At 34.7% G+C, this 72,089-nt stretch overlaps 1 protein-coding gene across 1 annotated transcript; it reads right to left on the minus strand.

Annotated features, from left to right (window-relative positions):
- Window positions 1–29,153: 29,153 nt before the first annotated feature.
- On the minus strand, window positions 29,154–32,234 carry LOC149193393 (laccase-12-like). Its single transcript, XM_089406627.1, has 6 exons — window positions 32,005–32,234; window positions 31,343–31,494; window positions 30,950–31,200; window positions 30,707–30,835; window positions 29,678–30,622; window positions 29,154–29,554 (listed from the first exon to the last, which is right to left on the minus strand). Exons 1-6 carry the CDS (start codon window positions 32,125–32,127, stop codon window positions 29,424–29,426), a joined length of 1,731 nt encoding a protein of 576 aa, XP_089262753.1. The 5' UTR covers window positions 32,128–32,234; the 3' UTR covers window positions 29,154–29,423.
- Window positions 32,235–72,089: the final 39,855 nt, after the last annotated feature.

Raw genomic sequence — 72,089 nt, forward strand, 5'->3', positions numbered from 1 at the left:
CAAGAGGACCAAGCATATTGATGCTAAATATCATTTTATCAGAGAGTTGATTAACAATGATGAATTTTTTTTGCAGCACTGCAGGTCACAGGAACACTTTTACTGATATTTTCACAAACCCATTGGCAAGTGAAAGTTTTTCTTATCTCAAAGACAATTTGGGAATTTTCAATGGTGGCAGTTGTGATTAAGCGGGAGTGTTGGAAATAATAATTCCAACCACCACCTTAAACAAACTGACAAACACCATGCTTTCCCAGTCAACCACTGCACGGTTGCGATTTTGTTTACATGCGAAAGGTCTGAAGTCAGAACAGAAGTACAACCCTAACCATTCCGCAACATAGTAGAGGAGTTCAAGGATTTAATAAATTTTGGTAAATAGATATGGGCAAACATTTACTCCACGAGTGTGAGGTAGTGAGGAGAAAATCTTGGAGGAAATATTGGTGGGCACGTGAAAACCAATTTTACTTTTGCATCTAGTGATGTGTAAATGGAAGTAAGTTTGTTGTGTTTTTCACTTGCAGCTGCAACTTCCATTTATCATGTGGATGTAATTTCTTTATGTTTTAACATATAATATAAAGTGTGGCTAGTTGTGTTATGGCATTGATTCTTCACAAGTATTTACGGAAACCTCTTTTTGTTTTACTCTATTGTAGTGCGTAAAATTTATGTTTTAATTAAGTCCCTGTGTGGTTGTGATATCCACTACGCAACCTATTTATCCTTTTATAGCGCGAATGTAATTTTTTTATGTTTTGACATATCATGGATCCTTCACAGGTAGATTTACGACAACTTACTTTTGTTTTAGTATGTTGTTGTGCGTAAAATTTATGTTTTAATTAAGTCTTTGTGTGGTTGCAATATCCACTCTGCAACCTATTTATGAGCCAATTGAATTTGCTGCAACTGATTTCTGAGCTCCTTTGCCCTCGTAAAATTTTCTAACATTTTTTTAAGACTTTAAATAAATTTTCAATTTCAAAATAGGTGGCAATTCCAAAATAAAATCTAAAAAACACTTCACACTCCCCATCATTTAGTTTGCCCATCGGATAGCTCCATTTCATTTACCATCAGTCCGTTTGAGGAATGAACCATTTGATTGACTGCAAGAAGCGCTCTTCTTGAGAAGATCAACAACACATCGGTTTTCATTTACATCGTCCTCTCTGCCATAGATCAACACCTCGATTTTCATTTACATTGTCTTCTCTGCCATACATCGCATCTCTATACATATCAGAATTCATACTCCACCATGAAGTTATATAAAATAAAAATGGTTTACAGGAATCTGGTTGTTAATTATTCATTTATTTTTTACAGGAATATGGGTGTTAATTATTCATTCGTTAATGAAAATAATGAATATGAGAAGTGATTTATGCAAGTTATGGCTCTGTTTCCTATTGGGTTTCACAATCATCAACCCTACCTAGAGCTTTTGCTCTGCTTTGATATATGTCCATAAAAAAATAGTGGGCTACCCCTTACGAATAATGTTAATAATATCTATATTACAAGCCCTTGAATGACAATCACCCACAACACTCACTTCCATTTATTAATTGCACGTATTGTAAGTTTTCTTAGAACAAGGCCAAATCTGCCTAATAGTCAGTAATCCCAGGGAATATTTTGGTTAATATAATATTCATGATGCATAGAGATTAGTCATACAACAATCCTAGTGACCCAGTTCCAGAAATGTCTCTTTAGCACAGAAGGTAAGGTAGGCTACGTCGATGATTCTAATACCTAGTTCTAGAAATGTGCTAATGACCTTAGCACAGAAGGTAAGCTAGGCTATGTTAATGTATATAATAGCTTGCAATTTAACCATAAGGATCACTGCGTACTGGTTCAGCATCGTAGAAAACTCTAACTTGTGTAGGCAAGTTGTGTGTACTAGTTCAGCTTTGCAGGAAACTATAACCTATGTAGCCAAGTTCTGGGGAGCAATGTGCTCATCCACCCTGTAATAAACTCTAACCTGTGCAGTTTAATAGAAATTTATCTTTTTGTTGTGCTCCTCAACCCAATGAGAAACCCTAACCTATGCAATTTAATTGAATTTATCATTTTATGAAATGGTTTTATAGTATTTATATGGCACTATTTCGTAGATGTTTGGTACTTATTATAATGTGGTTTAATTGTAGAAATTATTAATAACTTAATTTTATAATTTATTTTTCAATATATATTTTCATCTTAAATATTTGAAAGATTTGACAGAGGGTTTTAAAGTTATAAAATATAAAAAAGTGAAACAGAAATGTCATAAATATCATCATTTTCTATTAAACAAAAAAATAACTTTCTATTAAACAAAAAAAGAGTGCATGGCCAAGATACGTATGTAATAGACTATTATATGACACTGAGCAAAAAGAACAATAAATGGAAATTTACAGACAAGGTATCCAAATTAGATACCTACATCATCCACTAATTAGATAAACATATATTTAAACAAAGAATAAAAAGTAGTTGTCCACATCAGTGTGATCTTCATATATACTAGCATAACCATATTTACTAATGTTGTTGATATACGTCGATAGGCGTCTATTAAGCACATTAACAACTACATTAGTAAATGTAGTTGATATACGACGATAGGAATTTATCAATCACATTAATAGTTATTGAATGTATAGTGTTAATGTGGCTATTAGAAATTGACTATTTGTACTTACTAATAACTATATAAATAATATAACACACACATATATATAAACATTTTTATATCTAACAATAACAAAATTAACATAATATAATAAAGTTATTACTAATAATACTTATTTATCCCTCACCATCATCTTAATGATTAATATACATTTATTAACCTATTAATATAACTATACATATCTTTTATACATAATAATGGATTTATAAATCATTCCAACACAAAAACATTAAACTCTAATATTAAATCAATTATTATAAGCCCTAATGTTATAAAATCCAACATTATAAACCCAAAGATTAATATTATATCCTTAAGAATAATGTTATAAACCTTACAATAAATATTTTAATATGTAGGATTAATATTATAAATGACACAATTATTATTATAAATTTTAACATTAAAAAACACAATATTAAATCAAAATTATATACCGCAATATTAAAAACCCAACATTTGACCTCATACTAAATGCAATATTATAAACCCAAAATTAAAAACTGCAATACCATAAATCCAAAGGATTAATATTATAAACCAAAGGGGAAATAAATGCAAGGGTTTAATATTATAAACCCAAAGGAAAATAAACAAAAGGGAAAAATATTAAACCCTAAGATTAATAAACCAACTGGTTTAATATTGTAAACCCTTGGATAATATTAAACCCTAGGAATATATACCCTATGATTAATATTATAAACCCAAGTAATTTATATTATAAACCTAATGAATTATAAACCTAAGGGATCTATATTAAACCCTACGATTAATATTATACACCCTATACATAATATTATACCCTAGGAATGTAAACCCTTATATTAACAAACACATAAGATTGATATTATAAACCCAAGGGATCGGTAAACCAAGGAATTAATAAACCCAAGTAAATTGTATTATAAACCCAAGAGATTTAAATTAAACCCTAGCATTAATATTATAAACCTTATGAATAATACTATACCGTAGTAATATGAACCCTTAAATTAATAAACCCAAGGGATTGATATCATGAATGTAAGGGACTAATAAACCGAAGCAATTATAAAACCATGGAAATAATATTAAAGACAAGGAATTAATATTATAAATCCAAGGGATATAAACCCTCACATAAATATTAGAAACCCTAAAATAAACATTAAACCCTCAGATTAACATTATAAAACATAGGATTAACATTATAAACCTATCTAATTAATAAACCCAAGGAAATAACCTTAAATGTTGGGATTAATATCAAATCCTAGGAACATAAACCATAAGATTAATAAACCTAGGAGCTTAATATTTTAAACCAAATGGCTTATAAACTACAAGGACTAATATTAAACACTAGGATTAATATTAAACATTAAGGTAAATATTATAAACCATGGGCTTAATATTAAACCCTATAAATACAAACCTTATGATTAATATTAGAAACCCTAGGATTAATATTAAACCCTAGGAATATCTACCCTATGATTAATATTAATAATCCGACGGATTATAAATGAAAGAGAATAACATTACACACTAAGATTATTATTAAACCCTAGGAATATAAACCCTAAGATTAATATTATAAACCTTAGGATTAATATTATAAACCCAAGAAATTAATACTATAAATCCAAGGAATAAACTCAAGGGAATAGCATTAATGCCTAGGATGAATATTAAACCCTAGGAATATAAAGCCTAAAAGTAATAAACCAAAGAATTTAATATTGTAAACCCTAGGAATATATACCCAATTATTAATATTATAAACCCAAGGAATTTATATTACAAACCTAACGAATTATAAACCTAAGTGATCTATACTATTAAACCCTAGGATTAATATTATAAACATTATCAATAATATTATACCCTAGGAATATGAACCCTTATATTAATAAAACTATAAGATTGATATTATAAACCTAAGGGATCAGTAAACCAAGGAATTAATAAACCCAAGGATATTGTATTATAGACCGAATGGATTATAAACCCAAGAGATTTAAATTAAACCCTAGAATTAATATTATAAACCTTATGAATAATATTATACCCTAGTAATATGAACCCTTAGATTAATAAACCCAAGGAATTGATATCATGAATGCAAGGGACTAATAAATCGAAGGGACTATAAAACCATGGGAATAATATTAAAGACAAGGAATTAATATTATAAATCCAAGGGATATAAATCATCACATAAATATTATAAACCCTAAAATAAACATTAAACTGTGAGATTAAAATTATAAAACTTAGGATTAACATTATAAACCTATCTAATTAATAAACCCAAGGGAATAACATTAAACGTTGGGATTAATATAAAATCCTAGAAACATAAACCATAAGATTAATAAACCCAAGAGCTTAATATTTTAAACCAAATGGCTTCTAAAATGCAAGGATTATTATTAAACACTAAGGTTAATAATAAAGGTTAAGATTAATATTATAAACCATATGCTTAATATTAAACCCTAGGAATATAAACCTTATGATTAATATTAGAAACCCTAGCATTAATATTAAACCCTAGGAATATATACCCTATGATTAATATTAATAAACCGAGGCATTATAAATGCAAGAGAATAACATTACACCCTAGGATTATTATTAAACCCTAGGAATATAAACATTAAGATTAATATTATAAACCTTAGGATTAATATTATAAACATAGGAAATTAATACTATAAATCCAAGGAATAAAATCAAGGGATTAACATTAAACCCTAGGATGAATATTAAACCTTTGGAATATAAACCCTAAAATTAATAAACCAACAGGTTTAATATTGTATACCCTAGGAATATATACCCTATGATTAATATTATAAACCCAAGGAATTTATATTATAAACCTAGTGTATTATAAACCTAACGAATTATAAACCTAAGGGATCTATATTAAACCCTAGGATTAATATTATAAACCATATCAATAGTATTATACCCTAGGAATATGAACCCTTATATTAATAAACACATAAGATTGATATTATAAGCCCAAGGAATCAGTAAACCAAGGAATTAATAAACCCAAGTAAATTGTATTATAAACCCAAGAGATTTAAATTAAACCCTAGCATTAATATTATAAACCTTATGAATAATATTATAACGTAGTAATATGAACCCTTAATTTAATAAACCTAAGGGATTGATATCATGAATGAAAGGGACTAATAAACCAAAGGAATTATAAAACCATGGCAATAATATTAAAGAAAAGCAATTAATATTATAAATCCAAGGGATATAAACCCTCACATAAATATTATAAACCCTAAAATAAACATTAAACCCTGAGATTGATATTATAAAACTTATGATTAACATTATAAACCTATCTAATTAATAAACCCAAGGCAATACCATTAAATGTTGGGATTAATATAAAATCCTAAGAACATAAACCATAAGATTAATAAACCTAAGAGCTTAATATTGTAAACCAAATGGCTTCTAAAATACAAGGATTAATATTAAACACTAGGATTAATATTAAACATTAAGATTAATATTATAAGCCATATGCTTAATATTAAACCCTAGGAATATAAACCTTATGATTAATATTAGAAAACCTAGGATTAATATTAAAACCTAGGAATGTATACCCTATGATTAATATTAATAACCTGAGGGATTATAAACGCAAGAGAATAACATTACACCCTAGGATTATTATTAAACCCTCGAAATATAAACCCTAAGATTAATATTATAAACCTTAGGATTAATATTATAAACCTAAGAAATTAATACTATAAATCCAAAGAATAAAATCAAGGGATTAACATTAAACCTTAGGATGAATATTAAACCTTTGGAATATAAACCCTAAAATTAATAAACCAACGAGTTTAATATTGTAAACCCTAGGATAATATTAAAACCTAGGAATATATACCCTATGATTAATATTTTTTTCCCGTGGAAAAAGTCGTAATTTTCATTATAGGAGAAAATTACATTTTTTATATGCAGAGCATTACTTGAGTGAGGCATTGCCTGTTTATAAATGGGAAAACTTTTGTGCATTCCTCGACACAGGGAGTATATGAGAATAAAAATAACAAAAAATATGGGTATGTAAAGCCCAGCAAACTTGCAGAAATAGGAGCCCAAAGAAAACCCATACCCATTACAATAAAACAGTAAATAAAGCAGTGGTGCAGCCCCAAGAGAGAGGCAACAGAGCAACCGTTTAGCTCAGACCCGGCACTGAACCACCACAAGCGGAAGATAAACTCCTGAGGAGAGAAACCAAGACAGGAATCTCTAAATCTGGCAGCCTGGACAAGAAAGAGAGGCACGAAATGGGGAAAAATGCAGCCAGGGTAGGCACTCTTTCCCCGCCCCCTCAAAACTCTCCTCATGAAATAGATGAACCAAAATTAAAAACAGTTACCCCATACTTCCACAACAGCCTTCAAAAACCCCAGCACACACAGCCATATTACAGTGGTGTGAAACGAAAAACACAGAGATGGTCAGGACCTCCACATCCATGTTCCCTCAACGCTCCAAAACAGCAGAGGAAAGGCCACCGTGCATCCAACAAGCACCATCTGCAGTAGCTAGAAACCCATTCGGTCCTGGCCTAGAGAAGCAGAGGCGAAACCGGGGGTAGAGGCAGTTAGGGTTCAGCCTCCTCACCCCCGCGCAGTGGAAAAACCCTAGAAACCAATAGCGAGAAATTTTGGAACCGCCTCTTCACTGTTCTCCTCTCCTATCCTGCTGCCTGATATTCTTTACAACCCTATGATTAATATTATGAACCCAATCATTTGGCTATAATACCTTTTGAGGAGATGGAGGCGGGGAGCTAGTTCGAAGCTTAGGGTTTCAGTTTTCAGAGCTTACTGAACCAGGGGCAGAACTGGAGGCGCACAAGATCAAAATAGCAGAACTTCATAGGAGGGGACAAGGATTGACCCGACAAATGGTAAACGAGGGGTCCATAGGGACCCCAACTTTCAGACAAATAGTCATGCAGAAACAAGCAGCGCAGGAAGGTGTGAAGATAATAGGGTATGGAAAGCAACATAAAGAAGATGGCACAAGCAAGGAGAGGAAACAAAAGGAGAACAAGGAGGAAACCAGCAACTAAAAAATGAAAGGAAAAGAGAGCACCGAAAAGGCGAATAGCAGGAAGGAAGGAAAAGCAGGGCAGGAACATACTATCCATAATACTAAACAAATAGAGAAGGAAAAGAAGGGAGAGGAGGAAAACCGGACAAAAGAAGGAGAGGAGGAAAGGAATGGACCAAACACCAGTAATGATAAAATAGTGCGGGGAACATGTAAGCCCAAAAAAGCAGAGGCCCTGAGGATGGTGATTATGGATCCGGAAATTCAAGCCTACAGAGAACATATGGCTAAACACACAGTGATTTGCAAGTTCATGGGACTTTGGCCAACAGAAAGAGCACTATGTCAATGGATCAAACAACAATGGAAACCCAAAGGTGATGTTAGATTACACCTAGGAGCTAAAGGTTTTTTTACTGTTGTTTTTTCGAATCTAGAAGATAAGGATAGAATATTTGATGGGGGACCTTTCTTCTTTGCTTCGGCAGGTCTCTATATGAGACCTTGGAAACCCAACTTTTTGCCAGAGAGAGAAACCTTTACACAGGTCCCAGTCTGGATACACCTTTTCTCCCTTCCAATAGACTATTGGGGCTATCCAGCTCTAAAGTAGATAGGAGATCATCTAGGAACTTTCATAAAAGCTTTGGAAGCCACGCTGCAGAGAAGGTACACTTCCTGTGCTAGAATATGTGTGGAGCTGGATGTTTCAGGAGCTTTACATGAGGGACTATGATTGGAATACAGGGATGAGGACTATTTCCAAGCTATTGACTATGAGCAGATCCCTTTTCGCTGTAGAAAATGTCATGAACATGGACATTTAATAAGAGAATGTCCATTAAAAAGAAAGAGGAAGAACCTAGAGGAGAGTAGGTAGGAAAGAACAGGGATACCTTCATAAGACCCAAAGCAAGACAAAGAGCAAACAGAAAAAGACCAAACAGAATAGGAACAGCACAAGGAAACACCAATAATGCCTTTGAAATATTAGATACAGAAACAAAATCAGAAGAGCAAAATAAGGAACCAAATACTGATGAAGGAAATAAAGAAATAACAGATCATACAACCAAAAGAGTGGAGGATCATCTTAACAGCGCAGAAGTTCATATGCAGGGAATAATAGAAGGGCCAGATGAAGATGCATAAATGATGATTAGTGATGTTGGAAGTAAGGAAATGGAACTGAATGAGGTTTTGGAATAGGAAGGTGTTAACCTACCAGTAATGGTAGAAAACTGGAAAACGCAAGGAATGGAAAAAGTCTCGGGAGAGGAGATTAGAAAAATCAATAAAATATTTACTGCAAGGCAGAAGGCAGAGCTGGATAGGCAGAATAAGAAATTGGGTATAGCAAAAGGATTTGGAATCCACACAAAAAGCCCACTTTATTCATCAACCAGCTCGAAACAAAGGAAAAGGAGAGGTTGCAGAACAAACAGTGAGACACTGCAGGACCTGGGTGTTATGCTCTTAATGTGCAAAATGATACCCAAATACAGAATATGCGAAGAAAAGATACCCAGAACACAGAATAGCAATGATTTTATTATTTAGAGAGTAATGTTCACTTGCCTCTTCGAGGGGGCAACCTCCAATAGAGCAGAGCTCAACTACAAAATAAGACATGATGCTCCTCGCAGGGAGTCTCTATCCTTTATATATGACTCATACATGCAATACCACGGGCCAATACCGCGGGTTTTATTAATACCATCTATCTAATACTACGGCCCATTTGCAACTAACTGTGGTTCCATCATTAATTGCGGATTAACCACTTACAATTATTAATATGGGCTTTATTGACTCTTGACTATGACGTGATACCATTACATAAATAAGGGGGTTAGGGTGGGACCCTAACATGCCCTCCCCCTTAAGACTAGCCTTGTCCTCAAGGCTGAAGCTGCGGGAACTACTAAAGAATAGTGGCCGGTTCCCAAGTTGCATCTTCCGGAGAGGTGTCTTTCCATTTGACGAGGACTTCCTTAATCATGCGGCCACGCAGTTGCTTGTCTCGTGTGTCTAGGACCTGTTCGGGTTGAAGCCAGATGGACCCTTCTTCATCCAATTCAGGTAGACTGGTCTGAATTCTGCAATTGTTCCCAATCACTTTCTTGAGGCATGAGACATGGAAAACTGGATGGATTTTTGTAGTAGGTGGCAAGGCCAACTTGTAGGCCACTTCTCTAATGCGCTGAAGTACTTGATATGGTCCGTAGAATTTGGGAGAGAGTTTCTGACACCCATTGTCTTTGAGTGATGTTTGCTTATATGGTTGGAACCGTAAAAAGACCTGATCCCCTTCTTGAAATTGGCGCTCTGAGCAATGCTGGTCTACCTGTTGCTTCATGCGGTTCTGAGCTTGATGAAGATTCTCTCGAAGATGGGCGAGCATGGTTGCGCGGTGTTGTAGGAGTTGATCCACTGCTTGTACTTTTGAGCATCCCTTGAGATACGAAGTAGGTGAAGGCGGGAGTTGACCATATACTGCTTCATAGGGAGTCATTTTGGTGGTGGCATGATAGTTGGTGTTATACCACCATTCAGTCAGAGGTAGCCACTGTACCCAAAGGTGTTGCTTTTCTGAAGTGAAACACATAAGGTAGGTTTCTACACATTTGTTGACGGCTTCGGTTTGACCATCTGTTTGCGGATGATAGGAAGTACTGAGTTTTAGTTGAGTGCCTTGTATTCTGAAGAGTTCCTGCCAAAAATTACTGGTGAAGATCGGGTTGCGGTCGGACACAATAGAAGTGGGCATGCCATGCAATTTGAAGATCTGATCCATGAAAGATTGAGCAACCAAAGTTGGTGTAAATGGGTGGGGTAGGGTGCAGAAATGAGCATACTTCGACAGTCGGTCCACAACCACCATGATGACTGACTTGTTCCCTGACTTTGGAAGACCTGTAATGAAATCCATAGAAACCTCCATCCAAATCGATGCCGGAATGGGCAATGGTTGTAATGTGCCTGGTGTGTTGATGGTTTCCCCTTTGTGGCATTGATAGACATCGCATTCTGCTATGAAAGTAAGGATGTCCTTTTTCATGCCTGTCCAAAAAAATGATCTTCTGGTGCGAGCATACGTCTTCTGAAAGCCCGAATGTCCTGCAATGGGAGATGAGTGCAATTCTGCCAAAATGTGACTTTTGAGGGTGGATGTTGGTGATATTACGACTCTGTCCTTGTAGCGAAGAATATCATCCTGCCACGAGTATCCCTTGGTGGAATTTGGATCTACCTGCAATTGAGAAATGAGTTGGGAGAGCCCGGGGTGTGAAAACCATTCCCTACGAGCCTCTTCAATCCATTCTGGAATGGGGAGGGAAATTGCTAACAGAGTACTTTCCTCCTCAAATTGGCGAGATAATGCATCTGCCACACTACTGCCTTTCCCTTTCTTGTAAATGATCTCATAATCATATCCCAGCATTTTGGCTAGCCATTTATTTTGTTGTGGGGAGGATAGGCATTGCTCCAAAAAATATTTAAGACTGTGATGATCTGTGCGAATTTGGAAACGTCGCCCCAATAAGTAAGGCGCCAGGTCTCGACTGCATGTAAGATGGCCATCATTTCCTTCTTGTAGGTAGATTGGCCCAAATTCCTCCCACTGAGTTGTTGGCTTGTGAAGGCCAATGGTCGCCCTTCCTGCATTAAGACCGCCCCAATACCTGTACCCGAAGCATCACATTCAATGATAAAAGATTTGGTGAAGTCAAGTAGTGCTAAGACTGGAGTGGAACACATGGCATTTTTTAGAGCTTTAAAGGCCTGTTGTGCTTCATCATTCCAGAAGAATGAATTTTTCTTTAGGAGTTGGGTGAGGGGCTTCGCTATGCGACCATAGTTGCGGACAAATTTACGATAATAGCCTGTGAGACCCAAAAATCCTCTCAAGCTCTTCAAGGTCTTAGGTTGAGGCCAATCCTGCATTGCCTGGATCTTTTTGGGGTCCACCTTGACACCTTCACACCCCAGAATGTGGCCCAAATACTCTACTTCTGCCATGCCAAACGAACACTTGGACATCTTGACAAATAATTTATGCTTGCGAAGCAGTTGCAAGAGTAGATCTACATGCTGAAGATGTGCGGTCCAAGTGCAACTATAGATGAGGATGTCATCGAAGAATACAAGGACAAATTTCCTGAGATATGGTTTGAGAATGTGGTTCATAAGGCTCTGAAAAGTAGAGGGGGCATTACAAAGACCAAATGGCATGACCAGGAATTCATAATCGCCTTCATGAGTTCGGAAAGCAGTCTTGGGGATGTCGACTTCCTTTAGGAGAATTTGGTGGTAGCCTGAGCGAAGATCCAGCTTAGTGAAGAATTGAGCCCCATTGAGTTCATCCAGCAAATCATCAACCACCGAGATGGGAAATTTATCTTTGACTGTCAACTTATTGAGGGCCCTGAAGTCGGGACACATCCGCCACTCCCCATCTTTCTTGAGCACCATGACCACTGGGGATGAATAAGGACTAATGCTGGGACGAATGACACCTGCTTCCAAAAATTCCTTGATGATTTTTTCTATTTCATTCTTTTGGGTGAACAGATATCTGTATGGGCACACATTTGGGGGTTGGGCCCCTGGAACCAAGGTGATGCTATGATCATGTTCCCCTCGCGAGGGTGGAAGCTCATGAGGCTTGTCAAAGACCGGCAGATGGTTATTTAAAATCTGTTGCATCTCAGGATGAATTGGCAGAGGCTTGGTTTCGACTGCCTGGATGGCATTAAATTGAGCTACAACTCCATGATTTCCCTTTTTTAACAATTTTTCCATCCTATGCGAGCTGATGATAGAGGGGGCTCCTGCCTGGAGTCCCCGGAGGTTATGTGTGTAGTTGTTCTGCTTAAAACTCATATATAACTCCTGGAAATCCATTGTGATTGGCCCAAGAGTGCGGAGCCATTCAGCGCCTAGGACAATGTCGTAACCCCCCATGTGTATGGCAAACATGTGAGTTTTCAATTGATAATCCCCCATTTGAAGTTTGACATTTTCACAGCGGCCTTCACATTTCATTGTGCCTCCATCTGCAATTTGAACTTGGAAGTTAGAAACTGCTCATACAAAACAATGCACTGCTTCTATGACTTTTTGATGGATGAAATTATGTGTACTTCCACTATCAATCAATACTACTACTTGGCGATGTTTAATAAAACCTCCGATTTTGAGAGTTTGAGGGGAAGAAATCCCTGCCAAAGCATGCAACTAAATAACGGGTTCATCAGAGACATTGTCCTTTTGGTTGTCTTCTTCTAGCGGCTCATGTTCCTTCAGTGGTGGATCTTCCTCTGTTGAGCTGTAGTCAGTGGCATCAATTTGAAAAAATTTGGGCTCCTTGCATTTATGACCTAGGGAGTATTTTTCATCACAGTAGTAACATAGGCCTTGCTTTATTCTTTCGGCCATTTCCGTAGGTGACACCTTTTGGACCTTAAGTGTTTGAGTCGTGTTGTGAGCCTGTGGGGGGCGACCTTTAGCAGAGAAATTTGGGCGACTGTATTAGGCTGCTAATGCACGTTCCACGTTACGAGCGACCTTGCAAGCCTCCATCCATGTGGGAGGGTGGTGCAGTAGGACTTGGGCTTTGATAGCTTCTTTAAGACCGCTGATAAAACATTCCGTGTAGAACACATCTGAGAGACCCCAAGTGTGGAAGGCTAAGGCTTCAAAAGCTGTAATATATTCATCCACTGTACCAGTTTTTCGGAGCTTAGTAAGACGACCCAAAAAAGATGATTCCTGGACAAAGCGGTCTTGAAGAGCTTTGGTGAATTTGGTCCAAGTCTTAAAAGGTCCAGTGCAACGTTGATGCCATTCCCACCATTTCCACCTTTCATTGTCCAAGTACATGCTCCCCAACATAAGCTGAGTCTCATCATCGAAGATGCGATTCAGTTTGAAATACTGCTCCATTTGTGCTATCCATGCTGACGGGTGAGAGCTGTCAAATTTATGCATATCCAACTTGGGAGGTTGCTGACTGGGTGGTGGGTGGGTGTGCCAGACGTGAGGAGAGTGGCTAGACTCACCCTCATTGTGTTCAGTGGCATTATACTCCTCCTCGTGGGCTTGATCCTTGCCCTTAGGGACTATTTTCTCGACCATGTTACATAGTCCGGTAAGCTGAAGGTGGAGGTTGTGCATTGATTCTTCAAATTTGTCCATCCTTTCATTGGCCATCGCTTGAGCTCTAGTTTCTACCATACACCAACCGAGTTTTTTGAAAATTGGGACCGCCTAAAAAAAAAAATCACTAAGAAGTGAATGGTACCGCCGTGCTCAGCTCGTCGTCCTGATTCTGATGGGCTAGATCACCAATAAGCACCCCGAAAGATCCCAGATTTTATTTTTATTTTTATTTTTATTTTTATTTTTATTTTTTTTTCTGAAAACTCCTAACAGAGTTTTACTCCTTCCTTATCAATACTGCAGTGGCCAAATCCTCAAAATGTCAATGCGGCCAAAAGTCCTGCGAAAATTATACCCCGGTATAGGAACCCTTCACAACGACTCCGATCTGGGGGATCTGAGAGATCTGAATGGCGGAACAGACTGCTTCTGCGGATCTGATGGATCTAATAGATCGGAATGGCTGATCTGCGAACTCGAGACTGCGGGACTGATGTCTGCTGCTGCTGCACCCCTTTGCACAGGCGGATCTGGAAGAGATGCTGTGTGATCCCCCGATAGAAAAGGGAACTAAGGTCTTGAGGAGTGTCAGGTGCTACAGATCGCAATATACATAAGGGTCTGGCAGTAGTACTCGGCCCAATGTTTCAGGGCTCTAACTAAGGACGATCGATCGTACCCTTAGCCGTACAACCCGACTACCCTATCGTACAGGCGAGTAATCTCCCCGAGTGCTGTTCTCAGTGTACTGTAGGCGCAAGATGGCCGACGGTTTATCTATGGCGAGGTTTCAAGGGAGCCTAGGGGGCTTCCGATATACCCAAAGGGTACGTGGAAGACAATCCGTGCGCGGTTCTGTCTAATGCGCTACTACTCGAAGGGGTACCCACAGGTGTTACAAGGGAGTCCAACAGACGTGACCACCTCTTGTATTTCCTGCGTGCATGCCTCCCCAAATCCGCAGATTTATGTGCTCAACGACAGATCCCATGGTTTAAAGACGCCGGAACACCTCTCTAGCCAAAAAATGATTTGCTAAGAAATGGAGATCCCACCGGCCCTGGAAAGTGCTCTGATACCACTTGTTATGCTCTTCACCTGCAAAATGATACCCAAATACAGAATATGCGAAGAAAAGATACCCAGAACACAGAATAGCAATGATTTTATTATTCAGAGAGTAATGTTCACTTACCTCTTCGAGGGGGCAACCTCCAATAGAGCAGAGCTCAACTACAAAATAAGGCACGATGCTCCTCGTAGGGAGTCTCTATCCTTTATATATGACTCATACATGCAATACCATGGGCCAATACCGTGGGTTTTATTAATACCATCTATCTAATACTATGGCCCATTTGCAAATAACTGTGGTTCCGTCATTAATTGCAGATTAAGCACTTACAATTATTAATATGGGCTTTATTGACTCTTGACTATGATGTGATCCCATTACATAAATAAGGGGGTTAGGGTGGGACCCTAACACTGGGAATATTAATGATAAACTATGGTAAGATGAAAACTCTAGAAGCTTTCCCTCCTTACCAATAATCTTTTTGGTTTTAAACGAAGGTCATCTCGTGGAACGCTAGAGGGCTCGATAGCCAAGCGAAACAAAGGCTCCTAAAAAGGAAGATCCAAAAAGAGAAACCGGATATCATGTTTGTACAAGAAACCAAATGTGAAAGCAACACCATGGAGACTATCAGCAAAAGGCTTGGTAAACATATAAAATATATGGAAACTACCAGTCATGGCTGGGAGGGAGGTCTAGTTACCCTATGGGACACCCGGGTGATCAACATTCTCTCAGCAGAAGAGACCAAATCCTTTATAGCTATAGAAACTCAATTGATTAGCAATTCTAAGACATTTCTATGCACCAACGTTTATGGACCTCAAAAACTAGAAGAAAAATTCATATTCCTATGTTCTCTTACAAATTTAAAGCTCAGATATCCTAGTACGAAGACAATCATGGGTGGAGATTTCAATATGATAACTTCGCTTTTGGAAAAGAAAGGAGGGATTAGGAAACTCAATAAGGACTCGGAAGTTTTCACTGATTTCATTGGTTCAACCAAACTAGTGGACATCCTACCAAAAAGTGGAGCCTTCACTTGGAATAATAGGAGAGGAGGTGAGAAACAAATAGCCTCTCGGCTTGACAGGTTTCTTGTTTCTGAAAGCATACTGTTGGAGGGAGTAATAGTGGAATCATATATTCTTCCAACTGGGGGGTCAGATCATTGGCCCATCTCTCTTGTGGCTGCTATCCAGGGGATTCCTAGAAACAAGCCATTTATATTTGAGAAATTTTGGCTTAATCACCCAAATTTTATTCAACTTGTGAAGAAGTGGTGGCAGGAACCGACGGACTTAAGAGCAACCAAAATGTACAAACTATAAAGCAGATTAAGATACATCAAAAACAGAATCAAAGAGTGGAATGTTACAGTTTTTGGGAACATATTCAAGGAGAAAGCCATAATTGAGGAGAAATTAGAACAAATTCACAAAGGTTGGACAAATGGGGACAGTGACCAAGACTCAGCAGACCAAGAAAAAATCCTAATGCAACAATGGCAACTCCGCTGTCAATAGGAAGAAACACTATGGAAACAAAAGTCCCGGATACAATGGCTCAAGGAAGGGGAACAGAACACCAAGTTCTTTCATAGGTCTACTCTGGATTATAGAGGGGCCAACAAAATCCTCAGTCTCAACAATGAAAGAGGAGATGCTCTTCAGAATCATCAAGAAATGGCTACCCTACTCACAAAACATTTCAATAATATAGCTCAGGAGCCTAAAGTAGATAGAAAAAAAGCAATTGATGAGCTTACCAAGTCCATTCTTAAAACAATCACCAATGAGAAAAACCTGGCTCTAACTAGGGAAATCTCGTTGGAGGAAGTGGAAGAAGTTGTTAAGAGCATGCCGAATGACAAGGCACCTGGGCCTGATGGCTTCACCATCAAGTTTTGTAAAGAATGCTGGGAAGTTGTTAAAACTGATGTCTGGGAAGTGGTGGAAGACTTTCGGCGTTCTAGCTCGATTCTCAAATCGCTAAATTCTACCTTCCTCGCTCTGATTCCCAAAGAAGCAGAAGCCAACACCCCAGCGAAATTTAGGCCTATCGCTATATGTAATGTAATTTATAAAATCATTTCTAAAGTTATTGCCAACAGATTGAAAACCATTCTTCCTGGCCTAATCTTTGAAGAGCAATCTGGGTATGTTGAGGGAAGACAGATTATGGACAATATATTACTGGCCCAGGAGATGATTCATACTTTTCACACCAGGAAAATAGCAGGGATGATGATGCAATTGGACTTATCTAAGGCTTATGATAAGGTCAACTTGAAATACCTTGAAGCCATCTTGAAAGCTTTTGGTTTTGACAATCAATGGATTAAATGGATCTTGGCACTGATTAAATCCACTAAGTTTTCTATCCTTGTCAACGGCTCCCCTGCCGATCCCTTCTCCCCCTCCCGAGGTATCAAACAAGGAGATCCACTGTCTCCTTTCCTCTTTGTCATCCTGATGGAAGGTCTGAGCAGACTCATTTGCAGAGCTAAAGAAGAAGGAAAGATCAAAGGATTACAGCCTTTACCGTCAATTCCAGCGACAACTCACCAACAGTTTGTTGATGATACAATGCTGCACGGGTCGCCTACTGTTAAAGAAGCCCTGGGTTTTAAGAAGATTCTCAATCTGTTCAGTGAAGCCTCAGGTATGGAAATTAATCTTTCTAAATCTACCATATTTTTCTTCAATACGCATTTAGCTGTTCAAAAAAATCTGTCTAGAATTTTAGGCTTCCGCAGGGGAAATCTCCCCTCAAAGTACCTAGGTGCTCCACTTACAGATAAACCCTGGCAAAAAAAGCATTGGGAGAATATTCTCGCTAATATGGAGAAGAGATGTCAACACTGGACCCACAGAGCTCTCAATTTTGCAGGGAGGCTTGTCCTAACAAAAGCAGTTTTGCAAGCCATTCCTCAATACCTGCTCTCTATTATCCCTGCTCCAAAAGGAGTATTACAGCAATTGAGAGTAATTCAAAGATCCTTCGTATGAACTAGCAATGCAGAGAAGAAGAAATGGGCACTAGTGGCTCGAAATAAGTTGTGCAAATATAAGAACTTTGGAGGTTTAAATTTGTTGGACCCGTCTACGATCAGTAGAGCTTGTAGTGCCAAGCTTTGGTGGAGATGGCTGAAGGAACCCAATCTTCCATGGGAAAAACACTGGAAGGAAAAGTATGCTCCAGGGTACAGCAATCAAGACTTAATTAGAATGCAGGAAAGTCCAGATGGTTCTCCAATTTGGAACCTTGCCAGAAGAAATCGAGGAATTGTTCAGGAACATAGCTTCTGGGAAATTCACAATGGGGAGACATCTTTATTCTGGGAGGATGCCTGGCAACAATTCTCGAAGTTGGGATGACCCGAGTTTGCAGACATACAAAGACAATGTCAGGGGATGGGGAAAACCACAGTAAATCAGTACTGGAACCACAGTAGCAGGGACCAGGAATGGAGAGAATGGATGATTAACGAAATAGAAAACACAAGTAAGGCGAACAACAATGTCAGGGACCTTCTTAACCTTCTAAACAAAAGGAAAATAAGGAAAGCTGAGGACAAAGACCAACTAAGATGGGGCAAGAAAGGAAGTGGCAACTTCACGCTCAAAGAAGCCAGAGATAATCTCGAAAACTCAGAGCAAATTGAGGAGGTTCAATGGAGCAGCAAGGTCTGGGATTCTTTGTTTTGGCCTAAGATTAAAACTTTCCTCTGGCTCCTGATGCACAGGAAAACACTCACCTGAGAGAATCTCCATAAGAAAGGGTTTCACGGCCCATCTAGGTGCCCCATGTGCAACAAGGAAGAAGAATCAATGAATCATCTCTTCAACAGATGCACTTGGGCTTGTAACCTATGGAACTGGGCGGAAAATATAATGCAACAGACAGAAAGAACCAAAGACTCTATCCAGGATTCCATTATGAATTGGCGAGGCATTTATTCCAGCAATTTGAGAATCAACAGTATATGGAGAACACTGCCGGGATTTATTACCTGGACAATTTGGAAGGAACATAATAGAAGAATTTTTCTAAGTGAACACAGAAACATAAATCATTCGCTAGAAACAATAACCCAAAATGTGAGACACTTAATTCTGGTCAGATGCAAAGCAGAAAAAGATAACCAAGTTTCGGTTAGAGACTTACGTATTTTAAAAGCTTTCAAACTGGATGATGGAAAAAGCATGGTCACAACGAACTGTCAACAGGAGCCGAACACCACGTCAACTTTCTGGAAACGACCTCCTGTAGGCTTTCTCAAGCTAAATTTCGATGGAGTGTCAAGAGGCAATCCAGGTCTGGTAGGTATCGGGGGCATCATTAAGAACAGTGCAGGCGAGATTCAACATATCTACTGCAGAGCCTTAGGAGAAGGAACAAACAACGAGATGGAGTTCGCTACCATGGAGCAAGGTCTCAGAATTCTCAGAAAGATTTAGGTTGGCACAGCGGTGGTTGAGGGAGATTCTCAGCTGGCGATAACAGCGGCAAGAAAGTTATATGCGGGAACAAAAGCAAGCAAGGTAACAAAACATTGGAGACTTGCCAAGGTGACTGAAAACATAACAGAACATCTGGGGGAGCTGAAAGGCTTGACTTTTGAGGCTGTGCGACGTAAAGCCAATATGGTTGCGGACCATCTGTCGAATTATGGAATTGAGCACCCAACTAGCATGTGGGACAATCGTTGGCAGGATGTCGCATGCCCCGAATTAAAAGAGAAATGTACCTTGCTCTCAAGGCAGGATTTGGCCAATGAAATATGAGGCTGTTGGGTCGGTAATCTAAAACCTTGTCATTCCATGAAGAGATTTGTGTGTACCACAGGCACTATTAAGGAAGGACAAGCAGATTAGGAGCATTCAATGCTCAAGCAGGAAGGAGGGAGTCTCATCCCAGATATGATTACTAAGGATTTTCGCCGCTGACACCCAGTCAAGCAATGGGACACTTGGCATGATCCGGAGGAGGAGAGAAGAGGTGACAGCAAGGGAAAGAATTCGAGACATAACCAAAACAAATTGTCACCGCAGAGAAGTAATGATGACAAGACATGCAAGCTAAAGGGGAAGGACCAATCTTCTGCCGGTAACTCCTCCTTCGACATCTATATAGTTACAGCAACAGGCAGGGGAAAAAGCATTGTTTTATCATGTTGTAAGCTTGAACCCGTCTCTTTCGCCGGCAGAACTCAGAGCTATCTTGTGTGTGTTAGTGAGATCATGGTAGGGTAAGGAAGCTGGAATGCCTCTACCAATAGGGACCTAAAGAAAGCCAGGGAGGCATATTAGACCCGCACTTCGCAGAAGGACAAGCGGAAGATTGAAGACCTGGAGGCTAAGGTCACTGAAGAGGAAAGGAAACTGAAAGACCAAGAATTGGAGAAGGAGGTGGACTGGATCCAGGATCCAGGCTCTGTAACCACACACGCCACCCAATTTGTAAGAACGTAAGCTGGAAGTTGGAGGATGAAAACTCTATTAGCCAAAGCCCTAAATATGCAGGGAAGCTATGCGGACCAACTGTGTCAAATCCAACATAATATTGAGGCGATGTTTAAGGAACACATGGCTATCCTAGAGAGCTTGGATTTCAAGATAAGTGCCCTGGAACAAGAGGTTGAAACCATCACGAAGAAGCTCACGGTTCTAACTAAGCTCCTAAGGCAAACCATTGAGTAGGATGCTAGGCTGGCTGAGAACAGAAGGGACGATCACGCGGGCAACTTTCAGAGCAATCATCCCACACCTGCGCAGGCAAACAATTCGATGACTGAATCAGCTCCGAAAGCTTCCAAGAAACATATTGTGCTCAAGAAGTAAATGGCTTGGCTTCTGCCTTGGCTGGTTTTTTGTAATTTGGGTGGTCATTGGTGCTCTCTACCTGGTTTAGTTGGTATGTCGATAGTGATCTCTGTCTGCTGCTTCAGTTAGGTGTTTTTTTAGTTAAATGGTCTGAGTCAAACCCCTTTTTGCTCTGCCACCCTGCGTGGTGTGCTCGGGGTCGTATGGTGGTCTCTTATGGTAATATTGTGGGGTCTTGCAATGCAGTTTGGCAGCTCGGTGTCTGCACGAGCAGACTTTTTGTAATCTATGTACTTTTCTAATATAACAAGCTGATTTACAAAAAAAAAAAATATTATGAACCCAAGGAATTTATATTATAAACCTAACGAATTATAAACCTAAGGGATCTATATTGCACCCTACGATTAATATTGTAAACCCTATCAATAGTATTATACCCTAGGAATATGAACCCTTATATTAATAAACACATAAGATTGATATTATAAACCCAAGGGATCGGTAAACCAAGGAATTAATGAACCCAAGTAAAAGTAAATTGTATTATAAACTGAAGAGATTTAAATTAAACCCTAGGATTAATATTATAAACCTTATGAATAATATTATACCCTAGTAATATGAACCCTTAAATTAATAAACCCAAGGGAATGATATCATGAACGCAAGGGACTAATAAACTGAAGGGATTATAAAACCATGGCAATAATATTAAAGACAAGGAATTAATATTATAAATCCAAGGGATATACACCCTCACATAAATATTATAACCCTAAAATAAACATTAAACCGTGAGATTAATATTATAAAACTTAGGATTAACATTATGAACCTATCTAATTAATAAACCCAAGGGAATAACATTAAACGTTGGGATTAATATAAAATCCTAGGAACATAAACCATAAGGTTAATAAACCCAAGAGCTTGATATTTTAAACAAAATGGCTTCTAAAATAGAAGGATTAATATTAAAAACTAAGATTTATATTATAAACCATATACTTAATATTAAACCCTAGGAATGTAAACCTTATGATTAATATTAGAAACCCTAGGATTAATATTGAACCCTAGGAATATATACCCTATGATTAATATTGATAACCCGAGTGATTATAAATGCAAAACAATAACATTACACCCTAGGATTATTATTAAACCCTAGGAATATAAACCCAAAGATTAATATTATAAACCTATGAAATTAATACTATAAATCCAAGGAATAAAATCAAGGGATTAACATAAACCCTAGGTATATAAACCCTAAAATTAATAAACCAAAATGTTTAATATTGTAAACCCTAGGATTAATATTAAACCCTACCAATATATACCCTATGATTAGTATTGTAAACCCAAAGAATTTATATTATAAACCTAAGGGATCTATATTAAACCCCATGATTAATATTATAATCCTATCAATAATATTATACCCTAGGAATATGAACCCTTATATTAATAAACTCATAAGATTGATATTATAAACCGAAGGGATCGGTAATAAAGAGATTAGTATTATAAACCTAGGGGATTAATATTATAAGGCATAATATTACAAATTATAAATCCAAGAGATTAATATTAAACTTAAAATAAATCCAAGACATTGATATTAATATTAAACCCGAGATATTAATATTCTAAATCAAGGGATTGATAAACCCAAGGACTTTGTATTATACGCCCAAGATATTTAAATAAAACCCTAGGATTAATATTGTAAACATTATGAATAATATTATACCCTAGAAATATGAAACCTTAGATTAATAAACCCAAGGGATTGATATCATAAATGCAAGGGACTAATAAACCCATGGGATTACAAACCCTTAGGAATAATATTAAACATAAGGAATCAATATTATAGGTCAAAGGAATTTAAATATTATAAAAATTAGGATTAACATTACAAACCTATCTCATTAATAAACCCAAGCGATTAATATTAAAAACCCAAGGGATTGTAAACCCAAGGGAATAACATTAAACCTTAGGATTAATAGGGATTATTCAACCATGGATTCATGTTAAACCTAAGGATTAATATTAAATCGTTTCTCACAATGTGGCATTGGACCATGGTTGAACATGATTGATTTTCATGTTGAGACAATATCTGTCGTAATGTGATGTTGGACCATGATTGACCATTAATACAACTACATATACAACCATTATTAAATGTGGTTGAAGATGGTCGACCATGGTTGATTTTCATATTGAGGCAATCTTTCTCAAATCTTGTGATGTTGGACCATGGATATGAATTTCCATGGTTAACGATGGTTGAACATTGTTTATTTCGATATTGATAAAATCTTTTTCATAATGCGACGTTGGACAAAGAGACCTATCTGATTAATAAACCCGAGCGATTAATATTAAAAACCCAAGGGAATAACATTAAAAATTATTATTAATATTAAATCCTAGGAACATAAACCTTAATATTAATAAACCTAAGGGATTAATATTATAAACGAAAGGGATTATAAACTAAAGAGATTAATATTAAAGCCTAAGATTAATGTTATAAACCATAGGTTTAATATTAAACCCTAGGAATACAAACCCTATGATTAATATTAAAAACCCTTGGATCAATATTATAAACCAAAGGGATTATTAAAAGTATTGTACTAACATGGACTAATATTAAAAATGTAAGGGATTATAAACCAAAGGGAATGCTAGCATTAGACCCAATGATTAATATTAAACCCTAGGAATATAAACCCTAAGATTACTATTATAAACCTTATGATTAATATTATAAAACTAGAGATTAACATTATAAATTCAAGGAATAAACTTAAGGGAATAACATTAAGCCCTAAGATTAATATTAAACCCTAGGGATATAAACCCTATAATTAATATTATAAATCTAGGGAATTTATATTATAAAACTAATAGATTATAAACCTAAGGTATCTATATTAAACCCTAGGATTAATATTATAAACCATATAAATAATATTATAACCTAAGAATATGGGCCCTCACATTAATAAACCCAAGGGACGTTAGACCATCATTGATAATGGTTGACCATGGTTGACGATGGTTGACGATGGTGATTTTGATATTGAGAAAATATTTGTGTCAATGTGACGCTGGACCATCATTGAACATGATTAAGCATGGTTGACCATGGTTGAACATGATCGAGCATGATTTTGAGAGAACCTTTGTCTCAATGCGACATTTGACCATGGTTGACCATGGTTTATTTTCATATTGACATAATCTTTGTTATAATGTGACATTGGACTATGTTTCACCATGAATGACCATGGTCGACGATGATTGACAGTGGTTTAACATGGTTGATTTCATATTGAGACAATATTTCTCACAATGTAATATTGAAACATGGTTGACCATGGCTGACCATGATTATAAACCCAAGAGATTTATATTGAACCTTAGAATTAATATTATAAACCCTATTAATAATATTATACCCTAGGAATATGGACCCTTAGATTAATAAATCAAAAGGATAAATATTATAAACCTAAGGGACTAATAAATATAATGGATTAATACTAAAACCCAAGGGATTATAACCTAAGGGAATAATATTAAACCCAAGGGTTTAATATTATAAACCCAAGGTATATAAACCCTAAGATAAATATTAAAAACCCTAAAATAAACATGGTTGACTATTGTTGACCATGGTTGATTTTCATATTGACACAATCTTTGTCACAATGCGATGTTGGACCATGATTGAACATGATTGATTTTCATATTGAGAAAATATTTTTATAAATGTGATGTTGGACCATGGATGACCATGGTTGATTTTCATATTCACATAATCTTTGCCACAATGCGACGTTGGACCATGATTGATTTTCATATAGAGAAAATCTTTATCACAATGCAACGTTGGACCATGGTTGACCATGACAATAATATTTAATGTTATTAATATTAATAGTTATTGTCAAAATTAATATTTATAAATATTCATAATATTAAAAGTAATATTAATTGATACGAATATTAATAGTAATATTAATAACTAATATTAAAATTAATATTTGTAAATAAAGGAGAGTACATTTTGGATTAATCACATTATTAGGATTTGGTCGACATTCCGAACCAACTAATGTGGTTCATCCACATTAGTTGGTTCAAAATGTTGACCAAATCCTAGTAATGTGATTAATCGGAAAGGCACTCTCATTTACAATATGGATCACAAAAACCTAAGAACTAACATTTATAAATAATATTAAAACTTAATATTAAAATTAATTAATTAATATAATATCAATAATATTAATAAATTAAAATAATAATAATACAGAATATTGTAAATTAAAAAAATATAATATTATTTTTAATACTAAATGTTGATGGTATTATTTATAATAATAATGTTAATGCCATTAATAATTTTAATATTATTAATTAAATGTTATTAATACTAATAATTAATAATTTTAAATATTAATAACTAATATTAAAATTAATATTTATAAATATTAATAATATTAAAAGTAATATTAATGTTGGTATTCATATTAATCAATATTAATATTAATATTAATATTAATTTTGTCGACAGTTCTTGGATAGACAGTAATAGGGTGCTCTATTAAGGCACTGCTTGATGTGAAGTCACTGGTTCAATTTCATGCCCCGATTGAGGTGATATATTTGACATGACGAAGATGTAGTCCTACCAAACTTAAATTTTTTTTATTGATATTAATATGAAAGTTAAAATTCAAATAGCTTAAAAAGAAAATTTATATTATATATTATAACCTATAATGAATTTTCAAATCAAACCTACCTAAGTTATATATTATAACTTAAAACCACTATTAAAAGTTAAACAATATTATATCTTGAAGGTAAAACTACTATCATAACTTTTTGCTCATTTGTGAGAAATCAAAACTATGTTAATATTGGTTAAATGAATATGGTAAGTTATTTCTTTTCATTCCAAAGAAGTCAAAACGATATTAATATTGGTAAAGGGTAAAATTATTATTATCCTTTTTTGTATGTTGGGCACACCATTTTAAAATTTGTTTTAAAATCATGTTAACCACATGAATAATTAATGTAAATTTAAAATCCAACACTAATTATACAAATCAAGTTTTTTAATTACAAAAATAATTTTATTAAAAAAGAGTGGTAAAACCAATATTATTTAATAGAGTGGCTTTTAAAACTAACAATTGATAAATTCAAAAATTCCAATTCAATAAAAATGATAAATATCAACCAATAAGATTCAATACATACCAAATATTTTTTTTTTTAATTCTTTAATGTTTTTAATAATTAATATTAATATGATATAATAATTGATAGTGACATTAATATTAATATTAACAATAACAAAATTTAATATTAAAATATTACCATAATGGTATTATTAATCATTAGTTCAATATAAACATTAAATCTATAAAACCTAGTATATATTAAACGTAAATTTCATATAAATTTTAATGCTATTATTAAGCTTTACATAAATTTTAATATAAACATAATAATATTAAATCTGAAATGTAATGTTTAAATTTTAACATAAAATTTAATCTTATTATAAATATTAAAATAAACTTAAAATGTAATGGGAAAACCTAAAAACAGCCCTTAAAGCCTTAACCTTAAAAACCAATTTTAAAATTAATAATATTCTTAAAAAAAAAATGTTAAAGCTTAGGTATTAATAGCAAGTTTAACTTTAATGTTGATGTTAATAGTGGTTTTTAATACTTGGAAATAAAACAATAATTATATTATTGAGGAGTTTCTATTATTGAGGGGTTTCCATTATAACATTGGAATGTGGATTATGGTGTAATTATTTAAAATAAGAAAAAATACATATAATTTATAAAAATAGTTTGAAAATAAGTTTAAAACATTCATCTATTAACATTCGATACTTCTATGATATCTACTAACATTCAATACTACTATTATATATAAATAGATGAATGGAAAATGTGAATTATATAGAATAAGAAAAATTACAATATAAATTATAAAATTAGTTTAAATATAATTTTAAAATATTTATTTATTAACATTCAATACTACTATGATATCTGGATAAATAGATGAATGGACACTGTGTCTAAAATCTTAATTCATAAAAAAACATTTAAAAAAATTTATAAAGGAAATTCTATATGAATTAAAATTAATATTTTTTGAGATAAAACCAATTTATTTATCACTGTAAATTTACAAACCAACACTAATTATATAAACAAAGTTTTTTTTATTACAAAAATAAATTTATTAAACAAAGTCTTTTGGTAGAAATCACATGAGATTAACCACACTTGTTGGTTTGAAACGCGGCCAAAAAATTCTCTCATGTGATTTCTACCGAAAGACTTTGTTTAATTCATTATGGATCACATAAACTTGAATACAGAAACTAAATAAATAAACAATAAAAAATTATTAAGAAACAGTGATTAAACCAAAATTATGTAGTAGACCAACAATGGATAAATTCTAAATTCAAATTCAATGAAAATAACAAATGACAACTAATAAGATTCCAAAATATACACAAAAAATTCTAATTCTAAAACTTATAAATTTTATTTCACAAACTTATTTTACATGTATAGAAAACTATAACAAAAATTTATGTGATACAAATGTTCAATTTAATTAAAAAAAATATTAGTGGATTGCTAAATTATCAACTCTTACCATATTTAAAAATAAATATAATATTCAATACCATTTAAAAATAGTTTTTAAATATAATATTCCATACCATTTAAAAATATAATTTGAACGGTGGTAATATATAAATACCCAGTGATCATCTCATCGTTTTAAGAGAGTTTAGGTTTCTAAATATTAGATACTGGCATAATGTACCAATGTGGTTAATATACTCGTTCCATGTCATTGTACTAATATTTTATAAATTTTAAAAGGTGGTATTGTTAGTTCCTCTGAGCAATCGTGGTTACATTTCAAGGCGTTTATAAATTTTAAAAGGTGGTATTGTTAGTTCCTCTGAGCAATCGTGGTTACATTTCAAGGCGATTAGTGGTATAGAAACAACGACGGATTAAAATATTAAAAATGTGATATTGTTAATTCTTGCTGAGCAATCGTGGTTACATTTCAAGACGATTAGTGATATAAAAACATTGATAGCTTAAAATATTAAAAAGGTGATATTGTTAGTTCTTGTTGAGCAATCGTGGTTACATTTCAAGGCGATTAGTGGTATAGAAACATTGATATTGTTTGGTAGCATAAAAAAGAGTTTGTTTTTTTTTAATAAGTGTATACTATTATATTAGATTAAATTTTTTATTCTATTAATAAATATGTGATTAAGGGTGTAATGTTTGTTTTTTTTAAATAATTAATTAATAATTTTAATTTAAAAAATAATAAATAATTTTTTTTTCTATAAATAACAATAATAATAATAATATCTTTTTTCTATACAGGTTGAGTGGGCCTAATGGTTAAGAGCATGTGTTTCCTTTTAATAGGTTACAGGTTCAAAACGAGAGAGGGGTAGAGTATGTATGCCTTGCTAGACTTAGTAGTCAAATCACTAGGCGGAGGTGGGTCCCTTATCCCACAAACAAGGTCTCCTTTTACCAGAGAGGGGTAGAGTATGTATGCCTTGGGTCCCTTATCCCACAAACAAGGTCTCCTTTTACCAGAGAGGGGTAGAGTATGTATGCCTTGCTAGGCTTAGCAGTCAAATCAGAGGGGTAGAGTATGTATGCCTTGCTAGGCTTAGCAGTGAAATCAGAGGGGTAGAGTATGTATGCCTTGCTAGGCTTAGCAGTCTTCAAAACCATAGAGGGGTAGAGTATGTATGCCTTGCTGTATGTCTTGCTAGGCTTAGCAGTCAAACCACTACGCGGAGGTGGGTCCCTTATCCCACAAACAAGGTCTCATACACTAATTTGGTGTCTTGCTTGACTGTGACCTTAAAAATAGATATTATTATTAATAAATTTTATACTAATCAAGAAATTATTTAAAATAAATTAATTTACTTATTTAGAAAGAAATATTTATTATATAAAATTAAAAATAAAGACAATTTGTTTAAAAATTAATTTTTATCGCTAATTTTTAACCGTGCCCTAATTGTTACCTTTTATAAGCGGCCGACAAATTATTTGAACGAATCAATTTTGCTCCACGCATTAATCTTACGTTACTGAATCATAAAAAAATATACCAATAACATTGATTCAAAAGTAAGTGGGTTTTCTATTGCTGTGATCATGACGAAGGTATTTTTCATTTCCGAGCGGGTCACACGATTACCAAATTTCCTACCTCTCTCGTGTAACTACCTTACATATACACATTTCCTAATAGGCCGGAACTTTGCCATAACAATCGGGATCATAATGAATATAAGAATGGAAGAAGAAAATTTAGGACAAGGTAAAAAGCATGAAGTGGGATCAATAGAAGATCGGGATTCATCTCTATTATCGATTGGTATGGATGGCAGTTTTCCTCAGCATCGCGGAAAATCTCTGGGAGGTGACTGGAGACTCAAAAGAGCGTCGGGTCCATTGTTAACCACAAACACCATGGCCAGCCCCCATGTTATGTGCACGTCCAAGTGGCAGTGCATCACCCAAGCACCTGCAATAAGTAATGATCACGGCCATTACCACTATATTGCACAAAGTATGATCCAATTCAGAACAAGAGACGACACCACTACAGATGGAAAGTGGAAAGCTGTGAAACAAATTAAATGCTCACCAGGATTGTCAGCCACGAATCTTATTGCAGCCCAGCCATTGACTGGAACGTTCACAGTGTTGCGCATAGGAGGATCCACCAGGTTGAACTTCTGAGGATCGGTTTGTGGATTATAATTGCCAAATCCTGCTCCCACTATGTAGAAGTCATAACCATGGAGATGAACAGGATGGCTTTCACCCGCAAATATATTTGTTCCTTGAAGAATTACTTGCACCGTTGTGTTATAATTAAGAACTTTCACTCTTGTACCTTTCACAGGGGACCACAGACCTCTGCTTATATTCTGTGCGGTATAATCAAATCGCACAGAAGGGTTATCGGGGAAGTCTATGGAGAATACTCCTTTCATGCCAAAATGTTGAGCTTGAAGAATTGACGAAGTTGTTGGCAGCACAAATGATATGTTATTCATACTGGCTGCAAATCTTGATCCGTTGGGACCTCCACAAGACTGCCCCGGGCATTTGATCAATCCTAAACCTATTGTGTAGAAGAGATTCTCGTTGACCCTCTGAGGAACGAAGACGGGGTGATCTTGTGAGGCCAAGCTTCTGAGACCATTGGCGAAGCTAGTGGCACTCTGGGTGTCGTTATAGAATGGAAGATTCGGCATGATTGGAGCTGATTTGTTAGAGCTCCCCTCGTATTCTAAAATGGCAGTGGTAGTGGTGTTATCGAATGGAACCCCTTGCCCGCTGGAATATGCTCGAGCAGCCATATAGTATCTACCTGTAGCCTGATTGGCAGTTACAAGTATGTCTGTTGTCTGGCCGGGGCCGAGCATCAGAACATTCGTCTTAAGAGGCTTTGTATACAAAGCATCCACAGCAACAACGGTCATTGTGTGGTTAGCTACCGAGAAGAACAGGTCACTATTGAGAGCAGCATTGATGACACGCAGAAGATTTGTTTCCCCAGCTTTTACTGAGACACTGAAGGTATCTGTATCCATCATTTGCAATTGATCATTTGCCAGCTGAACAGATTCAATCTATTTGATATGCGTTAATGTAGGAAGAAATGTACCTGAAGTAGAACATTTGTATAAGTCGCCTGGTTGTCCATTTATAGTAAATGCATCTGAAACGTTGGGGGCTGCTCCTGTTCGGGTTGCTTGATTCACAACATCAATAGGATTCCTATTCCACCATTCTCCTGCGAATTCAAACAGGGTCAAACATTTCAATCGCATTAGAATTTACATTGAAATCAAGCTGCCAATTATATTTCTAACCAAGGAGCATAACAAATTGAATAGCTATAGCATACCTAGAAGAATGGGAATCTGGCGATGTGGCCTTGTAAATTTAAAGGGATAAGTGCTTCCCAGCCTAGGCAAGATGATCAAAGCTCCATAGACAGTAGCTCGAAGCCAAGAGCTGTGCGCATGCCACCAGAGAGTTCCTTCCTGACCAGTGATGGTGAATTTGTATGTGTAACTTCGCCCTGGCCGAATGGGGCATTGTGTTATAAATTCGGGTCCATCGGACCACCCTGTGCGAAATTGGCGCACTCCGTGCCTGTAAATACGAGCATAAACAATTTATTCCTTTTAACATGCAAAACCAGACATACACGATGCTCTGCCGTTTAACAAGACTTAAAAATGCATTAACATCAATATGATGCAGTACTACTCGGTGGGTTAGAGGTGTGACGTACCAGTGAATGGTAGCGTTATATTGCGCCTGGTTGTGCACTTTGATTTTAAGTTTGTCTCCGTTTCTCACATGCAGCGTTGGACCCGGGAACTGTCCGTTCACAGTGATGATATTGTGTGTCCCACATAGCCTTTTCACAGGTGTAGATCGAAGCTGAAATTTCCGATTAACCAGCCACAAAATTCATTACATTAATAAGTGATGAGTTGATCAGATACCTAGGTATTATTCATACATAGTCAATGAGCGGAGGCAATTACTAAATGTTTCCCAGAGAAATTACCGCAATTCATACAGAAGAATTAATGATACATCCATGTTAGTGACAGACATCTGAAGTGCACAGAGCGCTCAGAATACCAGAAACTAGGAATTGCACGTTAAAGTTCGCTCTATCTTAATAGACAGTGCTTTCCTATTATTTCCATGCGTGTATCCATAAAAAAAAAATTATGTTAAAAAAGCTAATGCACCCAGGTTGCTTCATCTAAATCATAGATTTATTTTTCGTATATAAATATATACTTTTGTAACACCCAATGGATTAAAGCAGAGACTTAAAATTCCATGGCAGCAACATCTCCCAGCTCATTATAACACCTTTTTTCAAGCAAACGCTAACATACATTTTAAATAGGAATATTGAAAGATGAGAAAACGTACAACGAATATATGTTTGTGTAGCTTCGCCGAGGCCATAGCAGTCAGCCAGGTTAGGCATATGACTATCCGAAACAACCTAGTCGCAAATGGGCATGCCCACAAATGTTGATTAAACCTTTCCATTCAATATATATACTTTTAATAAACTTAGCAAGCTGCACTGTTTCTATTTCAACGTGAAGCTCCACAGAAGTTTGGAAAAAAGAAACAAGCAAACATATGTGTCAGAGGAGGAATGGACAAGATAGGCATGAATCAGAAAGTAGTGAGATCAAAGTTTTTATACATGTGAATTGCCAGTTGAACTCCGTTTAGTTTGGTGATAAGTCTACGTTCAAGTTGTTAAAGCCGTAACAAAAGGGTCAAAGTTGGTGAAGTTAGAAGTTGTTAGAAAAGGTTAAACTCGGTGAAATTAGGCGCTGAGCTGTAGAAAGATGAAAAACGCCCTCTTGGTAGTCGACGTGTACCGCACCCAGGTACCGCGGTATTTGAAACGTCTCTTTCCTCGGTTACAATGACGGCGCCGCTGATAATCAATTACCTGGGGTTGAGTCAACACTGTTTTCTTCATTCCTTCTTTATAACTGCATTTTATATGACGTGAAAATAAAAATAACCCATACCACTGTTCTCCTCTTTCCTTAATAATAACGGCATTGTATGCTAATTGTTTCTCCTCATTATTTCTTATGCACAATATACGCGACACAGGTAACGAAGAAAGCTCTTAATCAAGTTTGGTCGTTGAACCAATCATAAAATTACGAAGGCTACGCCATCCGCCATCGGATTATTATCAAATATTTGCATTGAGATTAAAATCCTTACCTATCCACTTTAGATGGTTGTTCTTCGATGCAACAGTTGAGATTAATTTCAATCATGTTTCTAATACTCTGTATTTTGACTTTTCCATTAGAATGCTAAAGAAATCGTAAGGAAATCCACAGCTGCCACAATTCATTTCAAATTAGTCCGTGCTTTTCCACCGAAATGAAATTTGATCGGTTCTTTATACTTTCTTTCAGTTTTCATTGCATACTCAAACCCGGATTATTACGAATTCTTGTCCCATTTGATGTTCGTGTACTTTTTTTTATACATTCAGTTGTCATTGCATACTCAAACACGGGTTATTACAAATTCTTGTCCAATTTGATGCATGTATTAATTATTAAGATATGTTGCTTCTTCGTTTGCTACCATTATAATGAGCCTTCGTTAAATATCATCAGTGAGCGTTCGTTCAATATTATTAGAGTCGCTGAAGCTCATGATGATTAAGTTAATTTCAAAATAAGCATTTTAACCAATACTTTTTATTACAAATGTTTATCTATATATGTTTATATATATTTAACAAATACTTTTTATTACAAATGTTTATCTATACATGTTTATATTAAATACATATTGAAAACTCATTAAAATACTACAATCGTTTAAACTCATTATATCTATACATGTTTATATTAAATATTAAATACATATTGAAAAATTATTAAAATAGTACAGTCGTTTAAACTCTTTCAATATTAAAATAGTACAGTCGTTTAAACTCATTATTCCTTTGGAAATCTGTTTCTACTTCAAACTTCAAATTATTACAGTACTCTATACCAAAATATCATGTTAAAACCAGAAAAGAAATTTCGATATCTCATCTCATATAAATAAATAAATATTTTACAGAAATATATATATATTTATTTAATATTATAAATATAATTATTTAATTGTAGTACATTGTTTTTAAGCATAGTCTGACTGGGTGAAATTAACGATGTTAATTTTACTCATCTTAATTTATTTTTTTCCAAACCATTATATATGATTTTCTAAATATTATATTTAACCAAAGATCATTACGATGTTATATTTAAAAATATAAATAATAATATATTCTAGTCTTCGATTCCCTTTAACCCAAACAATCTTAGGACTATAAATTAAAATATCTTCTCAAATAAATAACAATTTTAAGCGACGCCCATAAAGGAATCGAAAGAATTATTCGAGGTTCAGTGTAAGCGAGAAATAATTCATATTAATGTATTAACAAATAGTGCAATTTTATATTCATTAATTTTTTTATTTTATTTGAAAGAGGTTTAGTGTAAGCCAGAAATAATTCATGTTAATGTATTAAAAAGTAGTGTAATTTGAACATTCTTAATTTGTTGGTCAAATAGGGAGAGGTATTCTCAACAAATTCATTTTGTGGGTATGATGTTAATTGGGGTATACACTGAAAAGGCCAAGATAGGGTGATTTATTATTCCAACTCTATGGATCACAGATAAAGGTGATACCCTATTGTCTAGAGTTTTCTTAACTCTATGAGCCCCCTATCTCAATTCCTCACACTGGGAGCTCTATCTCATCATACTCATATCTAGTATCAGCTTGATCATCATGTAGCAATAGGAGAGGTCTCCTGTTTATGAAGCACATCAAATCAAATATCATATGAGAACATAAACAATTTTATATATATATACATACATATATATATATATATATATAGATATATATATATATATATATATATATATATATATATATATATATTCATCCTCCTTCTCAAGGATATGCCAACCACAAGCTTAAGCTTGTCTCGTACAATTACATTGTCTCAATACATGAAGATAACTCAATCCCAGCTATATGCGGGATTCTCTGCCAATCGGTTCACACTTTTTGTCATCGTAATGTATCCATGTCATATCTAGATCCTGCTCAGATGACTCTTCAAGGGGCTTCTTCATCCTGCCACATAGCTAATCACTAAGATGGATAGTTCTTTCAAATGTTATTTATAAGTTGCAATATCAATAACAACTTTTCTATTCTGAAATGAGTGGAGGCCTAATCAAATCAATGTACCTGGTGTGAAATATTTTCAATGGTTCTCTCCTTTTTATGAGATAAGGTTGATTTGAAAAGAAAGCCAACAACATCACTTCTATGAAATGATTGAATGGATTTAAAGCCTCCATATTTTATCCCTTCACATCTTTTGCATTAGGCAACAATCATGACTGGATCTAAAGCCTCCATATTTTATCCCTTCACATTTTTTGCATCAAGCAACAATCATGACTTTTTTCATGACACAAATGTGAGTTCCTTATCAAAAGCTATAAAACTCATATTACCATGGCAAAATGTGTTTAATATATGGGTTTTTTTTAAACAACCTTCAATGAAGACATGATTGCACTTAGTCCATTAAGAAGGAAAACCTAAATAAAAGATGGTGAAACTCAACTTTTTTATTTTATTATACTAATCTATGATGGAGAGTATTGCATTTGAACCCTGATTTATACATAAGCAAAAAAAAATATTTTAACTAAAACTAAGATAAAATTATGATTGGCAATATTATACACATTTTTGGTTTTCTTTGACTTTGTGAGAAGCCCCTTGCATTGAAACCTAGTTAGCCAAATTAGAGTAATTGAAGCTCATTATACTTAAGTTCATTTCAAAATAAGCATTTTAACAAATACATCCTATTAAAAATATTTATCTATACATGTTTATATTAAATACATATTGAAAACTCATTAAAATACTACAGTCCTTTAAACACATTATTCCTAATATTGCTTTTAGAAAATCTATACTAACCATGTTTCTACTTCAAACTTCAAAATATTAGAGTACTTTGTACCAAAATATGAGGTTCAAGCCAGAAAAGAAATTTAGATATCTCATCTCATATAAATAAATAAATATTTTACAGAAATATATCTATTTATTTAATATTATAAATATAATTATTTAATTGTAGTACATTTTTTTTTTTTTAGGATAGTCTGATTGGTTGAAATTAACGATGTTAATTTTACTCACCTTAATTTAAATTTTCCGAAACCATTAAATATGATTTGCTAAATATTATATTGAACCCAAAATCATTAATTACGATGTTATTAGTCCCTGCCCCTCCAGGGCAGTGGACTATTGTAATCGATTTTGTTAGTTGTCATTAGTTCTGCACAGAACCCAAGATAGAAACGGAGTACATAATCTAAACTTTTGATTTTATATTCAATAAACAACTTTTTTCCAACCACTAAAAAATTTCTAGCCGTTATTTCAACCACTAAAAAATTTAGAGATCTTATTTGGCCTCATATCGAGGCAAGATCTCGGAAAACTTAGGATAAAATATGTCGATTCAATGCATTTACTTCATTCATATCACCTAAATGGAAAATGGAAACTAATACCAGCATTAGTTAATAAACATTAAATGTTTGGTGCGTAAGTAATTGATAATGTATACTTTACTAATATATCACACTACACTCAAACACATGGTAATATATCACACGACATGCAAGAAAATATATCACACGACACGTAAAAATATATCACATGACACACAAAAAGATGGCTACAGATGGCTGTGTGCATGTCCTCGTTGGCTACAGATGGTTTTGTGCATGTCTTCTTGTGTTGTCTACCGAACGGGACACCAACATAATCTTAACCTTTGTTAAAGAGCTTAAATTCCAGTGGGCGCCAATCAACTTCTTGTCCAACTGTTAATGGAAACTACTCTTCATCTTCTTCATCTCATCCAGACCCCTGCCCTCTTAGCTTACAGTCCCGCCTCTGGAACAATGGGAGAACTGGTCCATATCCAAGTAGAAGTAGTAGGAAGCCTCTGTGCTAAAGTGGAAGCATAGACCTCGGAGGTAGCATAAACATGGGAGGTACCCACACGTATTCTGGTGTCAAGGTTGACGAAGGCGCACGAGATGAACTCTGGTGTAAAGCTTGATGAAGGCGCACGAGATGAACTCAGCGGTAGATGTAAACGTTGATCGGTCCGTCGTATCGAAGTGCAACTTAAAGTTGTAGTGTTTCCATATTACCGTATCTTCAGACTTGGGTCAACGACAAAGGGGAAGGGGATTGTCGATGCCAACTGCGGATGGGCTGCCCCTGGTTCATTGCATTGAAGGGGCTTGCTTGAGAATATGAAGCAAGGGAAGGGGCAGACCTGAACCAGGCAGAGAAGGCTTACCTAGTGGGGTTACCACCGACCTAACTAAGGCATGGCAGACCAGATTCAAGTACTCTAGAGGACTACTTTCAAGATGATGTTATCGATCAAAACCCTTGAATTAAATCAAAACAGAAAGGCCTTCTCAAACACGACACCAGAGGCCAACTTTCTTAATTGGTTTAAAATCTACCTGTGAGTCTGATGCCTGAATACGTGGTTTCATAACAAAGATGGCCCACGAGCCTCTTCTCATTCAGGGTTTCGATGGTTTCATAACAAAGATGGCCCACGAGCCTCTTCTCATTCAGGGTTTCGATCTGACCAATGTATAGAACCTCTGAATTGTAGAGTCGCCGCAGGGGAAAAGATGCCCTTCGAGATATGCCTGCATGAAGTGGTTTTATATTGTTCATTGTCTCGGATTCAACTTGATTCCAGTGTCTGCATTCCTAGTCCCATTCATGTTTTTCAGTTGGGAAGAGAATGAAAGCGTTGTGATGCCCATGCTTAACATCTTGGCTACATATCTGGTTTGTTCGATGGGGGAAGCCTCTACCTCCTCCATTTGGCTAACTAACTATAGTTTAGTTTCACTTTCATCTTCCATTTTTGGGATCGAAGGCGCCGACAGCTTTATTTTCATGAGAGGGCGAGGGCGTATAGCAGCGCTTTAGTTATCAGGAACATCAAGATATTCATGTAACTTTACATGCTGAAGCATTGAAGGAACTTCAGCTTCACTTACAGTTTAAAAATTATTAAATTCTGAAATACGCAGTTGGAAACGTTTTGAGGATCAACAGGAACAACCTGGTGCCTAGGCCTTAGAATAGAGAAATATAGGGGGCAAGAAATGGTAAATTGAAGAGGGAAAACATGACTTACTAACTTGGTTGCTGTGTATAGGTTGACTGACATGGGCACTGACTTACTCTCTGGCAGAAGAATGTACCGAGGCAAATAACATTTTCACAGGGGAATGCTACAATCTAACACGTTCGCTCTAATATCTGGTAGGTGAAGAAGTCGCATTTTGTTTTTCTGTATGGAGTTGTTGCCTTTCCATCTTGTAAATAATACATTTACTCAACATAAACCAAAAAAAAAAAAAAAAACTACGTGTGTGAAGCAAATGAGAATTAGATGGTTAATGATAAAATAAACTCTAACGTGGTATTGCAGTAATATGCAATAATATGTTTCTAATCTGGACGAGCATTCGAGGATTCACTATATACACAAAGGGAAACGTGGTAAGCAACATTGCCATGAGCCTTGTTGGGCAAGACAATTCAACTTGCGTTCGAGGATTCGAAACAGATACAACTTGCTACTGTTGACAATGAAATCCCTAATCTGAATTAAAAGTGATTAGAGTGCCCACTATTATTAAGCGCTTTCTGCACTGAATTTTATACAAATGTTCACATGAGATGGTCGATTATATTGCTCACAGAATCCCAATTCAATTCTGTGAACTATAGTTTTTGCTCTGCTACATTGTGTTTGTATTCAAATTACCTACTGTAGATCGTTTGGGTTAATGCAATACTTGGGTAAAAAGGGGCTTCTACATATGTAAGTTTTCTTGGAATTTCAAGAAAATATTGGGTTGTTCAGAGGAATGACTATTCTCCCTGCCAGTTCTCTGCTTGATCAGCTTTTTTGACAGAGACCTGGCCCATCTGGTTTGTGCTTTTCTTTGCTCCCTGTTTAGAAAAAGAAGCAATTATGGATTATCATGGCGGCTTTTGTCTTTTCTTTAAATTATGCTTCAGCATTGTCCTTTTGTGGGTTTGATGATGTCTGCATTTGTCCTTCATGTTAACGGGTACTCAACCGGAATTGATATTGAATCACCAGCCATAGAATCAAACCCAGACCACCTGTATTACATTTTCAAGCTTGAAACTTGCATCCTATGACTGTATTAAAGCTTAGATGCTTTCGCTTCAGCACAAGTAACTAGTTTTAACTTGATGCAGGGACTTGCTGCCTCGCAGCTTCCCTTGTTATAGTTTTCGATTCCCTTTAACCCAAACACTCTTGCGACTATAAATTAAACTATCTTCTCAAATAAATAACAATTTTAAGTGACGCTCATAAAGGAATCGAAAGGATTATTTGAGGTTCAGTGTTAGCTAGAAATAATTCATATTAATGTATTAAAAAAATGTACAATTTTATATCCATTATCTTTATAATTTTATTTTTTTCGAATAAGTAATATTTTTATTTTTATAATTTTATTTTCTTCGAATAAGTATTTTTTTTTTAATTTAATATATTTTTAAAATTAAAATTTATTTTGCATTAAATAACCATAAATGGGAAATTTTAAAATTTCATTTGTCTAATGCATTTTAATTTTAATCTTTATGTGTAATAAATTTAAATTAATATTAAATATTAGATAAAATTAATATTAAATATTAGATAAAATTAATAAATAAGATGTATTTATCTCATAAATCAAGAATTTCATATATCAATTTATTTTGGAATTATTCTTATTAAACAAATAAATGTAAACAATATAAAAATAATATTAATTATTAAAATAGTATAACTTGTATATATGAAAGTTTTTTATATTAATTATTAAAATAGTATAATTTGTATATATGAAAGTTTATATAGAATTTTTTACTTTATGAGCTAGCACAATCATATTATTATACATTATGGATATACGTCCATAGTTATATATCTACTACATTAATAATTATTAGATGTATGGTAGAGATTTTTACATCGTTTTAAGGCATATTTCAAAGGTTTTTTTTCCCTCACTCCTACTAGATTTTTTAGCCAATAGGGGAATTCTCAAATACATAGTGAATTGCTAAAATGGCTGTGATAGACATACATTAACCCGCAACTACTGCCAAAAGAATAAGAAGACAAAAATACAATCAACACTCATGAGGCATCATTAGAGTTTACTAAAGGTAAGCCACGAGATGAAATGGGTTAAATTCACAATGGGGGTGACCCTCCATGTGTGCCAACCAAAATTCTTGCATGTTCATTTTCTCTTAAATGCGTCATTATCCTTGCCATAGACTAAATTGTTGATTGTGCTTCTCCCATAGAGTGTGTTGAAGGTGGTTTATGAAGTCAAGGATATCATTATGGTCATCTTGACGAGCTCGACTGAAATAGTCAAGTGATTTATCCATCTACTAGAGAGTGTTCATAATATCATCCATAGAGGGGGTGTTTCCCACCATAGGGAGGGATTGAGGGCTTAGAGGATCCTTTGTTTATCCTTCTCCCTATGCTTGCTTTTGTTGCTGCTGACAGTGTCTTTGGACTCCACACATCTCCAAACATCGGTTTGCTCTACCACTGTGAGCAACCATGTTGCACACCTTTCCATTATGTGCATCCATTTTCTCCTTCATTCTTGTAGTCACTACTTCCTCCACAAAGTGGATTTTACTACACCTCTGGGCTTAGTGATCCGACAATGAAGTGATCTCAAACCACACAATGCCTCGACCACCCCTGGCTCCCTCTGTGCATGAAAAAAACTACTACAAAGTACCATAGACACCAGAAAACAAAGTGGGGTAGGTCGACTCTCACTTACCCAGTATGTAGATGCCAACGTGACCCTAGAGGGGATAAAACATGCCCACCACTTCACACACGAAAGGGAACTAACATGTTTGAGGATGAGGGGCACGATGATTAGAAAAGAAAACAACTACTAAAGGAACTCACAGACATAATACTAGCCAACTCGACCCCGAAGGGGAAACAATACTAATTCTAGCCACCCGCTAGCTATCAATCCAGGTGTCATAGTATATTCCAATTTAGTTGAAACTAATTCCAGTCACCTGCTAGGGCTCAATTCAAGTGTCGTAGTCTATTCCAGTTCGGTTGAGTTACAGTTGAGTTCTATTTTAGTAATTTATTTATGATGTCTCTTATGTCATCTATTTAGCTATTGATAATATTGAGAAGAGAAATTGTTCTCCAGGTGTTTCATTCCTTAACATAGTATCAGAGCTCAGTCTGCATAATACTCCTTGAAAGCAGCAGAGATCAAGAAGTCAAGGAGGAGAAGAAGCCAACAGTAAAGAAAGTGTTCTTGTCTAGAAACAGGTCGTTGTGTAGCCATTGAAGAAAGGCCAAGAAGCTAGGGCGAAACAAATTGTTGACGGATCCATCCGTCAAAGTCATTTTTTTTCTAAAAGCACAAATTGTCCTAGTCATAGTGTGGTATCTGAGGCCACTCTTCATGCATAGAAAGCCTTTCGTGAATGGGCTCTAAATCTATAGCTAAACAAAGATGACAACAATTGAAACAACCAAGGAAATGAGTTGTTTTTCTATTGCATCACATCCCTGAAGATAGAACAGGTGTGATGAAAGCCATGAACTTACGAAAGTAACCTTTCCATCTTATCATCACAAGTACTATATATTGTTCTAACTTTTAATATTCGGCCCTCTGCAATCTTCCGTTTGAATCTAATAAAAAAGGTACGAAAACCCCAAGAGATGACTGGTCAAAGTACAAGTCACAACTATGCATTTTCCAAAACGTCCCTCCTTTCTTCGTCCAAAGTTTCATTTTTACTTCAAAAGGGACCTTGTTTCTATTAAAAAGGTCATTTCTTTTGATTAAAAAAAAATCTTCATATTTAATTAGAAAAAGGTTCATTCATTTAAGAGAGGGATCATGTGATTTTTTAGAAAGGCTTATTTAAAAAAAACTATCATTGTAAGGTAAGCCAAATTCCTTTGAAAAGTTGTCTTGTTTTGGAAGAACTATTTCTTTTGAAAAAAGAGGTGATTCAAATTTTTGGTTCATATTCGTATGACCATTGTGATGTTGGATTTTGGAAGAATATTTGGTTTATTAAATGAAAACGAGTTTGTCAAAGTATTTGTGGATCTTTTTCCTCATGAGAAAGTTTCAAAGTGATTTCAATTCTATGGCTAGAGGATGAAGTAAAGAGTTTCATCGCAGGGTTGATTTTGATAAATATTTGAAGGTGAATCCATTTGGGATTCTTGAGATGTGAAACCACCATTGTTTGTGAGTTGAATTTCTTGTTGAGCCGTAATCAACCAGCATTCAACAAATCGGAAAAACCAAGAGGCTTAGAAAGTCCTAGAGCAATTTGAGATCTATTTGAAAGATTTGCAAGTTAAAGCCTAAAGAATTCATTCACATTGAAATTCATAAAAGAATGTGTATATGACACCATTCCTCCCCTCATTGCAGATGCAAAGACATCCATGGAGGCTTGGGAAACCCTTGAAAGGAGTTTCTGTGTAAAGGGGAGCATTCAAGTTGAAGATGAAGGTGGATCTATAACAACAATTATATAGAGAGGGGAAGATTTTGGTGAATTCCACTTGAAATTGGATGACAATGATAATGGTTTGTTACCAGAAATAGAAAAATAACACATAAATGATCGTGAATCCCACGGTGCTTAGCCACAAGTGGATGATGACAATGAAGAATTTGGAGAAGAAGTAGAGAAATAGCACACAGATGCTCTTGAATCCCACTGTGCACAACCACAAGTGGATCAAGATTTGGTGAATCCAACAATAGTGTTGGTTGATGATAATGAAACTATTATTGGAGAAGCTAGTGTTATGGTGAATCCAACAATTCAATTTGTTTATGTTCAATTTGATGAAGACGATTTGGCTAATGATGAATGGTTGTAGATGATGCAACAAAAAAATCTTATTGACATGATCTTATTCAATGAGAGAAGCTCACTTAGGTTTGAAAACCAAGTGTACGACAACCTATTTGGAGCAACACAGCTTGGTAAAGAAGTGGAAGCGATAGAGGTAGAGAAGGAAACACACGAAGAGAAAGCACTCATTAGAGAGTAGAAAGAATATGGTTATGCAAATATTTTTAAACTTAACCTTGATTTTGAAAGTGCAAACATTAGCAGCAAACAGGAACAAGTGAATTAAGGATGGCTTGCAACGCCATGTTTTGATAAAGTCCGCATTCAAGTCATGGAGATGAATGTTGAATACAACTCGGATGATGAAAGAATCAATGAAATATTCATGTATTGGAGCCCTGGAGATAAAATTTTATTCTCATCTTATGTTGCAACAAATTGATGATCAAAACACTGATGATGAACAACACACTACAAAAGATAACATGTGGCAACAAACCACATGCAAGCAAATTTTTGAAGAGATAGATGAAATTCATGGACAAATCGAAGAAACAATGGAAGAGTTGAACCAACAAATGAAGAAACTGATGTTTGAAATGCAAAATGAAAATACAAAGTTGAAGCAATTTAGATGATACGAGATCTTCAAGAAAATAAAAAGAAAATGAAACCTAGTTGATGTCAAAAAATTTGAATTGTAAGCCTATCTGAGACTTATACCAGCATGCATCTTATTTTAGATTTTTTGTGGTTGTAATTGGGGGGGTGTTGAGAAACTAATTCCAACCACCTGCTATGTGTCAATCTAGGTTTCGTAGTTTATTGCAGTTTCGTTGAGTTACAGTTGATTTCAAGTTCAATTATTTATTGTTGATGTATCCTATGTAATATATTTAGTTGTTGATAATATTGAGAAGATCACTTCTGCTCTAGGTATTTCATTGCTTAGCATGGTCAAGAATAGACCAGGGAAGAAAAGTAATCCACTATGACAGATGAGATTTTAATTCCAATCCAATTTTCATTGAAATCCATGCATCTAAAATCAACGAGCCACCAAATGTTGTGACTATCATTTGATTCCTCTTTGAAATTTTATTTACATTAAACACACTATTGTAAATTTAGCCTCCTCCATTGCACTGAAGTCTATCCAACAAAGGCAATTTTTTTTAAATAAATCGTGTCCAACATTACCCTACGTTGTCCGTTGTTGTTTTTTCTCTATTTTTTTAGCCTTGGTATTATCCCATCCAACAAAGATTACTTGTTATGTCCTTTACATAGTAATTGTTGTTCTCCATGATCACCAACTCGTGTCGTTTTTCGTTCCACCAAGAATAGACATCACACACAACTCCTCATTTAACTCAAGATACAACTCCACTCGCTCACAACTCATTCTTTTCCTCTACACGCTTAGATCCTTGACCTAATATAGAACAACCTTCAAATTCTAGTGCACACGATAACTGTCAGTTACAATAACAATGCCTACACTCAATAGTGTATCATGTCCTTCAATATATCAATGGTATATCTTATCTTCACATAGCACACAACACTCAACTTCCACACAACTTCTCTCACACAATCCATACCAACAACCATTCACACTTTCACGCAAGACTTCATCAACATATCCTCATGACTCTATGTTCAAGTAACCTTGCTTTGATACCCACATAGAGAAATAAAAGAAAACATTGAAGAAGGATGCATCTCTCTAGTGAAAAAATCCCTCACTTATGAGATTGCAACACACCACACTTGTATTCAATAGGTCAAAAAACTATTACATATATAGGATTAGATTATTGTTGAACAGTTTCCTAGAATATAACAAATACCGACCTATAATGTATAATTAAAAAAAGACAATCAACTCTCTAACCATACATAACTAGTTCTAATTATAGGAGCATATTCTACATGTTCCTCCATTATTCCAACAACAAGACGAGTCCATTTAATGGAAACCAACCTTGTACTTTATTATGGTTCAATATGTTGTTTTTTGTTAACGTGTTGGTGATGTATTTGGAGTTGTTTTATTCCTTGTGTTAGTTTAACATTAGAATGGGGAATTAAAATGCAACATGACAATTGAATGCATTTTGAGTGTCCAATTTGGATGTTTCCTTCCAACTCTAGTTAATTCATGACATCATCATCATCATAAAATAAAACTAATATAAATAAATGTCTTTGTAGTGGCAATGTTCAGAAAGATATTGTGTAAGATTGTTTGTGATGTATATATCATTTTTTGATCCACCTAATGTGAAACAAAATTAGATCAACATATATATTCAAGTTGAAATAAAGGTTTTTATCAATTTATTCAAGATTTTCTAGCATATTCGTGGCTCATTCATATTGGTTCATGTCCATCATCAAAATCACATGGAATGACATCTTTTACAATGTATTTCATCTTTCCATACCACCCTTTACTTTGAATTCATCATTGTATTAATTCAAAATTCTCTAGATCAATTTCCTCTCCTACATTTACTCTCACATCACATCGATGCCTCAATTTTATTACTCTATTATAATAACTCTTCATCAGTTACCAAGAGTAAAATATGTGTTTCAGTGTACATGGTTCAGTTATTTTTAAAATAACATAGGGAAATACCTACTACAAACTCAAAGTATGAGGCAATAGTTTGGATTCTTTTCACCACAATCAAGCTTTCTTCCACCTTCAAGGTACATGAGGTTCACAAATATGTTTTAATTGGTATCTCTCATTCATGAGTTGAATGGTTGTTCTGAGTTGATTTTCCCATTTTTCCCTTTCTCCTTTTTCCTAGGTTTATCTTTCTTGGTATAGTCTTGACTTTTAACCTAGGGACCATTTTTCGATTTGAGCTTTCAAACTATCAATTTTAACATTGTTTACAATGCATTTTTCTACTTTACTAGGTAGGAAAAAAGTGAAACAATTAAAATTATCTCAAATTCCCATGATTCTTCCAATCTCACTCTAGTACTGGTCACCTGCACACTTGAATTTTTAGCCCTTAAGGAATTCCTCAAGGACAAAAGCTCTGGAACTACCCAAATTTCAATATGTTTTTAAAGGAGTAAGACCTCACTGCACTTCATGCAAAAAACTTTTTGTTGTGCTTGAACCATGCTTTAAGAATTGGGACCATAAGCTAAATTTGTTTAAAGAAATTTATTTCCGTGCTAAATCCTTTCCCAAACAAGTAGGCATCTATCCTACTGTACCATGCACATGGTGCTTGTTTTAGCCCATAAAGAGCTTTCCTTAACTGATACACTTTGTCTTCTTGGCCTTCTACCTCCTAACCAAGCGGTTGCAAAACATACACTTCCTCTTTTAGCACTCCATTCAAGAACGCTGACTTTACATCCATTTGATAAACTTTCCATTTATGTTTCGTGACAGTCACCACAACTATACCCATTATCTCCATCCTCGCAACTAGTGCGAATGTCTCTGCATAATCTCATCCATGTTGCTGCTTGTATCCTTTGGAAACTAGCCTTGCTTTATGCCTTTCAATATTGCTGTTGATATTCCTCTTGGTCTTATAGACCCACTTCACTCCAATGACTTCTTTTCCTTGTGGAATGTTAACTAACTCCCATGTGTCATTCCTTTCTATTACTTATATTTCTTACTTCATTGCCGCAACCCGTTTTTCTTCTTTGACTGCATCCTCAAAGTGGATTGGGTCATCTACATGATAAAAAAAAAGTAAATAATGACTTTAGACCAGCGCTGCTATCAACCTCATCTTGCTCATAAATTTCATTTAGATTTCTGAATTTTGGCCTTCTTGTTCTTGCTGAAGATGAGCTTGACATGTCACTTGGTGTTTCACTTTGTAGCATGCTTGGAGAAGAACTTGCTTGACTGTGCGATGTTGTCCTATTATTTGTTGATGGTGTTCCTTTCTACCTGCTTTGTTGTGCTTGAATAGGAGTAGAGGGAATCAATGTTGAGGAATTACTTGCTGCTGTTAATTCCTCTTTGTCCTCATGTGGTATACATCCTTTCACATTGACTGTCTTCTCTAAACTTCCATCCCATGCTTTGTCTTCTATGAACTGCACATCTCTGTTGATTATGACCTTCTTGGTTGATGGGTTGTAGAGCTTGTATGCTTTGGATTCATCACTATATCCAGCAAATATACATTTCTCTCCCTTGCTATCCAACTTCTTCCTCAACTAATCCGAGACCTGTGCATAAAACACACATCCAAAAACTCTCATGTGAGTGATGCTATGCTTTCTTCCACTCCATGCCTCTCCAGGAACTATGTCCTGGACGCTTTTGGTTGGACATCTATTCAAGATATATGCTGCACAAGCGACAGCTTCAACCCAATAATCATTTTGCAAATGATTTGCCTTCAACATACTCCTTGCCATTTCCATAATGGTCCTATTCTTCCATTCCACCACACCATTTTGCTAAGGTGTATATCTTGTTGTAAATTGCTTGTGAATTCGAAGCTCCATACAAAATCGAAGGAAGTCATTTGAGATGTATTCGCCACCTCTGTCAGTCTTAAGGACTTTGATGTAGTGTCCACTTTGCTTCTCAACAAAAGCCTTGTATTGGCAAAAGCACTCAAACACTTCACTTTTCTATTTTAGGAGATAGACCCATGTCTTCCTTATGTAGTCATCTATGAAGGTCAATACATAGTGGCTACCACCAATTGATGGTGTCTGAAATGGTCCACATAAATCTGAGTGGACAATCTCCAAATGTGCCTTTGCCCTTACTAACTTTCCTACTCGAAATGTCTCTCTATGTTGTTTTCCCAAGATACATCCTTCACATAGGCTGTTCAGTTTTTCTATGAGTAGAAAATCCTTCACCATGCCTTTCCTATGCAACAAATGCAAACCTCCAAAGTTGAGATATCCAAATCTCAAATGCCATAACCAGTTTCCCTCTTTGACCTCTGCTTGATAGTTCACTTGTGTGATAGTTGCATCTTTTCTTTCATCCTCTTGTGAGTTCATTGATAACTGTGCTTGTGCACCTTCTTCCTTCAAATCTAATCTTATCTTTAAGGGAAACCTTCTATTGTTCATTATCTGAACCTTTGCAATCAGTTGTTTTCTTGGAGGCCTATTCAAAATTGTGCACACATATGTTTTGAAGAAGACATTGTATCCCTCTTGCATGAGTTGTCCAATGCTTATGAGGTTATGCTTCAGATTGGGGAAAAAGTAAACATCTGAGATGTACTTCTTCTCCCCCTTCTTTTTTAAGGTATTAACTCTTCCTTTTCCCATGACAGAGACTTTGCGATCAATCCCTAATGTCACATCAGATTTCACACTTTCATCTAGATTGGAAAACATTACTATGTTCCCTGTCATGTGGTTGCTACACCCTGAATCTAAATACCATATATCACTTTGTTTCTCTTGTGCTACATTACAAGTTAAAAACATGTTATCATGTTTCTGATTTTCCTTTGTAAAATTTACACTTGGTTTGTTACTAATGTCATATTGCTTCTTTCTACATTCATTTTCATAATGACCATACTTCTTACAATAATGACATTGAAATTGGAATCTATCATACCTCTGACCTTGTGCTTGATTTTGGCTTGGGCCTTGACTTGGATTTTTATTGCTACCCCTTCCACTTGAGCTTGAAGGGTTTCTTCTTCTATGTGGGATTCTTCCCCTTCCTCTAGCATATGATCTTCCTATGTCTCGAGCTTGACCAAAGGAAATTTGTGTATTGAAGGCATGCTCCAATGAGGAGCTTGTTGCTCTATTCAGTCTATGTTCATGAGAAATCAGTGATGCAAGAAGCTCATCCACTGAAAACCATGAGAGATCCTTTGTCTCTTTTATGTCCACAACAATGGCATCAAACCTTGTTGGCAAACTTCTCAAAACTTTCTCAACTATTCTCCTTCCTTCAAGTGTCTCACCATGAGATCTGATTTAAGTAACCAACCCAATTACATGTGTAAAAAATGAGTTTTCATTTTCAGACTCTTTCATACAAAGTGTTTGAAAGTCTCTTCTTAACATTTTCAGCTTTGTTTTCTTGATTTTTTCCATGCCTTGGTAGGCTGTCTGGAGGGTGTCCCATGCTTTCTTGGATTTCATCGCTGTTGCAACCCTTGGGAAAATACTTTCATGAACTGCTTGGAAAATATGGAACAGGGCTTTTGAGTCCTTCTTCCTAGTGTCCCTTAACAAATCTCTTTCTTCTTGAGATAAGGCATTGGATGCTGCTGCATTTGGTGGTTCTTGGTGGTTCTTGAAAATCGACAAAAACAAGGCCTTCATTGTAATAGCCCAATAATCATAATTTTTTCAATTAAACTGAGGTATCTAAGGATTAGTCAATCTTCTGCTTGATGTTGCCATTTCTGAGTGAAAAAGAACTTTCTACCCGCTGGTAATTATGCTAAAAAACAATCTTCCCTCAAAATAATTTTAACTGTTATTAAAAACACTTGTTCTTACGCTAACAATATTAACCCACTTCGATACCATGTTAAGGAGCTCAAAAATCGGTTGCGGCAAAGTCAACTAGCTCAGAAATAGGTTGCAGAGTGGATATCACAACCACAAAGGGATTTAATTAAAACATAATTTTTATGCACAACAAAATAGAGTAAAACAAAAGGACGTTTTCGTAAATCTACTTGTGAAGGATTAATGCCATAACACAACTAGCCACACTTTATATTATATGTTAAAACATAAAGAAATTACATTCATGTGATAAATGAGGCTACAGCTCCAAGTGAAAAACACAACAAATGTATAGATTAATGCCATAACGCAACTAGCCACACTTTATATGATATTTCAAAACATAAAGAAATTACATTCGCGTGATAAATGGAGCCTGCAGCTCCAATTGAAAAGCACAACAAACTTACTGTGATTTATGCATCACTAGGTTGTGGAGTAAACTTTTGTAAAACTCAGTAAAATTGGTTTTCACGCGCCCACCAATATTTCCTCCACGATTTTCTCCTCAATACCTCAGAGACTCTCGCTCTCTAACTTGCCCCAACAATACAAATGACTTTTACATCCATATTACAAATTTGACATTAATTACATGATAGAGAAAATATTTAATGCGTAACATGGGCGATTTTACATAGTAAATGATTTTCAAAACTTGTCTGTGTTGTGGAGTGTGGGAAACACTCGCAGAGTAAATGTTTGCCCATATCTATTTACCAAAATTTATTAAATGCTTGAACTCCTCTGGTGTGTTGCGGAATGGTCAGGGTTGTACTTCTTCTCTGACTTCAGTCCTTTTGCCTGTAAACAAAATCACAACTATGCAATGGTTGACTGGGAAAGCATGGTGTTTATCAATTTGTTTAAGGAGGTGGTTAGGATTATTATTTCCAACAAACATGTTTTCTAGACAATTAAATCTCAATCTATATTTTTTTATTTTTATAAAAAATCCAACTTCATGCCCCCCATTCCAGTATAAACCATAGACCTAATTATTTGAAATCTGAAAATTATTGTTATACAAAAAAAACTATTAAACAATAACTGTTGTCCTAACTCGAAAAAAACTATTGAACAATTATTGTTAAAAAGGGGCCTCGTTTCTATTAAAAAGGTCATTTCTTTTGATTAAAAAAAAGGCTTCATATTTAATTAGAAAAAGGTTCATTCGTTTATGAGAGGGATCATGTGATTTTTTAGAAAGGCTTATTTAAAAAAAACCTATCATTGTAAGGTAAGCCAAATTCCTTTGAAAAGTTGTCTTGTTTTGGAAGAACTATTTCTTTTGAAAAAAGAGGTGACTCAAATTTTTGGTTCATATTCGTATGACCATTCTAATGTTGGATTTTGGAAGAATATTTGGTTTATTAAATGAAAAAGGGTTTGTCAAAGTATTTGTGGATCTTTTTCCTCGTGAGAAAGTTTCAAAGTGATTTCAATTCTACGGCTAGAGGATGACGTAAAGAGTTTCATCTCAATGCTGATTTTGATAAATATTTGAAGGTGAATCCATTTGGGATTCTTAAGATGTGAAACCACCATTGTTTGTGAGTCGATTTTCTTGTTGAGTCGTAATCAACCAGCATTCAACAAATCGGAAAAACCAAGAGGCTTAGAAAGTCCTAGAGCTATTTGGGATCTATTTCAAAGATTTTCAATTTAAAAGGCTAAAGAATTCCTTCGCATTGAAATTTATAAAATAATGTGTAGATGAGACCATTCTTCCCCTCATTACAGATGCAAAGACATACAAGGAGGGTTGGGATACCCTTGAAAGGAGTTTTGATGTAAAAGGGAGCATTCAAGTTGAAGATGAAGGTGGATCTATAGCAACAAATCTATGGAGAGATGAAGATTCTGGTGATTTCCACTTGAAATTGGATGAAAATGATGATGGTTTGTTACTAGAAGTAGAAAAATAGCACATAAATGATCGTGAATCCCATGGTGCTCAGCCACAAGTGGATGATGACAATGAAGAATTTAGAGAAGAAGTAGAAAAATAGCACATAAATGATTGTGAATCCCACGGTGCTCAGCCACACAGATGCTCTTGAATCCCACCGTGCACAACCACAAGTGGATCAAGATTTGGTGAATCCAAAAATAGTGTTGGCTGTTGATAATGACACTATTATTGGAGAAGCTAGTGTTATGGTGAATCCAACAATTCAATTTTTTTATGTTCAACTTGATGAAGATGAGTTGGCTAATGATGAATGGTTGTAGATGATGCAACAAAAAAATCTTATTGACATGATGTTATTCAGTGAGAGAAGATCGCTTTGGTTTGAAAACCAAGTGTAAGACAACCTATTTGGAGCAACACAACTTAGTAATGGAGTGGAAGTGATAGAGGTAGAGAAGGAAACACAAGAAGATAAAGCACTCATTAGAGAGTAGAAAGAATATGGTTCTACAAATATTTTTAAACTTAACCTTGATTCTAAATGTGCAAATATTAGCAGCAAATAGGAACAAGTGAATTAAGGATGTCTTGCAACACCATGTTTTGATAAAGTCTGTATTCAAGTCATGGAGATGAATGTTGAAGAAAACTTGGATGATGAAAGAATCAATGAAATATTCATGTATTGGAGCCCTGGAGATAAAATTTTATTCTCATCTTATGTTGCAGCAAATTGATGTTCAAAACACTGATGATGAACAACACACTACAAAAGATAACATGTGGTAGCAAACTACATGCAAGCAAATTTTTGAAGAGATAGATGACATTCATGGACAAATCGAAGAAACAATGGAAGAGTTGAACCAACAAATGAAGAAACTGATGTTTGAAATGCAAGATGAAAAGACAAAGTTGAAGCAATTTAGATGATGCGGGATCTTCAAGAAGAAAAAGAAAAGGAAACCTAGTTGATGTCAAAAAATTTGAATTGTAAGCATATCTGAGACTTATACTAGCATGCATCTTATTTTAGATTTTGTGTGGTTGTAATTAGGGGGGGTGTTCAAGAAACTAACTCCAACGACCTGCTATGTGTCAATCTAGGTTTCATAGTCTATTGTAGTTCGGTTGAGTTACAGTTGATTTCAAGTTCAATTATTTATTATTGATGTCTCCTATGTAATATATTTAGTTGTTGATAATATTGAGAAGATCACTTCTTCTCTAGGTATTTCGTTGCTTAGCATGGTCAGGAATAGACCACGGAAGAAAAGTAATCCACTATGACAGATGAGATTTTAATTCCAATCCAATTTTCATTGAAATCCATGCACCTAAAATCAACGAGCCACCACATGTTGTGACTATCATTTATTCCTCTTCGAAATTTTATTTACATTAAACACACTATTGTAAATTCGGCCTCCTCCATTGCACTGAAGTCTATCCAACAAAGGCAATTTTTTTAAAGAAATCATGTCCAACATTACCCTACATTGTCCGTTGGTGTTTCATCTCAATTTTTTTGGCCTTGGTATTATCCCATCCAACAAAGATTACTTAATATGTCTTTTACATAGTAATTGTTGTTCTCCATGATCACCAACTCATGTCGTTGTTCATTCCACCAAGAATAGACATCACACAGAACTCCTCATTTAACTCAAGATACAACTCCACTCGCTCATGACTCATTCTTTTCCTCTACACGCTTAGAACCTTGACCTCATATAGCACAACCTTCAAATTCTAGCGCACACGATAACTGTCAGTTACAATAACAATTCCTACACTCAATAGTGTATCACATCCCTCGTTATATCAATGGTATATCTTATCTTCACACAACACACAACACTCAACTTCCACACAACTTCTATCACACAATCCATACCAACAACCCTTCACACTTTCATGAAAGACTTCCTCAACATAGCCTCACGACTCTATGTTCAAGTAACCTTGCTCTGATACCCACACAGAGAAATAAAAGAAAACATTGAAGAAGGATACATCTCTCTAGTGAAAAAATCCCTCACTTATGAGATTGCACCACACCACACTTGTATTCTGTAGGTCAAAAAGCTATTACATATATAGGATTAGATTATTGTTGAACAATTTCCTGGAATATAACAACTACCAACCTACAATGTATAATTAAAAAGACAATCAACTTTCTAACCATACATAACTAGTTCTAATTATAGGAACATATTATATATGTTTCTCCATTATTCCAACAACAAGACGAGTCCATTTAATGGAAACCAACCTTGTGCTTTATTATGGTTCAATACGTTGTTTTTTTGTTAACATGTTAGTGATGTATTTGGAGTTGTTTTAATCCTTGTGTTAGTTTAACATTAGAATGGGGAATTAAAATGGAATATGACAATTGAATGCATTTTGATTGTCCAATTTGGATGTTTCCTTCCAACTCTAGTTAAGTCATGACATCGTCATCATCATAAAATAAAACTAATATAAATAAATGTTTTCATAGTGGCAATTTTCAGAAAAAGATTGCATAAGATTGTTTGTGATGTATATATCATTTTTTGATCCACCTAATGTGAAACAAAATTAGATCAACATATATGTTCAAGTTGAAATAAAGGTTTTTATCAATTTATTCAATATTTTCTAGCATATCGGTGGCTCATTCATATTGGTTCATGTCCATCAACAAAATCACATGGAATAACATCTTTTACGTTGTATTTCATCTTTCCATACCACCCTTTACTTTGAATTCATCATTGTATTAATTCACAATTCTCTACATCAATTTCCTCTCCGACATTTACTCTCACATCACATCGATGCCTCAATTTTATTACTCTATTCTAATAACTCTTCATCAGTTAACAAGAGTAAAATATGTGTTTTAGTGTACATGGTTCAGTTATTTTTAAAATAACATAGGGAAATTCCTACTACAAACTCAAAGGATGACGCAATAGTTTGGATTCTTTTCACTGCAATCAAGCTTTCTTCCACCTTCAAGGTACACAAGGTTCACAAATATGTTTTAATTGGTATTCTCTCATTCATGAGTTGAATGGCTTTTCTGAGTTGATTTTCCCATTTTTCCCTTTCTCCTTTTTCCTAGGTTTATCTTGCTTGGTACAGTCTTGACTTTTAACCTAGGGACCATTTTTCCATTTGAGCTTTCAAACTATCAATTTTACCATTGTTTACAATGCATTTTTCTGCTTTACTAGGCAGGAAAAAAGTGAAAGAATTAAAATTATCTCAAATTCCCATGATTCTTCCAACCTCACTCTAGTACTGGTTACCTGCACACTTGAATTTTTAGCCCTTAAGGACTTCCTCGGGCACAAAAGCTCTGGAACTACCCAAATTGCAATATGTTTTTAAAGGAGTAAAACCTCACTGCACTTCATGCATAAAACTTTTTTTTGTGCTTGAACCATGCTTTAAGAATTGGCACCATAAGATGAATTTGTTCAAAGAAATTTATTTCCCTGCTAAATCCTTTCCCAAACTATTTAATTTTATTATTATTTTCTCATTATTTAAAATATTTAATTATTGATATGAAACAATTAATTTTTTCAACCTTGACTAGCAAAGCCTTAATCCTAATCATATCAATTGTAGCCTCATATATCATTTAATATTAGGAAAAAAACCATTTGATTATGCTGGTGCCATAGATTTATCATCTCTATTTAAACCATGTTAGCACAATTCATCTTTTTCGTTGTTGCATTTCATAGGTTCAATCACTATCGATCATGTGCACCTTGTTCTTGATAATTACAATTAAATAAAAATATAAAAATGTAATAGAGTTCTCTTCCCCCTAAGTAATTTTGACATTTCTTTCAAATCTCCATTCTCTGTCTAGAAAATAAAAGGTTGTCTACCTTCTTCTCAAAATATCCACTTGTTATTTGTAATGGAAAATGTCTTGCCTCAAAATGAACCATTGCACTATTTGTGAAAGGGATTTATTATTGAACTTATGTTATCTACCAAACAAGCATGAAGGTATCTTTTTGTTAAACTTTCCATATAATATCCCTCTTCTTTGTGCTTTCTACTGCACATTGAACACTAGAAAACATGCTCTCTTCGTACAAGTTTGATTCCTATTCTATTTTTGTGTTTTTATTAGAGCGAAAAAAATGAAAGGAATATATGTGTGTGTAAATAGAAATCTATACTTTTACATTCCCTCTATATTTCATTTCCATTGTTATTTTCTCTTTAATAAAATTCCTGAATTCTTCGCATAGAAGTTAATTATGTCAACTTGCTAGGCAACAAGTCCCTCCTTATTTAACTCTTTATTTTGTTTATTGACTTAGACAAATTATTTTTTCATTAATGTTATATGCCTTGTCTTTTAGTACCTATGAAATTAATTATTATGGTTTTCCAACATGATTTTATTTAATAGAAACGGAAGGAGAGGGAGACGTAACATAGATGGAAATTTGGGAATCAGGAGCAACATGATGCCTAGACTGTTAATTCATTTTGATGCAAACTCAAAATAACCGAGGTAGTTGCTTAAGAATTGCATAGTTAACCTTATAGGCCAGCATATCCCTCAGCCTATGGCTCAACCGCATCAACCCCATTCTCATCATACAATAAGCATTGGCATCCCTACGCCACCACATGTTTCTACTCCTCTCGTTGTTTCTAACAATGATGGTTGGAAAAATGAAATTCCAACACAACCTTTGTGCTTTATTCAAGGTTTGCCTACCACTTAATTTCCCCCTCCTCTTGAAGGAAATGTCTCTCATCACTTGTAATCAGTCACTTCACATGTTGTATGTTCTCCATGGGTAGCACCACAACCTTTTACACCTACAAGTCAACATCCTCCATATGTTGACCAGGTCTCCAAGAAACCCACTTTACTTTCCAACCCAGCTGGTCAATCCTCCACACATGCAACTATTCCGCAACTTACCACAAGTGATAAAAGGAAAAATTCCTAGGTTACACGATATAATTCTTCACATGGTTCTTTCCATTCCATCACATCTCACCTTCACCATGAAGAGCAATAGGAAGAAAGTTCTCCTTCACACATGTCATCATAATAGATGATGGAGGCTTGTAGTACAATTTTTTATGCACTTATGTATGTTTTTGAATTGTTGCTAATGTATGGTTGATAGACACTAGTAAATGTTGTTAATGCTTCAGTTTGTTTTGGGCACCTCATGAGACACACACACGCACGCACGCACACACACACACAAACACACACACACACATATGGATATTTTTTATGTTTCACTTTATTTATAGTCTGGTTTTTTTCCATGCATACGACCCTTTGTTTATCATGTACATATTTTGAGAGCACATCAAGTATATATGGATTACAAAGGTTATGGAAGAACAAGGTATTTTGGGAGACACAAGGGTTTATTTTTCATGATGATAATCTATTGTTTACCTTGATATTATATGCAATGGAGAATTTAAAAGTATTTCATCTTTTGTTTTTTGAATGGTTGCACATGTGATTATAATATATTTCTCTTGTGACATGTTATATTATATTATTATAATCATGATTGGAAATTATACATTTATCATGGGAAAAGCATATGATTACAAGTTTTTCTCATTTATGTCTCTAAAGGAATAATGTATGAAACCCAACTAATGGAAAGGAGAGTCCCACCTACTAGGGTTAAACATAAAGTCACATAAATTAATTTATTTTTTTGTACCTTCAGAATGTCCCTTCCTCCTGCTTTCTAATCAAATTTAGATTAGAAAAACATAATGTAGTATTTTAAATGTAAAAGCTTCCAAAATTGTTTTCAAGTCTTCTAAATGCGGATTGGATCTATGAAGGAAAAGGGGATAGAACTGTGAAGAGAGGTATGCCATAAATTTGTTGTCATTTTATCCTCTAATTATATTTTCTTCAAAAGTTGGAAGATAATATTGACGGTGACAACAATCTCATTTCACTAAGGGGAGACAAGTTACAGTGACCCCATTAATATTTTTCCGTGGAATTTTCTAGGTATCTTGTGTTTTTCTGATCTAGTTTATTGTTGTTTGAAGGTCTTGACATCCTTTCACCAATGATAACAGCTATCCTTTTGCAAGGAAAAAGCTAACCGTAACTACATTTGCTTGAATTATTTCAATGAGTTGGCGTCCTTACTTATTTTCCATGCTATTGTATACGATTTATTTTACATTGCAATAATTTTGTTCTCAGACTAATTTTCTTTATGAGATTGCGGTTGTACTTTTCATTATAAATAAAATCATGCTTTCATTTGGAACTTTGTTATTGTGCATATCTCAGTATTTATTTTATATTTTATGACAATAATATCTCTTTCTTTCTCTAAATTCTTGCAGCTTATCCTTTACAAAATTCGAGGTCATTGAACCCAAAAGTTGACTAACTTTCTACTTTAACTAAACCTGATTTTATTTCAGTTTTTATTTTGTTTCTTTCTTTTCCATCAACTCCCTCATCATAAATAGTTTATTTCTATAATGTATATCCTTTCTTTTTTTAATGTAAATTCTTCTCTCTTGTGATATAGACATTAATTATAAAAGAAAAAAAATAAAACCTTAGTTACGAATTTAGAACATCTCCTCTCATTATCTTGTTGGGTTGACGAGATTCAAATAGTTCAAATGTTAAATTTTAATTAACTTAAAAAAAACAATCAAAAGATACATTTCTTTATTCTGATGGTGGTTGATCCAATGAACTTCTCATGTGCTTTAGTGAATAAACACATTTAGGAAATTTTGAGGTAAAAAATGGGTCTCAAAACAAAAATGTACTTCAAAAATTAACTTTAAAAGAATTAATAATATTTAATATGATGATGTCAACCCTAGGGGAGATTATTTTGGAGGAAAATAAGAAAACTACTTTTTTTAATTGTATTTTTTGCTTATATTTGTGAATGTTTACTCAAATATCAAGCACAAACACTCATTGGATGTGGAATTAAATTCCACATCCAACAAATTCCCACTCTACATAATTCTAAATATACCCACATCAAAAAATTGAAAATACATGAAAAAATTGTCCACATCGAAAATAAATGGAAAAAAATGAAAAAAAACATCACTTTCAATTTGGGTCACATTGTTTCATGTATTTTCAATTGTTTTTTGGATGTGGGTATGCTCAAAAGTATGCATAGTGGGTACTCGTTAGATGTGGAAATTAATTCTACATCCAATGGGTGTCTATACCTGACATTTCAGTAAACCTTCAAGGAGATAAACTAAAAATACAATGGAAATAGTAGTTTCCTTTCCTTTTATTTAAAAATTGATAAATATTTTTTTATTTATTTAAACTATTACTTTTTTATTTTCCCTAGGAGACCCATTTTAGAATTCAAAATTCCCCTAATGTTCCATGGTTTCTTCCATAGATAGTTAATTTTTCTTTGCATATTTTTTCAGGTAATTATTGAATGTTTTCTCCCACCATTATTCTATCTCTTCCAAAGTTAACATTTATGTGAGCATATGGTATGAACTTGGGTCCAACACTACTGACAACATAACCAATGTCATAGTATATTGAAATGTATGCATTAGTTACCCATAGAGTATAAAATCAAGTAAGCTTAAAGAGTAATATACATCACATGGAAGAGACAAAGAGGCACAAAAGTAGGGGAGAACTAGAAAATGCATAATTATATTAGATATATCTCAAAGGTTACCAACCAACTACATATATACAAGTACGTACACTTTTATATCCTTGTAGGCAGTTACAAAAATTTAATTGTTTGAAATAACTTATCCAAACTGACTTAGTAAGTTGAATTGACAAATGATCCATCCAACTTATAATACATTTTTGGTGAGTTAACTCAAGTGGGCTAGTCAACTTAATCAACTAGCCCCTCCAATAGTTATATGGTGCTTGTGGATTAGGGTAAGAGATTAAAAACTAATAACTAAGTTAATTTCTCAACTAATTAAGGAATATCATTAAACCATGACCCCACTAGAAGAGATCCCTCCAAGGAGAAGCCCTTTAACCATAAGGTTGACTATGGCATGAAATAGAATCAAAACCATTACTAATGAAATTTAGTGTATGACCTAGAAAGGAGGGTTAAAACTCACCCCAAACTAAGAAAGGAGAGCATGTGAGAAGGGCATATAGATTTCCTCCATCCAAGTAACAAGGTTTCTCTTCAAATGGATTCATCTTAGTAGCCTTGTGGTAGTCTTGAGTAATAAAAATGATGTATTTGGTGATGTAGAATAAATAGACAAAAAAGAATAGCTTCTAAGCCAAAAGCATCACCACATTGATAATCCATTAACACTAAAATTTCTCTAATAAATATATTTCCATTAAGCTCTAAGGAGAAAAGTTCCCTCATAATCCAACCATAACTATAGACAAGGATATATAGAGTGAGATATAACTTCCTTCAAAATAAAATATCATTATTTAATTTAATTCCCTAGATCTAGCTAAGGAAAAATAACTCTAAATAACTCCTAAATTCAAGTAATTTATCACGTCATTAAAATAAAGTGTTCAAGCCACGTGTGAAATGACTTAATGAGTCAAATTTCCACAATGGTGGTTAATCCACCAAACAAGAGTTAAAAATGGTCAAAGTTGCCACATCATAACTCTAATTGGTTAGAGGTGATGTAGGTGGTCAACTGTAATGAACCTCCGTGGCCTATTCAGAAAATAAGCCCAAATCCCCTAAGATTTTAAATTTCAATTCATTCAACATTAAAGATTTTCTCCTCCTTGCAGATCTTGTCTTATAAAGGTATTTGAGACATATTACAATTAGAATTACAATTAGAACATAGTCCAAATTTCTCTTAAATGTTTTTACTGGTTCCTTAGATTCATTAATGTGTCTGATGTATGTGGTCAATATTTAAAACTTGTAATGGTATCCACCCTATCAAATATTTAGGTTAATTTATATCAACGCTAACAGACATTAATTTCATGATCATAGTCGATTACACATAGCCACTACGTCATTGACCAACCTTTCATTCCCTTGAATACTAGCTAGATTAGACATGCAAACACAAATACTTAACCCATGAGTCTTATAATGGAAAACATTATTTCCTCAATTAGTTAGCATGCGTAAGAAGTTATCACTTTAGAGGATTATGTCATACCATCTCTCTTTACTAAATGTAATACGATCAGCTAGAGAATCCATAGTCATCTCACATATTCATACATAATCTCCCCATAAGAAATGTTAGTATATATATAACTTCATGCCATGCTTCCGCTACTAACTCTATTCTTGGATGTAAAATGAGTCACATGTATAATATTGCCATCACTCTCATAGAAATAAATTAACACATGAAATCTAATTAAGTGCAATATGCTACCATGCATGGGTATTAAAACTGTCAATCCACTCAATATACTTGTATAGATAACTTCACATTAGAAAAACACATGCAAGTCGATCATGAGAACTCTAACGCTTTGACACAAGTATTGATAGTTAAATTCCATGATACCCCCATTTCTCATATACATTAAAAGTAACATACATAAGACAACAATTATTTCCATGCAGATAACATCTCATCTATACAACTGACCTACATGATTTAACCATTTCGACAGAAAGAAATAAAATATAGAGGTAAGAAATCATACAGTACATTCAACGCATATGACTCCATCTAAAACAATTACTTGGAGGGAGGAGCACCACCACCGAACCATGAATCACCTCTGATTCCCCCCGAGTCGAAGTCCTTGACAAGGATCAACTGTCCTCAATTGATTAATGCATTGGGTATTCAATACCCTCTTTCATGATTTAGTTTCCATTAGCGGCATCCCGCTTTTATGGATTTTTCCATTTTCCTAGGTCTTTTTCGGAAAAGCTCATCTTTATCTCCCATGAGACTTTTCCTCATAAAATCTTGCCTTTGTCTCCCACAAAGCTTTTATGTCCAATGGATATTTATCTCCCATCCATCCAACGGATATCCAATCCATCCAAGATGATCTAGAATCACATCTAGAATATTTATCATGAAAGATTAATCTCTATCCCATTCTCAATGGAATTTGGCAAGAATATCCTTTCTCTTGGTGCTCCACCCTCCAAGTGATTTATTTTATTAATTTATTTAATAACACATTTTCTTTTCATAATACATATCACCTAGATTTCCTCAGCTTAGGTTTAGAATAGTTTAACCCACAATGGAGGTTATCACATCTCGCTTTCGTCGGCTTAGGTTTAGAATAGTTTAACCTACAAAGGAGGGTATCAAACCTAGCTTTCCTCATTTTAGGTTTACAATCATTTTAACACACAAGGGAGGATATCACACCTAGCTTTAACTCAAATTAGGTTTAAAATAATTTAGATCGCAAGGGAGAGGTGTTACATACCCCCCCCCCTTAAATTTTACACTGTCCTTAGTGTATCACTGCATCATGTCCTCATTCACAGGTAGCTGGTTTCTGAATCAACAACTGTCATGTTTCTGCCATCTGATGCAATTTTTTTTATGTGCATCGGTCACAAGGAGTGTTCCTCTTCCATAGCTCCATTGGTCACCAAGAGTGCTCCTCTTCTATAGCTACATTGGTCACAAAGAGGGCTCCTCTTCCATAGCTAGACCGGTATCAAGAAGTCTTCTCCTTTCATAGCTACCTATAACATTGTTTTCAAACCATTTGTGAGAATTTATAGATGAAAACTTTTAGCTATGATACATATCATAATCTGTTACTTAATATTACTAAGGCAACTATTGCTCATTTTTCATTTTATCGGAATAATGCATGTGTGCTTTTGGCATTCTTCCAAGACTTTGTGTTCTTAGTTGAAAACCTGCTTCTTGCAGTTTCTCTGCATACAACCCATCTGTTATCATATTTTCCATATCAATGTGCCTACAATGCCATAACATATTAGTTCATATAACAATATCTATCCATCATATATGTTCATAATTCCAAAATTAACCATGGTTACTTATCCTTGAACCATTGCTTACTTTCCTTCTTCTATGCATCCTCCAAGTCGATTGCCTGGCTAGACATCTACCCAATGTCTTTAAGCATACCTGCACACAAGGCATTTTATACACACCAATACACATATAATTTTTGTAATCATGTAACACATGTAATATGACAGTACATACGGTACCCTTTATGCTACCACCCATCATACCATCTTCATGGTATCACCTGCATGACATAAACTTTTTCCACCATGTTCGTATTATGTCAAACATTCCCTTAAATAAAACAACTGTACTCAGTTTACAAGGATTTTTTTTTATGACCATGGTGCCTCTTGGTAAACAAAGAAGTTTTATGTCAAGTATAATCATTTCCAGACTCCAACGTGATCATTATGTCAATAATGTTCTTTCATCTTGCAGACATAATCCCCCTTTATAGGCATTGGGGTAGAAACCATCTTTAGGGTTGTTGCACAATGATTTCTGTATAAGTTGTCTAATGAACCAAGACCAATATTGGAATTTATCATGAGTTGCAAGACAATTCCCACAATCCATTAAACTCAAGACTCTTTCATTACATGGATGCTTGACATCTATCATCAACCAAATGATAACTACAATATTGTTATAAGGCTATAATATTATACACCTATGTGCTTACATGGAAGATTCATATGCCTCATTATTATGTGTAGATTTTAGCATGATTCTTTCCCCAACATGTTTATCTTGTCAACCCCTCAACTAGGATTATGATGGAAATATACCAACAATACATGACAATACATGAGTATATGTATCATACAACAATAAAACAATGATACAACTAGGGAAATTCCTGCATTAAAGCAAGTTATGCCCAGCTAAAATGTCAATATCATGATGATATATGTCAATTACATCAATGCTGATAAACAACAATTAAATTACTCACAAACTTCCTCAATCAACATTCTCAAGATAACCATCTCGTAATACATAATATCATGCCTTCAATTAGTCCTTTGGACAACACTCAACCACCTATTTTAAACACATTCAAAAACCACCTACTAACCATACTCTACCAATAGCCCATATATTACAGAGGCTTATAGTTAGTACATAGCAGGGGCAAGCCCTCTTCCATAACCATCTTTATATTAAAACGTTATGATAAAAACACAGCATCGAACTACAATTTGTTCATAACCTTTGACAACATAGGAATTATTAATCGTTATACCTTGTTGATTGCACTGCATTTACAAATTATTAGGCTATGAGACATTCGAGAGTGGATGATTATCATATCATCATCACACATCCCTAACCACAAGTATCATATACTATGGCATTGATCTTCAAAATCTATCATCTTCCTTTTAAGCCACTTGTTTATTATGGCATACAGTTTTGTGTGCTCATAAGTAGGCCTTAATGATTTACTTATAGGGATTTTCATATAATAGTTTGAATTAACACCTTCTTAATTAATCCTCCAATCCAGCTATAACCCTTTCAAGGTGTAATTAATCTTTTGTTTAAAATATGAGAATTTGTCATAGTTTTCATCTTCTTGTTTCTTATCATAAGCACCTAATAATTTATACATGCTACTAATATTTCACTGCTTAACTACGGTGGCATATTTATCGTAAATGAAACAAAGAAATGTCCATGTCTTAAATGCAAGCTGCACTTGCCAATATGTTCTACTCCATTCATTATTTTTGATAAACAAATTTCTTAAGTCCACTAATTCTCGTACATAGAGATCATTTCACTTTTGCTTCTTTTCGTGGATGAATAATTATAAATTAAAAGAAATTCATTTCCTTATGTGAATTTGTCCATATTTGGCACAGGTGTTACTACATTAAGATGTTATTGGTGGTCTTTGAATATCATTTGATGAAATAAATGCTCCTATAAGTTCATATAACATGAATAGGTTATAGTTACATTCAGGTTATATACAACACTTGTTGCTACCAACCGAAAATCCTTTTTCATAATTTCAGTGCTCCAACGTCTCAAAGAGGCTTGCATTAACTGTATAGGAGAATAGTAAAACAACGGGTTTGTATATTTCTCAAACTCTCCATGACCAATATAATCAACCATCTTACTATATTAATGAAATTAAATAAACCTTGTATTAAAGATGAATTTGAGCATAAAAATGTTTCTCTATTAGAGAATGAATGCACTAATTGGTATTAAGAAAAGAATGTAGTGTTTGCACTGCAATACCTCTAATATTCACACCAAGGAATAAACTCAATGTGAATTCCTGAACACATTCAATGTTATCGCACATAAAAAAAATTATAATATGTCCTACACTATATATTAATAGTGTCAACTCTCTATGCTTTGCCATTTACATGAAAAAAATATCAACACTCTCCCAAGTTCCCATTCTTTAATCTAATGCTCTTCAACAGATATATATATATAGATATATATATATATATATATATATATATATATATATATATATATATATATATATATATATATATATATATATATATATATATATATATATATATATATATATAAGATCTTCAATTCATATGTAGGCTCATTATTGTTTCAATATATGCTCTCCTCATTATATATTATTCCATTTCTCTTATATATTTCAATAATTGTTCTCGAATATGTGCCCCTTTTATATTTTTTTCAATGTATATATACATAAACTTTTCAATTCAGCACCATAGTCAACACACTCTATCATCAACCATGAATGGATATACTAAGTATTGTTCTAGTATTATTTACAATAGCAACGCGGTGATTCCATAATATTCATACAATTCCCAAGGCAGAATTTCTATCTTTAGGAGTAAATATGCATTGTTGCTTGTTGTTTGAATTATTTTAATGTAGATTATAGATCTGAATTTTTATATAACAATGAGTACTTCTTGCAGTTTGGAAGAATTCTTTGGTTTTCAAGGTTCACATCTCATTTCCAAACTGCATAGAGATTTCCCCTTGAGGTTAGCAAGCACTAGCCCAAAGTGTAGAGAGACTTTATGAGGTGACAACATGCATTCTTATGCAGTTTTCAAGTAGCTGCATGTCATATATGACACATACAATTAAAATCTCCATTCGAGGAAATAAGTCTCAAGTATAATTTCATTTTTCTTATTAATTTTATAAAAAAAATTCACTGTTGGACATTAACATTCGAATCCAAATACTTTGTAGCTAGACAAATATATCGACCCTTTACTCATGCTATGCAATACCCAATAGTACGCAACAACAAATTTACAATCCCTTATTAAGTATATTAATTGGATAGTGGAATTAAGATAAAACGCCCCTTAAAGGAAGGATCTACAACACTAAGTTTCTACATCTCTCTTGTATATATATATATACACATACATACATACATACACACACACAAATATATATATATATATATATATATTTGTGTGTGTGTGTATGTATGTATGTATGTATGTGTATATATATATACAAGAGAGATGTAGAAACTTTGTAACTCAAATTTAGATGAAGGCCATGGTATTATGTACGCAACAACAAATCATCAACACGAATAATACACAAGAAAACTAAGATAAATTGTATAATAGATAAGGAGAGAAATGAAGTAGTCAACAAATAAAGCACGCTTTCCTCATTACTTTCACACAGTAGCTTCAGTTGCATCAAAGATAAAAAAAAAAAAACGAGCATGCAAACCATAAAATACACTGAAGTGGTATCTATTATGTCATAGCGAGCTGAGTTAAAATCTATATTTAGAAGAGATGAACATTGTAGAGTTTAGTAAAATTATACAGTTATGCAATAGTCTAGTTTAGCTTCGACATTAAAACAAACCCAAGATAGATCAGAATCATCACGATGACTCTTAGTAGCCTTGTATGATTCTTGTGTTGGTAGACTTTAATGTCAATTTCTTTCATTCTTATTTCAAACTAGTTAAAACAATTTTCACCGAAAGTAAATACTGACACATCAACATCGGAATGAATGACTTACTCGCTGTGGCTTGTGAATCTCGTCGGTTTCAGACGGATGATAGCGACGAATGCCGAAGAAAATTTTTCTATGTTTTTCAGCGTTCTGGAGTTTTGAATGCGCTTCATCAAACCCTTCTTCTCATTTCCACTATTTGCATGCCCATCCAAAGAGCCATAACGCGTATCCCCAAACTGTTATGTCATAGAATCTAGAGGTGATAATGTACAGCATTGGAAAACAATTTATACCCGAGGTTTGAAACTCACTTCAACAAGAAATTTCATTAGCATCAATATATTCAATGCCTAAAAGAGGGTAAGGTCTTACCCGAGACACTATTGAATATTACTGGAACAAACTGAAATGACATGAAAAAAAAGTATATACATATTTATCTAATTTAGTTTTTAATATCCCTCATAAGGAACGAATCTAGTTCCACCTTCTACGTAATTGTCACTGCTGTCATCAAAATGATCGATCTCCACACATTGGAAGTGATGGCACAATATTCCTTATCTCACATTCACGGTAGTGCGTAAGCCTTCTCATTCTTACAGCCTCACACTTAGGTGTGACTCTCATAGCTTGAGATTGAGATTGCCCGTACAAAGACTGAGCTGGCTTATTTATGTGCAGCTCTAACGCATAGGAGTGTGAAACGCTCGCTTGACTGTGAGGATAAACATTATCCTTTCATAATGCAAGGATCGATGTATGATGATGATGACTATTGTCATCTCAACCTTATCGGCTTCAACCCATCAGCTCGGTACTTCCAATCACCCAAGGAAAAAACGACAACGATTTTCTTGGCGATCATTCATAGACGGTGTGTTTGGTTCTGTGGCCAATTCACGTAATTCTAAACTAGGATAAGGCACGAGAAAGCAGTAAACAAAAAGAAACAACGGTCGGTATCAGTGAACATCATTTTCAACATGGCGCATGATATCTATATCCAAACACATGATAATAGTGCTCCGGGTGTGATTATCCACTCCGCTTTGATTTTGATTCCTTTCACTCTTGTGGTAATTGTCTGTAGTTCAATAGAAGCCACAAGAATTGAGGTTTAGTGTTGGGAATTTAAACCTTATCCTTATCGACGTTGATGATTTTTCCATTAGCAATTCATTTTCCATTTATTTTTTCATTAACAATGTTTATTTCCTATTAACAATTCCGTTTCTATTGATTTTTACATTAACAATTCATTCTACATTGATTTTTTCGTCGAGTGAGAAATGGGGCTCTCACATCTAGAGTGGTAATAGAGAGCCAAAACCCCTGAACTCAGAGGAATGAGTTCCAGTAGATTTGAAAGGGATTTTCCCCACAGCCTTGACATAATCCTCGCATGCCTTCCTTTAATTTCACATAAACGGGGATTGTTTTGACTAGTAGAATTGAAGACCTCCTTCCACTCCCCGATTTTCCTTATGAGCTCAGTAAATAGCACAGTGGATAGGATTTTTCGGAGGAGTTGGGGAAGATGCCAATATTTCTAATTGGATGAATTTCTAGTCTTTGCTATATGTGAGTATATGAGTGACAAGAAGGTCCAAGAGGAGTGGATCTTGGACTGAGAGTAAGTCAATGATCTCCATCCTCCCCATTGGTAATGCTGGAAATAATCATCTGCTATGAGATAGAAATATTATGGTGATTCTTTCATGTTCTGAGTTTAAGGCCAGATTTATGGTTGTGCATAATCCCAATTACTATGGTGATTTAAATTATACAAATGTATTTAAAGCACCACCGTAAATGCAACGTGAACTCAAATATTCTTTCAGTCATCTGATCATTTTGTTTGCCATCTTCGAAAGATCAGTTTGCATTGCCATATTGGGGAGAAACAATGATGCGATAATGTGTTGATTTGAGAAATTTGGAATAAAACTTAGGCTGCATGTTATTACAATTTCTCTTTATACCCGAACTTTATCTGCGTGTTGTAATACTCCGTTTCCAATCAACTGATATGTCACCAAACATGAAAACCATCTGAACATTTGTTGGTCATGGTTTGCTACTAGCATCTACCTTCCATTGACTCCTCCTGTGACTGGCAATGTGTATCGGGTACTAATTTGGCTTATTCGATGCTTATATTTCAATGTGTTGGTATTTTACTATTATTCCAAGTGAAATATTACTTGGATGATTGTTGTATGGACGGTTATGTCCCATTAATCAGTTCAATAATGCGAATGGGTCTGTCTACGATTTATACCAGCATGTATACATCCATAGAAGCAATCCCACATTCATATATGGAAGGTTTATTAATTTTTTTTCAATTTCTATATTTGATTCTATCTTAATAATAATATCCCCATGTTCCATGTTTCCCAATCTACTTTTCCCTTAGAGGTTTCAAACCTTTATTAAAAAGAAATTTTGGATGAATTCTCATCCTTAGTCCTATTCCATAGAGACGGATTGACTCATAGGCCGAAAGGGTTGAACCTGAAGCTCTGATACCATTTGTAATGAACCTCCATCGCCAATCTAGAAAGTAAGCCTAAATCCCCTAAAATTTTAAATTTTAGTTCATTCACAATTAAAGATTTACTCGCAGATCTTGTCTTATAAAAGTACCTAAGCCATATTACAATTAGATCATAGTCCAAATTTCTTCTTAAATGTTTTTATTGGTTCCATAGATTCATTAATATGTCCGATGTATGTGATCAATCTTTAAACTTGTAATGGTATCCACCCTATCAAATCTCTGGGTTAATTTCTACTAGCACTGATGGACATTAATTTCAAGATCATAGTCAATTACACATAGCCACTACGTTATTGACCAAACATTCATTCCCCCGAATACTAGCTAGATTAGACATGCAAACACAGATACTTAACCCATGAGTCTTACAATGGAAAACATTATTTCCTCAATTGGTCAGAATGCATAAGAAGCTATCACTTTAGAGAATTATGGCATACCATCTCTCTTTAGTAAATGTAATATAATCAGCTAGAAAATCCATAGTCATCTCACATATTCATACACAATATCCGCATAAACAATGTTAGTATATATATAACTTCATGCCATGCTTCCGCTACTAACTCTATTCTTGGATGTAAAATGAGTCACATGTATAATATTTCCATCACTCTCACATAAATACATTAACATAGGCAATCTAATAAAGTGCAATATGCTGCCATGCATGGGTATTAAAACTGTCAATCCACTAAATATACTTCTACAAATAACTTCACACTAGAAAACCACATGCAAGTCGACCATGAGAACTCTAACGCTTTGACACAATTATCAACAACTAAATTCCATGATTCCCCCATTTATCATATACATTAAAAGTTACATATATAAGACAACAATTATTTCCATGCAGATAACACCTCATCTATACAACTGAGTTACATGATTTAATGATTTCAACAGAAAGAAATAAAATATAGAGCTAAGAACACATACCATACATTCAACGCATATGACTCCATCTAAAACAATTACTTGGAGGGAGGAGCACCACCATGGAACCATGAATCACCTTTGATTCCCCCCGAGCTGAAGTTCTTGCCAAAGATCAATTGTCCTCAATTGATTAATGCACTGGGTATTTAATACCCTCTTTCATGATTTAGTTTCCATTAGCAGCATCCCGCTTTTATGGATTTTTCCATTTGCCTAGGTCTTTTTCGTAAAAACTCATCTTTATCTCCCACGAGACTTTTCCTCATAAAAGCTTTCCTTTATCTCCCACAAAGCTTTTATGTCTGATGGATCTTTATCTCCCATCCATCTGATGGATATCCAATTCATCCAAGCTTATCTAGAATCACATCTAGAAGCTTTATCATGAAATATTCATCTCTATCCCATTCCTTAATGGGATTTGGCAAGAATCTCCTTTCTCTTGGTGCTCCACCCTCCAAGTGATTTATTTTATTAATTTATTTAATAACACATTTGCTTTTCATATTACATATCACCTAGCTTTCCTCAACTTAGGTTTAGAATAGTTTAACCCACAAAGGAGGGTATCACACCTAGCTTTCCTCATCATAAGTTTAGAATAATTTAACCCACAAAGGAGGGTATCACACCTAGCTTTCCTCACCTTCGATTTACAATCATTTAACACACAAGGGAGGATATCACACCTAGCTTTAACTCAACTTAGGTTTAAAATAATTTAGCACACAAGGGAGGGGTGTTACACCAACACCTCATGGTCCAAGCCTGAAAGTGTGACAGGGTTCCCTGCCAAGTAGAAAAGACTCAAACATTCTTCCTTTTCTAAGGAAATGACCTCATGAAGATGTGTTAATACTCCATCAGAGGGGTGTCATCATGATAACAACTACGAAAGTCACGCTAATTAAAGGTCCAATGCCTCCAAAAAATACCCTGTACAGAAGCCCATGGTCATACCTTGGGTTAAGTAACTCCATGAACAATGGGAGATCTCTTTTCAAGTCAAAATTTAGGTCATAAAACCCCATCCAACCAAGTGACATAAAATACAATGAATTTAATTTAATCCCCTCTAGCTCATTTATTCTTCAAAATGCTTTATCCAAATTATTTCTACACCATTTAAAGTATACAAAATGAGTGACACATCATCCACATTACCCTTCCAACTCATCCAAAGTATCCTAATGGCTGCCACAACTGTTGTATGTGTAAATTATCCCTCAAATGATGTCATAATTATCCCATAAAGTGGCCAATAAGGATAGCATTAAAAAAATTCCATGTGCCATGTGTAAGTGTCCATAGATAATGTCAAATCAACCTTGAGAAGTGTCACTAATGCCGCAATCTATGTGAAATAGATTAAACCATGTGAACTTATTTTAAAAATATGAAAAACCCAAAATCAATACTGCAACGATTTCCTAGAAAAAAACACCATGTCATGTCATCTCAATAGGCTCGCTCATCAAAAAATCCAAGTCACACAAATTTCTTTTTATGATGGATACCCTTTCTAAAAGGAGCAATAATATGAAGTCAACTTCAGGACCATTATTGAAAATGATTCCAAAAAATGTAAATACATAATCTCTTCTTAAAAAACATTGAAAATTTTATGAAAAATATAAAAAATAAATAAAATAATTATGAGGAGTAGCGAATATCACAATCAAAGAATTGATGTAAAGAGGAGAGAGAGGAGCAAGGAAGAAGGCGATATAGTTTAGGCTTATTTGCGAAGGAAAGAATTTTTAAATGGCAGTGTAAGAAGGCAAAGATGAAGAAGGTGACCTCAAAAAAAAATCTTGCAAAAGTCTTCGATTATAATGAGTGTGTGTTAACCTACATTTAATGTTGTGTGCATTTCGAAATTTCATAAAAGATTAGTTAATGAAGATGACGTTTATGTGGTTGACAGAAAGAATGAGAAACCCGAGTATCTTGGTTTGTTAAAAAGGCTAACCTATGTAGCTGGGTAACTCAATTAAAATACTCGGGTAACTCCCACAAGTCGGCCTGCCCACATGGTGCTCCACGCTCAATAAGGTATAAACCTCCATCGCATATGTCATGCCTTAGCCATTTTTCCATCGCACCTTTCGTCGCACTATTGTCGTACTTCCGTGTCGCATCGCCCGCCTGTCGTGCAGCCCACGCGCCCACCCGTGCGCCCGTCGACTGCCCGTGCACCCATCGTTCACCGTGCGCCCATCGACTCGCCCGACGCCCAACCGCGCCCGCGCTCGGGTAGAACTCGAGGTCCTTACAGCTATGGTCTCGACGAAGCTACATTCTCACACATTCGTTATATTTCTTCTTACTCTCAATAGTCTACATTCGAAATGTATTGTAACTTTTGCTATAAAAAGGCACTTGTAGTGCTGGACATAGTTACTCGAACTATTTTATCCAGGATTTACTAAGATATTTTGGATATTTTTCATTTTTTTTTTTTACGGTTAGCAT

The sequence above is a fragment of the Pinus tabuliformis genome, chromosome 2_2 (genome assembly GCF_031772625.1).
Source record: "Pinus tabuliformis cultivar Carrire ecotype Pingquan chromosome 2_2, CPIR1, whole genome shotgun sequence".
In the NCBI taxonomy this organism is placed as follows: Eukaryota; Viridiplantae; Streptophyta; class Pinopsida; order Pinales; family Pinaceae; genus Pinus; species Pinus tabuliformis.

Excerpts from the sequence above, each read along its gene's own strand:
- LOC149193393 (XM_089406627.1), bottom strand. The coding sequence starts at position 32,127 with ATGGAAAGGTTTAATCAACATTTGTGGGCATGCCCATTTGCGACTAGG. Across the intron at positions 31,495-32,004 it reads TACACAAACATATATTCGTT|CTTCGATCTACACCTGTGAA; the intron begins GTACGTTTTCTC and ends CGGAAATTTCAG. Across the intron at positions 30,836-30,949 it reads CCAGATTCCCATTCTTCTAG|GAGAATGGTGGAATAGGAAT; the intron begins GTATGCTATAGC and ends TTGAATTCGCAG.